At 29.9% G+C, this 68,203-nt stretch overlaps 5 protein-coding genes across 10 annotated transcripts in view; 3 read left to right on the top strand and 2 right to left on the bottom strand.

Moving 5' to 3' along the window:
- The first annotated feature begins 12,417 nt into the window (after window positions 1–12,417).
- On the top strand, window positions 12,418–21,297 carry LOC113858211 (helicase-like transcription factor CHR28). Of its 4 annotated transcripts, XM_027490732.1 has the most exons (13): window positions 12,418–12,939; window positions 14,327–14,405; window positions 14,578–15,012; window positions 15,143–15,468; window positions 15,520–16,251; window positions 16,352–16,423; window positions 16,860–16,937; window positions 17,031–17,913; window positions 18,282–18,412; window positions 18,543–18,764; window positions 19,133–19,765; window positions 19,868–20,077; window positions 20,632–21,297. In XM_027490732.1, the coding sequence occupies exons 1-13, from the start codon at window positions 12,811–12,813 to the stop codon at window positions 20,734–20,736; spliced, it is 4,035 nt and encodes a 1,344-aa protein (XP_027346533.1). In that variant the 5' UTR covers window positions 12,418–12,810; the 3' UTR covers window positions 20,737–21,297. The 4 variants fall into 4 exon arrangements, with proteins under 4 accessions (XP_027346533.1, XP_027346532.1, XP_027346534.1 ...); XM_027490731.1 differs by having other exon boundaries at window positions 15,143–16,251; XM_027490733.1 differs by lacking the exon at window positions 12,418–12,939 and having other exon boundaries at window positions 14,377–14,405; window positions 14,578–14,682; window positions 14,760–15,012; window positions 15,143–16,251.
- Window positions 13,421–47,313, top strand: LOC113858213 (helicase-like transcription factor CHR28). 3 transcript variants are annotated; one of them, XM_027490736.1, is made up of 12 exons: window positions 13,421–13,432; window positions 36,803–36,881; window positions 37,050–37,259; window positions 40,985–42,099; window positions 42,208–42,279; window positions 42,898–42,975; window positions 43,069–43,951; window positions 44,283–44,413; window positions 44,547–44,768; window positions 45,145–45,774; window positions 45,877–46,086; window positions 46,644–47,313. In XM_027490736.1, the coding sequence occupies exons 3-12, from the start codon at window positions 37,190–37,192 to the stop codon at window positions 46,746–46,748; spliced, it is 3,516 nt and encodes a 1,171-aa protein (XP_027346537.1). In that variant the 5' UTR covers window positions 13,421–13,432; window positions 36,803–36,881; window positions 37,050–37,189; the 3' UTR covers window positions 46,749–47,313. The 3 variants fall into 3 exon arrangements, with proteins under 3 accessions (XP_027346537.1, XP_027346536.1, XP_027346539.1); XM_027490735.1 differs by lacking the exon at window positions 13,421–13,432 and adding an exon at window positions 35,163–35,552; XM_027490738.1 differs by lacking the exon at window positions 13,421–13,432 and adding an exon at window positions 35,591–35,652.
- A 378-nt stretch (window positions 47,314–47,691) lies between these two features.
- Window positions 47,692–49,521, bottom strand: LOC113858637 (caffeoylshikimate esterase). The gene has a single exon (XM_027491354.1). The coding sequence runs from the start codon at window positions 49,329–49,331 to the stop codon at window positions 48,363–48,365; it is 969 nt and encodes a 322-aa protein (XP_027347155.1). The 5' UTR covers window positions 49,332–49,521; the 3' UTR covers window positions 47,692–48,362.
- Window positions 49,522–61,782: 12,261 nt separating this feature from the next.
- On the top strand, window positions 61,783–65,396 carry LOC113858441 (serine carboxypeptidase-like 31). Its single transcript, XM_027491103.1, has 10 exons — window positions 61,783–62,080; window positions 62,441–62,548; window positions 62,721–62,816; window positions 62,967–63,059; window positions 63,145–63,227; window positions 63,575–63,865; window positions 64,257–64,387; window positions 64,566–64,661; window positions 64,738–64,843; window positions 65,250–65,396. Exons 1-10 carry the CDS (start codon window positions 61,783–61,785, stop codon window positions 65,394–65,396), a joined length of 1,449 nt encoding a protein of 482 aa, XP_027346904.1.
- A 2,738-nt stretch (window positions 65,397–68,134) lies between these two features.
- The window catches only part of LOC113859895 ((E,E)-geranyllinalool synthase-like), a 7,013-nt gene continuing 6,944 nt past the window's right edge, over window positions 68,135–68,203 (bottom strand). The window contains exon 12 of the mRNA XM_027492559.1: window positions 68,135–68,203. This exon is cut by the window's right edge and continues 432 nt beyond it. Within this exon, the coding sequence (XP_027348360.1) occupies window positions 68,135–68,203 (69 nt within the window).

Genomic DNA, 68,203 nt, shown 5'->3' with positions numbered 1-68,203 from the left:
TTTGAATTTAAGACTGCAGTAGAAATCAAATCTGCTTCACGTCACGCAAAATTAGAATATTGTCCGAATGGAATTGTATCAAATATTTAGCATAAAAGATTTATTGATCATAAATAATTTTACTCAATTTAAATTTTAAAAAATATTACTTATAAATATATTAGATTAATTATAATTCAACTCACTCAAGAAGTTAAACCGAATCAACTCCTAATAAGCTAAGTTGAACCCACTTTTTTTAAAAATATTTTAAATATTTATTAATACTTATTTAATCAGTACTAGCTGTTAACACAAATGATAATGATAACTTTGTATAAGTTTTTATGACTTTTTAATTTTTTTATTCTCTCTCTCTATAATAATAGATAGATATATCGTATATACACATTTTTTTTTTCATTTAGTGAGTCAACCTACCAAATTAACAAATTAACCTTCTCTTAACTCATTATAAAAATAAATAAAGTTAAATTAACTTACTATAACTCATGAGGAACCAACTCAATTGCCCATATTAACAACTTATCTTTTTGATGGTAAGAAGAAAATGATGTTAGAGGCCAAGGTTCGAGTGCTGCTATAAATAAGAAAGAAAAAAAGAAGACCCCATTTGGCAGAAATGGAAAAACATGTGCCTTTAATTTAAATATACGAAAATAATTTTTTTAATTAAAAATATGATAAATAAATTGCACATATATTTAATTTTTACAGGTCATAAAATGTTTACCTTTCGAACTTGATTTATGACTGCATTTTTTCTAACGTGGAACATGGACTGTATTATACCAAGATTAATTAATTAGGCTACCTTTCATATTCATATATAATGACTGCTATTATAATGATGGACTTAACTTTCATTATTTTTCGGTGTAAAGCTTATTAGCATTGTCTACATTATTAAACATTTAAAGAAGTTTTATTACATATTTAACTTACTGTTGTTTTTAAAAAATTATTTATTTTTATCAATGGAATTATTAAAAATGTGTAATTGATTTTCAGAAATAATCCCAACTAAGCACATACTTATTATAATAATTTTTATCTAATAAAAGCAACTTTTTGAGTGATGTGCTAACAATTGTTGAATAACAATATACAAGTTTACAGTAATAATGAATTAAATTTAAAGTCTATACAAAACATGGAATAATTATTTTAAACATTTTAACATACATTTTTTTTTTCAATTATTTACCAAATGACTGTAAAAGGGAATTAAAACATATTAACAGTGTGAATCTACAATATTAATTTTTGCGTAGCTGTAGGGAAAAGAGAAGTTAAAGGCCTCTCTCTGGGTTTCCCTCGACATGATGAAACTTTTCACTTTTGGTCATGATTTGGATCTTTCCCTTTGTATTAGTGTAAAATAACATTTTTCATGTCTAATTCCTTTATGTATGATTGAAGTTTGCATGCAAGAGATGGCCGAAGATTTTCCCAATAAAATTTCTTCTTTTGAAAGTCTCAATTATTCAAACTTTGTGTCTAATCAGAATTCGACAAACTTTAATAAAACTAGTGGCTAATTTCTTAATCATGTCCAACAAAAAAATGTCACTTGAAACTTTCAGTATCAACTAAGAATGAGTTTCTCAGCAAAAACAAAAAGCCCAGCATTCAACAGTCAATACTCACTTAAAAGAAATTTATTTAATTAATTGTGTTTTGAATATAAACGGAAGAAAGGACGAAGTAAAAAATAATATTTTAGCTAAATATGACTATTGTGTTTTACATTTATTCTTCAAAGTTGTTGTTCTATGATAAAATACAATTTCTGAACTATAAAAAAGTTACAATTGTTCTGTATAAAAAATATATGCAGAATAATTAAATTAAAAAAAAAGTATCAGTTAAAATAATGAATTGGAAAAAGCACTAAACTATGCCATTGGTAATTGCGTGTTTGGCATTATTGCAGAAGTTATATCATACGGGAACAATCACTTGTATAATAATTGATTTTCTAGTTTTAATATATGAGGTGTTAAGAATATTTTACGTAATTATTTTAATTCAGTACAGTTATTAAGAGATTAATATAATGCCATAATTAGTCATACTAATTCAATATAGTAAAGAAAACTCACTTTCAAAGGCAAACTACATTTATTAAATCAAAATAGTACTTTCTAACAATAAAGCATCTCAAATATTATTTGAACTGTTTAATTATTGAATTTAAGTATAACTTTTTTTAATAATGAATTTAAGTATAACTTTTGAAATAAATATTACAAAAATTAATAATTTTTAATTACACAATTATATGTAATTTTTTTACACTCTTGTAGCAAGCTAAATCAAATGGAAACAAAAGTTAAAAACAGTGTTTCTGTAATGACTGTATCCGTGCTTCAGCATCAAGGAGTACAGAAAATATTAATAAAATTAGAACATAAGAAAAATATTGTCAGAAAAAGGCAAAACAAAAAGGAATCGAAATCTGTTTGTTTTGGAAACTTTTTCTATTTTTTTTCCCTAAATTGTTATTTGAAAAATGATTTACCTTGAGAAGGTTTACTCATATTCATGGGTAGCCGTGATCGCCAACACCGGCAGAGCATGAGTCCAATCATTGGACCACAAAATAAATTAATAAACAAATTAAAATTTATACAATAAAATTAACTTAAAGCATTATAAGTATTACCTACAAAATAAACATTTTAACAAATTTTTAAGACGTGTGTATTCCGTTTCATTCTATAGTTTTCTTAATAAGATTTTAAGCGAATTTAAATATAAGATAAGTTGATTTAAACTCAATAAAATATGTTAAAAAATAAAACTCAACAAAATATTCATACGTAGATAAAAGTTAAACTAAATGGAACACGCCATGACTGACAGCTTTACACATTGCAGTAGACTGCAGATATAATTAAAACGAAGGAAAATGTTTGGTAGAGGAAGTATCTATATTTAAAGATATTTGTGAACACAAGAAATAAAATAAAAATAAAAATTTGTAGTAATAATTTAAAAAAATAATAAATTTTTTAAAGTGACACAAAAGAATTCTATTGATAAAAAAATAAGGGGTATTTCAACCCTTGTATACTTGAATAATAGGCTTGCTAGATATATTGTCGATGTAAACAACTGGTTTCCTCAACGTTGTTGTAATCTAAAATCAAATATGAATAATCCAAAATCAAACATGAATTTTGAGCTAGCAAGATGAATCGAAAGTGGTAAGCTTATAACTTATAACTATGTATAGAATTAAAATTATTTAATAAATTAATTATAAAATTAACTAATTTATGTTAAATAACTTAAAAACAAAACATATAACATTATATTAACATAATATTAAATTTTGTTATTACTTATTTAATTTATTTATGATTAATTAATTAAATACTTATGTAAAAAATTATATAAATATTTAAACAAAATATTTTAAGTGATAGGAGAATAGATAAAAAAAATAGAAAAAATAATGATGACACTATTATTAAAGTGAAGAAAATAAAAAATATTAAAATTAATGTATGTGGTGTATAGTTAAGTTCTCTTTGTAAAAAAAAAAGAATAAGTGAAAATATAATAAAAATATTAGTAGTTAGCTTTTAAAAGTTAAACACTTATTTAAATAATTTTAAAAAATCTTAATTATTAATTAACACCAAGTCAACAATCTACAATGTCCTAAATAAGTTATAAATTACCATTAACAAACATATCCTTGACATTACCAAACACAATACTATTGTAGAACAATCTAATTTCAAACTTTTTCTCCTAATAAGCCCTGGTGTCGAGATTAATGATCCACACTATTAGACGGGAGAACCACAAGCAAACCAATTAAAGGATAAATGAAAAATCAAACTAGGAAGGATAAAGAATAAGTGGGCAACATCCTTCTGATTGTTGCTGCAGAGCACAAAAGATGTCTCTTGCATACTAGTAATGATAATTTTTTCCTAATAGATTTAGGAGACTTATGAAAAAAATAAATTATCGACCATTTATAAAAAATGGTTTATATTTTGTTACAAGTCTTTTTAATTTAATTTAATATGCTTTTTAAAACATCTTATTAAAATGATTTTTTATTCTAATAAACTTTATACGTAAATTTATAACATAAATCCTAATTAATAACTTTAAAAAAATAAATATTTAATTAAGTTATATATTTTAGCAGTCTTCTAAGTAAATGATCTAATAATTTGGTTAAAGGATCTGGTAATAGTTGCCATGAGAAAGTAAACACCTTTAAGAATCTAGTCGTAGAAGCTCTTAAAAATATTATATATGAATCAATAGAATTGTCTTGAGAACTTTGGTGATGTTGAAAATATATAGTAGTAAGCATTTTATAGCATAAACACGGTATTTGTCTCTACTCTAACTTCATTTGTTACATATGTCTCTATGTAAAGAGATTATAGATGATAAATTCTATAATTATATAAAAAAAACATTCTTTAATTTTTTAAAATTTCATATCTAATTTCACGCACCATTAATTCATGATCAAAATTTAGGCACACTAGTATTATAAACTTTTTACGTTGTTTTTTAATTAATATTAAAAGTTATTTTAATAATGTGTATCAATATTTAAAAATGATATTAAAAATATTTATAATATTACACCTGAGTTATGTTATTTACCCATTTCAGCCGCATCATATATATATATATATATATATATATATATATATATATATAAGAGATACATCTAGTTTAAAATAAAAAAGAAAATAAAAAGACTGTTGTTAATAACTATTACTTTAAACTAAGAAAGTGATGTAAATGACAAATTTATATACATGATTTTAATATTACTTTTTCCACATTTTTAAATAACAAATTAGGTCTATAACAAAAAATAAAAATAAGACTGCACGATGCATTGATGGAAAATGAGAGGAGAGAATTGAAAACTGTTTTGACTGGTATTATGGCATTAGCAAGCAGGTCACAACTACACGATTGGATACTTTCATCTGTTTCTCTCCCTTTCCTTTCGTTTTGTTTTATTTTTAAGAGCTTTTCTCTCTTATGTATTTTTGCGTCAATATAATTTGCCTATTTTATTATTTTAAATTGGAGTAAATTGAAATTCATTACAAGTTTACATAATAATATTTAATAAAAAAAACTAGCTAGTTGTGTTTAATTTCACAAAATTTCCAAGAAAATAATAGGAAGGAGAATGTTGATGAAATCACATGAATGATCATAACAAACTAACGTTATCCAACGTGCAAGGGACCAATGAGAACAATACGAATTCAATCATCGTCCATCGTGTCTCTGTGCCCCCTCTTCTCTTATACGTCACGTACAAAACGCAAATGTGTATCAAAGAATAAAAAACCAAGCACATGTACCATGTCTTTTTCACGTTTTAGAACATTTTTAATTCAAATTATAAAATTATATAACCTTTTTTAAATTTAACAAGTTTCAGTCATAATTTTATAAATTTCAGTTAATAATAAATAATATATTAATAGTACTACGTTAAAACAGTTTATTTTATATATTAAACTTTAATTTAATACATAAAGTTATACAAAGTATTTTCTTTTTTAAATGATGGTGTACTATCTATTTTCAAGAATTTAATTTTTAGAAAATTAGGTGAGTTTGGTTGTTCACTGATACACCTGCTTCTCTCAAGTCAAGTCTGAGAACAAGGTTCCCTACTCTAGTCTCTTTCCACGTGTCCATTACCACATCAGCTCATCGTGTGTCGGGCTTTTGAGGCCCCAACCCAACATGTGGTCCTTCTCGTTATTGTCTCTTATATCAATGGCTATAATCAATTGAGGCAACCAATACTAGCCGTTGATCCTGTTCCCTACGGTGGTCAAAGTCTCAAGGGTCAACACCATCATCAGATAATACATCATTGTCCACTAATGAAAGGGTTCACGCCTGCATGCTGCATGCTGCATGCCACTCCTCGCACGTGCAAACACTTTTGCATCTGGCAGAGTAGGATGAGTGTATAGAGTATGGGGTCCACAAGCCAAGAATAAGTTTATAATTAAAATGTTTAAAAATCACGAATTTATATAATATTTTATTTCTTATTTATTTTATAAGTAAGAATTCTAAAAATATATTTAAAAATAAAAAATATTTAAAGTTAATTTACAAAAAAAATTTCCCTAACAAGAATGGCTCATGTCATGGCTAGGGACTGTGGATGGGTGCGGCTCTGGTTCGTTCGAACAAGGGGACTGAGCCCATGGCTCACGTGAACAATGGACACTTTTGTTAACAACTTTCTCTTCTTTTTATGGCAGTGAGAGCTTTATTTATTTATTTTAGATTGCACGGTAAGAACTTTTCAGTGCTCATTTGAGTCTTCCCCTTGATTGGAGAGGAAAGCCTTTCCATCGGAGTTGGGCTTTTTCACTGTTTTGGGGATGAACTTTCAAACATAGAGGCCCTCCTTGTGTGGGCTTGGAGAGTTAATGTTTCCCCCTACAACAGACAGTGGGTGGAGCCTATGACCCATGCCTTGGGCCCACAAGATAGATTGACCATGTTGTGGGCTTGTCGTCAAAGACACGCCCTTTTCTTAGAGCTTCAAGACTAAGAAATTGAGTTGAAAAAAAAAAAAGACCAAGGAATTGAAATATTTTCACTCATGATTTTACATTAGTGGGACATCGACCCATATGCTCATTAAGAACCAATTTACTTCGTAATATTTATCATACTTCAAACAGTATTTAAATCACTAAATGGTCATTATACCAGCGTTCAATAAAGGAAACAGATGTAACATAAAATGCAAAAGGATGATTCTCTAGAAAGAGCTAATTTTTTTCATTAATGATTGGGGAGATTATAGACATGCTTGCTATCTTGTCCAGTAACCTTAAATTGCAACCCTAAGCGTTGATTAAAAGATATGTCTGAAATCCAGAATGCAATGCCCATACGTACATTAGAATTTTCAAAAGTGCCTGAGAAAGATTATTGTGGTTAGAAATATATATGGCCCAGCAAACGGTAACCAATGATTTGGATTGGAAATTGTAACGCTAATTCATTTTTGGTTTAGGATAAACTTGAAGAGGAGTCTCAATCACCCCTCCTTCCAGGGTTCATTCTAAACTGTCTTTAAATGATAACTAAATAAGTAAACAATGATAACAAATCCTATATGCATTAATCATCTAAATTCTAGAAAACACCTTCCAACATATTCAAAAACTTTATTACAATATTTTTTGTTTCTTATAGGTGACAAAGCAGGCAAAAGCTATGTGCATTCGGCCCCTATGATAAATCCAACTAAAGACAGCTACCATATAAAATGCATAGTGAATTAGCCAAAAGTCATGCACTGGTTATAACTTGTAGTCTACGAGTAAGACATTCCATATGTTTCTTCTTAGTTCTTTTTCTTGTCTTCTTATTTTCTAACTTTAATTTTTTGTTTTTCATTCTATAGCTCATGAGAGTTGCACAACACAGCAATGGCTATTGTGTCAAAAGTGGACAAGGGACATTGGTCTTTCCAGCTGATCATGATTCATCACTAACACTACTGTAACCTGCCAAGAAAAATAATGGAGTCCCAATTGTTGCCATAGTTTGGTAGAGTCGTTGGTTAGGAGGCCAATGCTCACAGTTGGGTCTCCAACGTGGAAATACTTAATTGGTTTATGTGATCCATCAACTTCATTCCAAAGCTTGCTATCATATGTTGAACTATACCCCTCCATGCATTCAAACAATACGCCCAAGCTAAAATTTACATCACTGTCATATTATGATTAAGTGGCACATTCAATTGCCAAATGATTCTATCTTTCTCTTGCATGTCATACGCATCAGCAGAGCTTAACTGACTTCTCTTTTTCTACAAACCTTTCCAATTATCCATATTTTTTTAAACAATATGTGATATAATATATTGTTATTTTTATATTTTACACTTTTTTTTGGTATACTTACACTCTAAATATAAATGAATTTTGGACGGTATGTAAAATACATTCATTTTCCTTGCCATGGACACATTTGAATGCAAATTAGGCAAAAGTGACCACGTGTCAAGATCAGGGTGGTACAGCTCAGCAGATGGATCACACGAGCACTTACCAGCTTTTATTGTCACAAAAGTGGAGGCAAAATCACACCTTTGCCAGACCGAGTGGTGCACCATTGAAGCATTGATTGGTAAACACAATTGAACCTCTCTGTGACAAACTTGGCCACCAATTATGAAAATTGAGTTTCCTAGGGAGACCCATAGCGAACCCTCAATTAGGCCTGCAATTGAGCCCACGTAACTCCATGTGTTAATGAATGCGTTATAGAGCGCTATTAAAGTTTGGGGCATTAACATTTGGAATTGGGCTTTTGGGACAAAACACAGGAAAGGAATTCTCCGGCGATGTTGATGTTTGCAAACGTTGTTCGTGGTGGCCAAGGTTTGGATCTGTCGGAGAAAAAATGGAGCGCTAGGGTGACAACATTTAGGCATAATATGACAAGTGCTTTTAGTATTATTTTTTAATTAAAATCAAAATTTCACATAAATAATCTATGTTATAAAGATTAATACAAATTGTCAGTACACATTATTAAGATAAAATTATAATTATAATTATAAAATCATATAAAAAACACTTATAATATTATATTTAAATTTTGTTATTTCATTAATGACCAATGCTCTGTATTGTGTCAATGGAAAATGTAACAATCTGATGAGGGGTTACAGATATATGGAAATGGATTGGGGGAGAAATCAAAGACGAGTTGGCTAGTGAGCATCGAAATGGAGATGAAATCAATAATATTGAGAATATATTATTGATTTCTCTCTGGCGTGGATTCTGACGTTAGACTAAGAATTAAGGCCCGTTTGAATTTTTCTAACAATATTGAGAATATATCTCCTATGAGAAACTTGAAATAAAATGAAGACGGGCCAAAGTCCATCAAGTTTTTTTTTTCCCCTGCATTAACGTTCAACTTCATATATACTACGATGCTTTGCGTTTGCGATATTTGGCTGAAAGCAAAATAGGAAATAAATCAAAATAATTTGTTGGCATCTTGTTTTAATGCCTTTTTATTTTTGTATTTATTTTTAAAACTATTATTCAAATATATGTATTTTTTAAAATAGTCTGTCAGTTTATTGTGTTCTCTGTTACGTCGTTATATCGCACCTTGCAAGTGTGATATCAAGGCTTGATTATCGGAATTTCCATTATTTGGGAAAGGTGGTTATATATACTGCATGCATGGGCAAGTGGAAAGTATTTTTCTCAACTAATTCTATAATCACCACCAAATTATAAGGCAGAAACATTATCATTGCATCAAGATTCAGTGATTCACCATCTAATCAATGATTATGAAAGGACTAAACTATACAAGTGGAAAATCTCAGGATGGTAGGATCTACTTATCATTAAACTCATCAAAGTTGATCCCAAAATTTTCTAGAAGGAATGCCAAAATAAATTTTGAAACACTATTCATGAGTTTTTCTGCATTGTGTTGTTATTATGGCTTTGAGTAAACAACTTAATTAACTATTTATTTAACAAATTTTTATTATTTAAAAATTTATAAAATAAATTTGGTTATAAAACTTATTAGAACAAATTAAAAAAAAGTTCATGTTTTAAAATATTTTTTTATCATTCAAGTTGTCGTACACATAGATGAGTAAACATGACAATTAAGTTATCTCAATTTTAACTGGAATGATTTAAATGATTAACTTATGATGAAATATGTAATAAAATTAATTAATATAAATTTAAGATATTACTATATATATATATATATTATCACTTTAACTACATTAGTTTAATGACCGATCTAATTCTAAAAACATTAGTTTGAACAAATGATTTTTGATTTTGCACCTTCACTTTCCCACGTAGTTGTGTTCCTCTAGTTATATAAACTATGTATGTTGTGATTTCATAAGCTTTCACTCACATTATAGCATTAATTTTATTTTTTTTTGCTAAAAGTGTTTAATTTTTATGTTTTGGTTAAACTTTATTCACTTAAACTTGTTAGGCTTTGTTGCAAAGTTTTATTAATTTTTGGACTTTAGTGCTTATTGACCATTTCTCTTCATGCAGGCCATATTGAGTTATTTTTGTTATATTGAGGTAATTTTGGAACCTATGGAAAGATGAGACAAAGCTCTACACAACGGTGGGAAAATTTGGACTAGATTAAACTTAGATCAGGGAGCAATTTAGGCCTAAAGTAGAGTAAAATGATCTAGCTTGAAAACAAGACCTTTGTCAAAATTGGATAAAATTTATGTCATTCCGAATCTAAGACACAGGGATACACAATGTTCATTTAGATACTTTTTCCTAATTTAAATTTTGAAAGGATCAAATTCCATACGTAATGCAATGATTGTGACCAATATTCTAAAGGAAATAACTAAATCATTTGAAACTTGAATTGCATGAGGTCTGGGCCTATTCGTTCGATGTGTTATATTTTTTGGACTCAGTGTAGAACCCTTAATATTAGGTTTCTGATTTCATTAAGGTGAACTACGAGTCTCGGAAGATATGGATAGACTATTATTTCTAAGGAGTTTAAAGCTATGTTTGTAACGAAAATTTAAAATTTTATCTATTATACTTCTTATATTTATCGTTCATAATTCTTTTTATACTTAACTTGCATTCCAAGCATCCCTTGCTATCTTTCATATTTTTTAGAATTCTAAAATTTCTCATTTAAACATAACAAAATTTCTATTTCTTGTAAAGCGTCAGATGTAAGGTTAAAACTCTTTGAATTAACTTGTTGGTGTTAGATTTCTATGCATTAAATCTTTGAGATTTGCATTTAATCTATTACTTTTCATCTTAGTCACTCTCTCACTTGTACAAATAATTTATAAATGTGATTTTTTAATTGAGTTGCCTTTTCAGTTGTGAACTAGTTTAGTGTTTTAATTGAATTCAAATCAAATAAGGATTAAAGATATTCACTTTTTGAACTTATAACACATTATTTTTTTACTGTTTAACAGGGCTAAAAACCCAAATCTATAACACATTTTATAAGATAGAACTTTTCTTTTCATAATTAGATTCATGATTGATTTTTTATTTGTTTATTTACTTCATATTAATATATAAATATTTTTTTTAATCATAAACAATCAGTTGCATTTATCATTACACTAACATTCAATTTATTCACCTTGAACCCTTATTTAAAACGGACACTTAAAATAATGATTTCATAAAAAAAAATTAAAAAGGATAAAATTATTTTTTTGAAAGTTTTTTTGAAAAATTATTTTCTTAAAGAAAAATTAGACCAAATAGAATTTTCAAAATACTCACAACATAAAAAAATTAGATTTTTAAATGAAGGAAAAGTTACAAAAGAAAAATAATCTTTCTCACTTGTAAGGTTAAAGAGAAATAAAAGTCTAAGTTAAACGCTACTCAATTAGAAAGAGCGATACACTTAATTACTATTTATGGTTACATTTAATTTTTTTTTTTATCGTTTGAAATAGGCATAAAAAAGCTTTCATTGAATGAACTATGAAAATTAATACAATTTTTTTTCAATTTTTATATTTATTTTTTAATAGACATTTGAGAGTCATTGTTCATTAAACATTAAAACGGTATTTATATTAGATGTAAAATTTAAATAGGCATTTCAGTGTACTTAAAAATTTTCATAACTTGTTTATATTAATTGGTGAAAAATATTTTTAAAATCAAATAGTCATTAAATCAATAAGGACGATAATTCATTGTAATTAAATCATTTTATCCAATTGGCACATATTTTTTCTTGGTGGAAAAAGCATGCTATTTGAAACAGTGATTTGTTTTATAACGTCCCTTTGGCATGCACATAAGGCAAGGTTAGAGGGAGAAAAGGTGCATATTCGACGAAGCAGCCACGCAAGGCCAACAAAAATCCTAAGAAAGTTCCCATTTATACGAATATAAAATAAAAAGTGGTAGGGACCATCTCCACCAACTTGTTCAAAATCCGAATTAAGCAATCCACCCCAAACACAGCTTTTCCTTTATTTTCCTTTTTCATTGGTAACTAGTGCACGTAAACAACCACACACGCCCCGTGATCAATTCAAACTCTCTTTCTCTCATCACATCATTTCACGAAGTTTCCGTTATCTCAATAACGCCAAGTAAATAAATAAATAAATAAATAAATTAATAAAATATTTTTATTAAAAATAATATTAAATACGTACACGTTTATTATATTTAATTAAGAAACAGAACATTGAAAATATCTTAATAAATGGACAATGATTTTGAAAAGGAGAACGCGCGTAGGCATCGCGTGGGAGAATCTTGCCGCTATTCCTAGTCAACAATAGTGATCTAGCAGTGTGAAAAACATTGTACAAGTAGAGAAACAGGCCAATAATGTAGGCTTAGCGCACAAACTCTTAACCTGCGCACCCTTCCATAACGAATCCAAACCGTATTTAAACTTGCGCACACCGCGTTCTTCACCATCCACCACTTTCTCTCTCTCTCTCTCTCTTCTTCGATTCACTTCGACCTTTTCTGACTCTTGGCACCTAACGAAAAGTCGAACCGTTGAAGAAGCCTTCGCCGATTCCTCAATCTCGATTGATTTCACACGCACACGCACTCAATTCTCTGCGATGCGATTCGAGGAACTGATTTTGGAATCGGAGGATGAACTTTTGCTTATGTGGAAGTGTGGTGTTTGTCAAAGCTTGAGAAAGCGCGTTTAGGTTTATTGATCCATGCGATTGGATTTGTTGTTGTGGCGGTGATGGCGGTTGATGACGTGGACTTCTCGGAACTGTTTTCTGCTGGTGATGACGATGGTGATGACATGCTTTATATCGATATTCAGACCGTTATGAAGGTGCTTGACGAAGACAAGTGTGACCTTCGGGAGGTAGGGTTTCTTCTTGCCAAAGCGGAAATGAAATTCCGAATGCTGTGACTGCGAAATCCGAATCGGTTCGTTTGCATCGTAGTGGAATCGAACCGTGTCAACTGAAGTTGCCCTGTGATTAATGCTTTTTACTTCTTCTTTGCTTAAATGGAAGAATTGAAACTCCGTGATCTTTGTATATGTTCGTGCAGTCACAACATTAGCTTTCTTTACTTTTTCCCTCTTTTACTAAAAACATTTATTTATTTAGACTTGAAGCTGTAATCTGCAGTTCTGCACAGAACCTGAAAGCCAGTTGTTTTATTATCATTTTTCCTTTAATAATTGATTTTCCTTAGATAACTAATGAGACAGAGAGAAACTGTTGATCAATTGGCGTGCATCTGTAATTATTCTCTAGTTCATGCAAAGTAAGAAATTCATCAGAAGGTTTTTAACAAAGAAAATTAATAGCTTGACCACACGTGATTGGATCCAACATTTCAGCACGAAGGTGTTTGGTTTGATTCTTGCTGATTGGTAACCCAATAAAGCATGGGGCTTGCCTGATCTTACGATGAGAGATTCTCCCTTTTTCCTAAACTTTTTGTAAAACAAAGTAGTAAGGTTAATTCGTGCAAAGAAGACTGTTTAATGTTAGAAAGCTTTGAAGTGATTTTTTAGTAAAAATGTTAGCACAATTTATTCATTTAGTTTTTGAAATTCAGTTAATATAATTACTTTTCTTCTCCAAGTTATACTCACTGGACAATGGGAAATGCCAGTGACGTGTTAATACTTAATATAGTGTCACTTGGTTCCACTAAAAATGTGAAGATCCCGAGTCCGTAAACAATTTTTGATATTTAAAAGTGAAAATAAGTCATGATATCTTAGACTTGGGGTCATGTATAAGTTACTGTGTGTTAGATTCAACATTTTAGATTCTTCATTGCGGTGCTATTAAGGAGAAAACGTAGTTTTTCTACACCTTCCAATTTTTAAATTGTTTACTAAAATGATGAAGGATGTTTGGTTTTATTATTGTTATGCTGTGTAATCCAACATTTCAACTTACTTTTATTTTGTTTTTATATTGATGGGTGATTGGGTGGGAGTATGTTTAGTACAGATGGGGGCTTGAAGTTCTGCTTGGTGTATAGGAAGCCGAATCATCTGTGCTTTATGCTATTTTCATACGAAAGTAAATGGATCTTTTTTATCTTTATAAATATTTTTTATTTGAAAACAAAAATTGAAAGAATTGTCAAATTTTAAATCCAATCCTTCTTTTTTCTCTCTTTTGCATTCAGTATTATTTCTTTCTTAGCACTACTCTTTTTTATAATTTCCCTGACTTTTTATGCTTGATATTATCCTTATACATATTGTTTTGATGTCAAAGCAGAATAGTCCTGAGGATTCTTCATCAAAAAATGTTTCACCTAGTGAATTTGACATCCATGATACTTTTCAGATGCAAAATGGTACGTAAACTTGTGATTTTTCCCTGTAATATTACTTCTTATACTTTTTGGTTGCAATTTGTCTGTCAATAGTGAGAAATGGTCATCTTCCAGTTAATTCTAAACCCTTGATTTGATAGATCATTACTAATATTAGTACCGTATATTATATTGATTCTTTTCCTATCGTTAGGGGCTCAAGTATTGGAAGAACCTCATTTTTCAAGATTGGACTTTGTGGATTCAGTCACGAGCTGTTCTACATTCTGCTCAGATGTGTCAGATTCTGGGGCCAGAGGTTCAGTTGTTTTTTCTGATTATGTAGCAAATTCTATGCTTGACTGTGAACCTGAAAACCAGGGACCTCATTCTCAGGCTTGCTCTTCCCCAAATGCTCTTCCTGGTAATTTTAGTGAGTCATTCTCTCCGGGTGAAAGTGATGAGATTTGCTATGCAGACAGAACAGGAGTTTCTAAACTTGAGATGCTTGCTTATAGCGTGGAAACAAGTTTCCCTGAGGCATACTCAAACAATGGATCTATTTGTGAAGATAGCTTGAATATGAGTATGTCAAAGGGTGAAAATGACAGTCAATCCAAGCATGTGGGAGAGGATGTTGACTCTGAATGTATGTGAAATTTCCACTGGATTATCATTAGACTAGGACATTGACATTTGTGTGATGCTCTCAAAATTGTACTTTAGACATTGTATATCTGAAGCTTAGGTAATAATCTGATTTTATTTTCTGCTTGCAGATGCTTCGGCTTCACTCAGTTCTATTGTTGAGAATGATGTAAATATTGAAGGTTATGCTGAAGACATCATTGGAGGAGTTTCTGGGCAACAGGAAAATGACTCGTGTACATCTTTTGAAGCATCATTCATGGATGCTGATAGATCTTTGCGTGTTGCAACTTCAACTGATTCTACTATTGGTCAAGGTTCCCATTTTTCCAGGGATTTTATTGACTACCATCTATCTGCAAATTGTTATCCGGGAACAAATGATAGACCCATTGCTACTGATTCTTCTCTTGGTCTTTTGCCTAATGGTATTTGTTCTCAATTGTGGACAAATGTAGCAATGATGAATAACATGAAGGCTGTAAATGTGGAGTTAAATGCTGATATTGCATGTATGAGTAATGGCATGCCATCAAGCTCTTCTGGGGGGATATCTTTTCAAGATAGTCAAATTATGTTAGCTAATAGTGGTTATCCATCATCTTTTTCTGGTAAAGTTATTTTTGATGACATGTCATCATTGCCGCTTTCAGCTTGTGCTTCACACATGTCATATGGAGACCTTTACCCAAACAATTTTCACAGCAATGATGCTGAGTTCAATGTAGCCCAAGAGGTGAAACAAACACCTGATCTTTTTTCTCCTAGAGGGTGTCAGACTTATGAATATTTCAAGAATGAGGATAGTTGTGCACTGAGAACATCTGACACATCCGATAATTATCAATATATCATTGATGGGACTGCTAGTTTTCAAGGAAACATGGGCAATTCAAATTTAAAAGATGCAGATAGACCTTGGCCCCATAACCAAGCACTAATTGCCAGTGAGAAACAGTTTGGTTGTGTTGAGAGGGGAGGAGGAAAAATGATTCAACATAAACTTATTGATTCTCAACTTTCAAAAGGAAGAACTGAGAACTTCCATGTTCAGAAATACCCTGATGTTTGCGTTATTGAAGACATCAGTCATCCTGTGCTGTCGAGTCAATCTGCAGACATTGGGAATTCACTTAATATATCTCGATCTTACAGATATGTTGATTCCCAACCTTACATGGTTGAAAGCACAAGACTGAAAGCATGTGATGAGCGTAATATATTACGAGTTGCATTGCAGGTTGACACCTTTATTTTATGGTTTTCATCTTTAGTAGCTGTTAGGAGAAGTTGGAATATTCTTCTCCCTTTGCACATAACTCTTCTGTGGTTGAATGTAGGATCTATCTCAGCCAAAGTCAGAAGTTAGCCCTCCAAATGGATTTTTGGCAGTTCCTCTTTTAAGACATCAGGTTACATTTGTTGTCCAATCTTTTAATTTCTTAGATCTTGTATCTCCTTTAAAAAGACTTCAGTTTATATCTCTTGCACAGCAGCTTTCAAGCTGAAACAAAGTTGGATCAGGCTCTTAATGTTTGCATCTGGAGTTCAGTGGGCATTGAACAAGAGAATAAGGAAAAAACTTATGATTTATTTAATGAATGAATTCATCGCATCACTATTTATGATTTATATGTATTAATTCTGATTTCTGTGAGCCTGAGCACACCCTCCTTGTCTTCAAAGATTTAAAATTTCAAAGGTGCCATTGTCCTAAATTCTGTTTCCTGATCAGTCCTTTTCCAAATTCAACCCCATTTTTCTTGAGATGTTGTTGTTGTTATAACTTGTTTTCCTTATATATTTGGGACATCCAACATTCCAACTAATTGTAGTTGTCCTGATCAGAGAATTGCTTTAGCATGGATGGTTCAAAAGGAAACATCAAGTCTCTATTGCTCGGGAGGAATTCTTGCAGATGATCAGGTTAGCTGCCTGCAGTGCTAATATGAGATGATAACTGATTTATAAGATGTGATTTTCTCCTGTCTCAGTGAGTTAAAGCCTTTTCTATTGTAGGGGCTTGGAAAAACAGTATCAACTATTGCATTAATATTGAAGGAAAGACCTTCAATATTCAAGGAGTGCATCAATGCCCCCAAAGGTGAATTGGAAACTCTGAATCTGGATGTGGATGATGATGAGATTCCTCAGATTGGTAAAGTAATGGACGGATCTAATGTGTGTCAGGATAAGTCAAGTATGAATGCAATCAAAAGCACGGATTTGTTGATGCAAGCAAAGGGAAGGCCATCTGCTGGAACCCTTATTGTTTGTCCCACTAGTGTCCTGCGCCAATGGGCTGAGGAGTTGAATAATAAGGTAACTAGCCAGGCAAACCTCTCTGTGCTAGTGTACCATGGAAGCAATCGAACAAAAGATCCATACAAGGTGGCTAAGTATGATGTTGTTCTAACAACTTATTCTATTGTCAGCATGGAGGTCCCTAAGCAGCCTCTAGTTGACAAAGATGATGATGAAAGGGGGAATTATGAAGATCATGCTGGAACAAGTAGGAAAAGAAAAAACCCTTCTAATTCTAGTAAAATTAGCAAGAAGAAGTTGGATGGAACAATTGTTGAGGCTGTTACTCGGCCTCTTGCAAAAGTGGCATGGTTTAGGGTTGTCCTGGATGAGGCCCAGAGTATAAAGAATCACAAGACTCAAGTTGCAAGGGCTTGTTGGGGTCTTCGTGCTAAGCGAAGATGGTGTTTGTCAGGGACTCCCATCCAGAATGCAATTGATGATCTTTACAGTTACTTCAGATTCCTAAGATATGACCCTTATGCTGTCTATACATCATTCTGTTCTACAATTAAGATCCCAATTAGCAGAAATCCATCAAAAGGATATAAAAAGCTACAAGCTGTCTTGAAGACAATAATGTTACGCCGGACCAAAGGTTAGACTTGATTCATTTGAATTCATGGATTTCCCATAATCAAATCAATAAGGTGTAATTATTTTTGTTTTCCTTATTTTGTCCCCCTTATCCTAGAGCATAACACTATCGACTTCCAATATGTTTATCACCCTTCTTTTTTTGGTCAGTAATATGTTTATCACCTTAATTTGGTATTCTACGCTTTATTACTTTTCATAGAGCTTTAGACATAGAATTGAATAATAGATTTTTTTAAAAATTTTACAGTTTACTTTTATTGTATTCTTATCTAGTGCATTGCATGCAGCTCATTTAACTAAGCAATCACCAGGTGTATTAATTTGAAAATTTTCAGTAACCATGTGATGGTGATCATTTTTCTGTAGGCTCACTGCTTGATGGGGAACCTATTATTTCCTTGCCGCCAAAATTTATAGAGCTGAAGAAAGTTGATTTTTCAAGGGAGGAACGTGATTTCTATTCCAGACTAGAGGCTGATTCGCGTGCACAATTTCAGGTATGGCCTGATTTTTCCAACCCAAATCAAGTTTGAGCATTTCATAATAGTATTGCTTATAGAAGTATATTTTCATGGTAAGCCATATTTTAAGTGCACTAATGACATGCATGATGTGATGTCATGTCAGGAATATGCAGATGCTGGAACTGTCAAACAAAATTATGTCAACATTTTGCTGATGCTTCTGCGCCTTAGACAAGCTTGCGATCACCCTCTGCTTGTCAAGCGTTACAATTCTAATTCTCTATGGAAATCTTCAGTGGAAATGGCAAAGAAGCTTCCTCAGGAAAAGCAAATCTCTCTTCTGAAATGTTTAGAGGCTTCCTTGGCTCTCTGTGGCATTTGTAATGTATGTATTGACCATTCTTTCATATTTACAAATATGGATTTTTTTGACTGCATGTTTGTGTGCATTGTTATTTGTGTGCTTGCACTTAAATTGGTTAGTTGTAATTGCATATTATTATGTTACTTCTAAGTGTTATATGTTGTGCTTGGAAGGGTTGGAGTAGTTGAAAGAGTAGAGTAAAAATGGATGTAGATGGAAAGGGTTTTGTTTACTCCTTTTCCTTCCAGAAAATGGGAAGGGATTATTCGTATGGGTGAAGGACTTGTATGATTGCTGTATTATATGCATTGACCTTATTTATTGGAAAAGTATATTTTTCCTGCCTAACTCCTCTGCTCAACCTTTCCTATCACTTGTTTTGTGGACAGGATCCTCCTGAAGATGCTGTTGTTTCAGTTTGTGGTCATGTTTTCTGTAATCAGTGCATTTGTGAACATCTTACTGGTGATGACGATGACAATCAGTGCCCTGCTACAAATTGCAGAAGTCGACTGTGCAAATCCTCAGTGTTTTCAAAAGCCACACTGAACAGTTGTCTTTCTGACCAGGGCTGTAATAATTCATCTGGTTGCTCTGATTCTGAAGTGGAGGAATTTGAGCCTTGGTCTCAGAGTCAGCCATATGATTCTTCAAAAATAAAGGCTTCACTTGAGGTTTTGAAGTCATTGTGTAAGCCACATTGCTATACATTGAAAAGTATTTCTGTGCATAGCACTTTCAGGGAAAATAATGACTGCCCTGGGAATCCATCTGATGCTAACAATGGGAAATTCTTCAAAGATTCTCCTGATGAGAGTCAAAATTTGTCTGGGAATGGAGGCTCTAATAAGTCAGTTTCTGTTGTAGGGGAGAAAGCAATAGTGTTTTCTCAGTGGACGAGGATGCTAGATTTGCTTGAAGTATGTCTTAAGAATTCTTCAATTCAGTATAGAAGGCTTGATGGAACAATGTCAGTTGTTGCTAGAGATAAAGCTGTTAAAGATTTTAACACTCTTCCTGAGGTTTGTAAAGTAGCAGATCCCTTAAAATCATGGTTGAATTTTTAGTTTCCTTGCCATAAAATTATCAGCGAGATATATATAATGATACATGTTGTCTTGTAGGTATCTGTTATGATTATGTCTTTGAAGGCTGCCAGTCTTGGTCTAAACTTGGTGGTAGCTTGCCATGTTCTTATGCTAGACTTATGGTGGAATCCTACAACTGAAGACCAAGCAATAGATAGAGCACATCGAATTGGGCAGACTCGCCCTGTGACTGTTTTGCGGTTAACTGTGAGAGATACTGTTGAGGATCGTATTCTAGCTCTGCAGGTAAATTTATAGCCATATAAAATATCTTTTAGTTATTTTACATTGTTATAGGATATGTATTTTATATCGTTCTAGTTAGCACCTAAGTGACATAATGATATTTAAAGCCAGTCTGGTACCTGAAATTTATAAATGTGTCTGTGGTTGGATAAATGGTGCTATAAGGAGATCACAAATCTTCTAAACGGTCAAGGGCATCGGTATCTCTATGAAATGCTTGAATCACAATCAGTTCACGCATGGAATTTTTTTTGGGTTGAAGTGCATGAAATATGTTACTTCTATGTTATGATTTGTGTGAGCTGAATAATGTGTTATTTTATGCACGAAAACAATTCTTAGATGGAGCCACTGTATCTGGGGTATCTTTTGAGTCATGTGACATGTTATCTGATTCTGTTCAAGTGTTCATTTACTAGCCTTGAAAAATAGCTTGTTCACTGGGGCGCTGTTTCTACTAAAAATTTCATTGCAATTTAGCATATTGTGTTAACAAGAATTTGTTAAATGTAGTTGTTGCTTACGCAAGAATATCTCTTACATGTTTTTTCCAGCAAAAAAAGCGAATGATGGTTGAGTCTGCATTTGGGGAGGATGGAACTGGTGGGCGTCAGAGTCGCCTCACAGTGGATGATTTAAAATACTTGTTCATGATGTGATTAGTCATACATATTCCCAGATAGGAGCATGATTATTGGATTGGTGATTTTTTGCCTTAGGGCAGGTGTACATGTCGACGTAGGTGTCTTCTGGTGATCACGGGAGAAATGGAAACAGGACATTTTCTAACAATGGATTCATTGCTGTAACAAGGTCGCTATTGACGCTTGACATGAAGATTATACGAAATGCATATATGATTAGAATGAATATTTCATTCCTTGACCTGAAAACTTTAATTTAATCTCACGTTAGTATAGGATTTAGAGAGCTGTAGCATATATAGCAACATAGAACGATTTCATGGATTTTTCTTTTCAGTGTAAATAATGTAGAGAATTTTTTTCTTTACCGTTTTGCTCCTTTGGTGCTCACCTTCATGTCCATTTTCTTATGTGCACATTACAAATTATAATCTATATAATTGTCACCATTGTGCATGTCTATGCCCGGGAGCGGGCTGTTCCAAGTTTTGGCGTGTTAAAAGTGTAATATTTATTCTGATATACTTGAATAAATTGTTCAGAAAATTTTATTAGTATATGAATTTAAATTTGATCCATCATGCATCTCCTTGTTCCATGATACCTTAAAATTTTCTCGAATTGGAAGTTTGTTGTACCAAATAATTCGATGGTTCTGTAGAGTTGCGCTTTACCGAGTAATAATGTCGATTTTTGTTAAAGGAGTTCTGGATAATTTAAGTCACGTATTGGGAATTTCTATTTAAAGAAAACAGGCATTAATGAAACATCATGAATGTGAAAAAATAAAACAAGTCTAGAATTGAAATTCTGAATAGAACAAATAAAGAAAGAAAAACACAATATAAAACTTGTATCCATGTATCCGCAGACCAAACATATCAGTTTCATGACCCAAATAATGGAGCCCAAAAGTAAAGATCCAAGCTCGCAGCTCTAGCATAATTTCTCACATGAGATGCATCAGAAGTAGGGTGAGCATAGATTGGATAAGGACTAATTCATATCTATTTTAAATTTAATTAAATGAATTTAATTTTAAATTAATTTTTTTAAATTAGTTTTAAATTTTGAATTTGGTTTAAAACTAGTATAAAAATATATTTACATATATTTTAATCAATTAATAATATTATTTTTTTATATTCATATTGTATTAAAATTAAATTTATATTTTTTACTTTGCATAATTTATTCATCACACAAACTAAACAGTAAATTATCTATTTTTCTAATTAAAGGAGTGTGAAAATCGTTAGTATATAGTTTTTACTTTTACTTATTTTTAAATTATCTTAGTATCTTTTTTATTTAATTTTATTTGTGAATGGAAGATGTATTTAGAATACTATTTTAATAATTTTGTTAACAAATATTTGAAAGGTATTAGTAAGAAGTGTTAACATTATAGATATTTCGTGATCAAGATGCAAAAAAAAAATATAAGATACTAAGATAATTTTGAATAAAAGTCTGAATTTAGCAGAGGCAAATCCAATTTTCTCATTAATGGAAATTTAACTTAATAGCTCAAACTCAACCCCATCAGTGTTTTACATTTGCAAGTCGTACTGTGATTGCAAACTACAGCGATGGGTTAGTAGAGTTCATGGGTAGATTGCAAACTGCGATTCCACGTTGTAGTTTTCTCTACCGAAATTATTTGTCACTTTACTCTCCATTAGTAATTTTTTTGGGAGCCAACAAATAAAACACCTTGGACACATGGATAGTGTCCTCCTTTAATCTCTTAGTCACAAATTCTTCCCATATCTTCTATTATTGTATGGAATCTTTGCAAAACTTTAGCTACGTCCAAAATATATTTTTGTATAAAGATATTGTGTTATCATCATATATCTTATATTATTATATTAAGCACACTAAAAAAATATATATTTTGTTATTTTATTTTAAAATAATATGATTTACTTTCTCTTTATAGAAGGATAACACTTGCTATAGAAGAGGGACAACCTCTAAGTTTGAATATCAATTCGGTCATTCTTTATGTCTATACACCTGATAGCTTAAACGTGGGGATTTTCTTCTCTCGTTGTGCTGTGATTGCAGACTATAGCGATGTGTTAGTAGAGTTCATGTGTAGGTTGTTCCCTCGTCGTACTTTGATTGTAAACTACACCAATGATCCTGATGGAACGTCTCGTCCAGTTATCAAACAAAGTTCATCCTTTCTAACAAGTACTGTGGTCATTCTCATAATCCTTGTACGTCCATTAAGCTATATTCTAATGGAGTTTGCTTCATGGTTATTAACCCAAACACCTTCCTTGATTCCGCCAACCTCATGTGACGATGAACTATGATAGACCTTTGGTTGTGGCTAGAAACCAAGAAGATTTCCTCATACGTGTGAGTTTCTGATTTTTTTTTCCCTTTATTGTTATTATGTTTTTAATGCTCATTGTTGTATTTTGATGTTAACAGCGCAGGGAGCGACCTCGTTTTAATTATACAATAACAGAAAGAGTAAGAACAACAAATCTAGGAAGATACTATGTAAGTGAGAGGTGAAAAATGTGAAATTTGTAGTTTTTAATAAATTTTAATCCTATTTTACTTTCAAGAGCTTGTAATAAGTAAGATTGCTTTATTTAATTTCATGATTTATTTTTTTGTTATAAAATAAGAAATCTACATTGTAAGAATATCATAGTAATTATTTTTTTTAAATTGTTTCATTAGTGTGTTTATAATTTAACTTTTTAGTTTTGTTTCATATTTAATATATTATTGACACGATCATATCAAATCTTTTCAAATTTTATAAAATGTTCCTTCATTTTTATTTGTGATCTGTGTCTTACTGCATACTAATTAAGTGAAGCCAAAATTGTTCTTATGATTCAAAAATATTTTTTTATAAGAAGTAAATTTTTTTTATCTCTTTATTATTATAGTGTCTTTAAATTAAATATATAAAAATTAAATTCAAATTAAAATGTAATAAAAACATATATTTTTAAATTGATATATTTTTAAACATATATTTTTAAAATGTAATAAAAACGTTTATTTTAAAATAAAGAAATCATTATTCAAATAAATTAAAATTAAGTATGGAATATGCAAGAAAAGTTGCCTGATATGTAACTCTATCACGTGACGTTATTTCGTTCTCTTTTCTTTGTCTACTGATCATGTCATCTCCCTTCCATATAAAATCGAATGTCAACAAACTCAAAACTTTTGTAGATTTCTACCTAAATAAATGTCAGCAGCTAATAACATTAGACACATTTTTGGTTAGTCATTTTTTTTTATTATTTTAGATATAAAAACATTTAAATGGTTTGAGTTTTAAGGCTCATTAAAGAGATACTATGCATCAATACTATCTCACCACTCTACAACCTTGGCACATATTAGTTATTAATGGCACGCGTTAGTTAGTAAGGACTCATCTTGACAACCTACCCATTGTACTTTTAGTTATATTGTTGCTGTGTTAGTTTTTAAGGACCCAATCAATTTTTTGTAACCTTAAAAACACAATTTCATATTCTTAAAAAATAACAGCGCCAATATAATTAAAAGTACGACTTATACAATGAGATAGTCCCAGTGAAAGAAAGAGAAAACAAAAATAACTCATACATGTATCATTGATACATGCTATGTCTTTAATGAGTTTTAAAACTCAAATCATTTAAACTTTTTTAATAATTAAAATAATGAAAAAAATAACTTCAATGAAAGTGATATTTGAATTTATTTTTTATGAAAAAAAGAAGAAGTCATAATTAATATATTAGGTGTTTTTATAAATTAATATTATTTAATAAATAATAATTACTTTTCAATATTATTAATAAATAGTAATACTTTCTAAAACTTTAAAGCAGGAATTTACTTGTCTTATTGAAAAACTATTTTTTTATGTTTTATTTGTCCATTTAGAAACAATTTATAGAAAAGAAATATAATCATCTCGTTAAAATTAATTGTTAAACTTAATAATTTAGATAAATTTTTATTTACTCTTAAATTATTCAACCAACTAATATAAATGTTTAATAATAAAAAATACTATAAAAACTAATAAATATGTCTGTACTTTGCACAGATTTGCACAAATATTTTATATATTTTATTATTTAATTTAATTTTAAAATAAATATAATTTAAATATAAAAATAATTATTTTTAGTGTGACAGAAAGATTCAAAATATAAAATAAAAATTATGATTATTTTTTAAAATAAATTATATAAAAAGTAGTATAATTTCTATTTACAAGTTATAAAAAATATTATAATTAATTTTAATTTTTAGTAACTTATAATAAATTTGTTAATATAAAATATATGAAATTAAGTAATAAAAGTTTTGAATTAATATTATTTAAATTTAAATATAATTTAAAATAAAATAAATTTTTTTATGAAAGATAACTCGATAATTTTATTAAATTTTTATAAAAATATTTTCTTAACTTGTAAACAGAAAGAGGATCAAGTGTTGAAGATCATCAATGTCGCCTCAACTTACAAAATGGAAGAGAACTTTGGAATAAATGTCTGTGTGGGTGTTGAAAAAGCTGTTTTTCAAGGTAGGTGACGTCACCTAAATAGGCGAGACCAGACTGAAAATAAAGCCTTTAACAAGTAAAAGGCCAAACTCAAGCCTAATAATTATGTTACAAGCCTGACTTAGCTTGGCCTGACCTATTTCCATCCCAAGTACTTTGCACAGAATTGCACAAATATTTTATATTTTTTATTATTTAATTTAATTTTAAAAGAATTATGATTTAAATATAAAAATAATTATTTTTAATGTGACAGAAAGATTAAAAATATAAAATAAAAATTATGATTATTTTTTAAAATAAATTATATAAAAAGTAGTATAATTTCTATTCACAAGTTATAAAAAATATTATAATTAATTTTAATTTTTAGTAATTTTGTTAATATAAAATATATAAAATTAATCAATAAAAATTTTGTTCAATATCATTCAAATTAAAATATAATTTAAAATAAAATATAATTTTTTTAAGAGATAACTCAAAAATTTTATTAGATTTTTATAAAAATATTTTCTTAACTTGTAAAGAGAAAGAACATCAAGTGTCGAAGATCATCAATGCCACCCCAACTTACAAAATGGAAGAGAACTTGCAACGGTTGAAAAGGAAATGTGAGGATCTTCAACGTTTGAGCACAGACCTTCAAAGGAGGGTGGATGAAGCTAGGGCCACAGAGATCGTAAGAACAGATGAAGTTAATAGTTGGCTTCATCATCTTGAGAATCTTCAAGAGGTATTCAGACTACTTCCTAGTGATGATTATTATTGTTTTTTTCTATATTTTTTGTTTATAATTTATTTCTCATTCAAAATATTTCACAACAATATTTTACATGTTTAAAAAATCTCATAAATTTTATAATTTTATATAAGAATTGTCTGATATTCTAGGTGAAGGCTCCGCGAAACTTTGGAATAAATGTCTGTGTGGGTGTCGGAAGAGCTGTTTGTCAAGGTTGGTGAGGCCACCTAAACAGGCCAGATCAGACTGAAAATAAAGCTTTTAACAAGTAAAAGACTAAACTCAAGCCTAATAATTATGTTACAAGCCTGACCTAGCTTAGCCTGACCTATTTCCATCCCAAGTATTTTGCACAGAATTGCACAAATATTTTATATTTTTTATTATTTAATTTAATTTTAAAAGAATTATGATTTAAATATAAAAATAATTATTTTTAATGTGACAGAAAGATTAAAAATATAAAATAAAAATTATGATTATTTTTTAAAATAAATTATATAAAAAGTAGTATAATTTCTTTTCACAAGTTATAAAAATATTATAATTAATTTTAATTTTTAGTAATTTTGTTAACATAAAATATATAAAATTAATCAATAAAAATTTTGTTCAATATCATTCAAATTTAAATATAATTTAAAATAAAATATAATTTTTTTAAGAGATAACTCAAAAATTTTATTAGATTTTTATAAAAATATTTTCTTAACTTGTAAAGAGAAAGAATATCAAGTGTCGAAGATCATCAATGCCGCCCCAACTTTCAAAATGGAAGAGAACTTGCAACGGTTGAAAAGGAAATGTGAGGATCTTCAACGTCCGAGCAGAGACCTTCAAAGGAGGGTGGATGAAGCTAGGGCCACAGAGATCGTAAGAAGAGATGAAGTTAATGGTTGGCTTCATCATCTTGAGAATCTTCAAGAGGTATTCAGACTACTTCCTAGTGATGATTATTATTGTTATTTTCAATATTTTTTTGTTTATAATTTATTTCTCATTCAAAATATTTCACAACAACATTTTACATGTTTAAAAAATCTCATAAATTTTATAATTTTATATAAGAATTGTCTGATATTCTAGGTGAAGGCTCCACGAAACTTTGGAATAAATGTCTGTGTCGGTGTCGGAAGATCTGTTTATCAAGGTTGGTGAGGCCACCTAAACAGACTAAAAATAAAGCCTTTAACAAGTAAAAGGCCAAACTCAAGCCTAATAATTATGTTACAAGCCTGACCTAGCTTGGCTTGACCTATTTCCATCCCAAGTACTTTGCACAGAATTGCACAAATATTTTATATTTTTTATTATTTAATTTAATTTTAAAAGAATTATGATTTAAATATAAAAATAATTATTTTTAATGTGACAGAAAGATTAAAAATATAAAATAAAAATTATGATTATTTTTTAAAATAAATTATATAAAAAGTAGTATAATTTCTATTCACAAGTTATAAAAAATATTATAATTAACTTTAATTTTTAGTAATTTTGTTAATATACAATATATAAAATTAATCAATAAAAATTTTGTTCAATATCATTCAAATTTAAATATAATTTAAAATAAAATATAATTTTTTTTAAGAGATAACTCAAAATATTTTCTTAACTTGTAAACAGAGGGAGCATCAAGTATCGAAGATCATCAATGCCGCTCCAACTTACAAAATGGAGGAGAACCTGCAATGGTTGAAAAGGAAATGTGAGGATCTTCAACGTCTCAGCACAGACCTTCAAAGGAGGGTGGATGAAGCTGAGGCCTAAGAGATCGTAAGAACAGACGAAGTTAATGGTTGGCTTCATCATCTTGAGAATCTTCAAGAGGTATTCAGACTTCTTTCTAGTGATGATTATTATTATTATTTTCTATATTTTTTATTTATAATTTATTTCTTATTCACAATATTACACAATAACAGTTTACATGTTTAAAAAATCTCATAAATTTTATAATTTTATATAAGAATTGTCTGATATTCTAGGTGAAGGCTCCACGAAACTTTGGAATAAATGTCTGTGTGAGTGTCGGAAGAGCTGTTTGTCAAGGTATAAGCTTGGAAAGAAAACTCTGAAGATGCTGGAGTTGGTAAAACCACTGTGGCATGCTGCTCAAAGGAGAATTGATGATCTTCTACACTTAATGCTCCCTCTGTTTACAAGTTAAGAATATATGTTTATAAGAATCCAATAAAATTTTTGAGTTACCTTTCAATTGTAAAAAAAATTATATTTTATTTTAAATTATATTCAAATTTAAGTAGTATTGATTCAAAACTTTTATTAATTAATTTTATATATTTTATATTAATAAATTTATTATAAATTGTTAAAAATTAAAATTAATTAAAATTAATTATAATATTTCTTATGATTTGTGAATAGAAATTAGACTACTTTTTATATAGAATTTATTTTAAAAAATAATTAAAATTTTTGTTTTATATTTTTAATCTTTCGATCACATTAAAAATAATTATTTTTATATTTAAATCATAATTATTTTAAAGTTAAATTAAATAATAAAAAATATAAAAATATTTGTGCAAATCTGTGCAATGTACGAATATATTTACTAATTTTTATAGTATTTTTTTGTTACTAAACATTTATACTAGTTAGTTGGATAATTTAAGAGTAAACAAAAATCTTTCAATAAAAGGTAAATTATTAAGTTCAACAATTAATTTTAACGAGATGATTATATTTCTTGATTTATATAAATTATTTCTAAATGGACATATAAAAAAGAATAAAAATAGTTTTTCAATTTTAAAGACAAGTAAATTCCTGCTTTAAAGTTTTAGAAAGTACTACTATTTATTAATAATATTTAAAAGTAATTATTATTTATTAAATAATATTAATTTATAAAAAGACCTAATATATTAATTATGACTTCTTCTTTTTTTTATAAAAAATGAATTCATATATCACTTCATTGAAGTCATTTTTTTTTTCATTATTTTAGTTATAAAAAAGTCTAAAAAAGTTGTTTTTGTTTTCTCTTTCTTTCATTAAAACTATCTCATCACTGTATAAGTTGTACTTTTTAGTTATATTGGCGTCGTTATTTTTTAAGAATCAGAAATTGTGTTTTTAAGGTTGCAAAAATCATGTATAAGGGTATTCTGGAATTTTTAAGTTGAAATAAAAAAGTATTGAATTTGGCCAATCAACGTGCAGCCTAATTGCATCGACTCGGATCATGCTGGATTAAGAGTTTTGTTAAGATGCAACATCAATTTTGTAATATTCTGCAAATTCAGTAGGAACGTGTGTTGTCAAATCGACAACTTGTGATATATTAAAACAAGCACTTTTGGCTAATTCAAATGATTCCATTACAATCTGAGGTATTTCTTATACATAAAAGGAATACAATCTGAGGTATAAGCAAATTGAAGACTAGGACACTTTGCCAATGCTTCCATAGCCAAAGTTCATGAGATATCAAGTGATGGAATAACTGCAGCACCCATAGTGAAGCTTGCACTCTTCCTAATTTTAGTAAGATGACAATTGAATCAGATATTGGGCCTTCAAGAAAGATAAAACTTCAATAAATTACAGCATGTTTATACCAGCCACGACTATCTCCGAGCTATCAGCATGGAATATACTCTAACAAACCACATGTATACGTAACATTCTAAACAAGAGAAAAATAAATAAATAACAAGTGTAAACATTCAGGTGGTTTTGTGACAGATAATAGCTAAACTTAGGAGAATCCTCATTTCCAAGTTAGACAAAAACAAATAAATAAATATGAGCTAGGGGATTTTTTCATATATCGTACTTGTTACAAAAATTGTTATGTGTGGTGTATGTTTTTATTGTTATACGACCATGCATGATTAGGTCACTTTGGTCTGATATGGGTCAGGTTAGTTTGATTTACAATTTGTCTGAGGTGATTCAATGATCACATATGAGAGTTGTTCTGCCTGTAATATCAATAATTCATGCGATGCACATGATTAAAGTTGACTAGCTATATACATTATAATACTAGCTGCTATATTGAGATTCGTCTCTTCTTTCCTGCCAAATCGTTTGTTTTTCTGTTTTGATAAATGATTTTCATTGTATACTTGAAGTTTTGATTTGTTGCTTAGACATTTTTTATTTTGTTATCCATATCTGCAAAACTCTGCAGTTAATACCCACAACACAATCACAAGTTGAACTGTGAAAAATACCCGTATAAGAATCACTTTAAGCAAGAAGACCCATAAGATTTTTATAAGATGTCTGATCTGTACGAGGTTTCACTCCTCATTTTTAAGCTAAACTTACCTTCTTTCATATTGTGCTAACCTTAGTAAATTTTGTGACAAAAAAAACATTAGTTAACTGAGAGTTATAGAACTGTTAATGCCGTTAGTTTAAGTGAGGGGGTTGCAATTTTTAAGAAAGAATGGAGTGTTAAGTAGCAAACTTTAAAGGTTGTTACTGATATTTACTCAAAAATTTATTATTTTATTTGTAATAATAAGTTAATTATAGCTTAATATTTAAACTAAGGGATAAATTATATTTTGTAACCATTAAATAGTATTCGCTTGTACATTCAACACTTCGTACTCGCCAATGATCATATTATATAACAATTTAAAAATATATTTTTAATATAATTTTTTAACAAAATATTTGATGTTAATTATACAAAAATGAAAGAATTTATTTAAAATTAATACAAATATAATTTTACAATTGTACTAGTATTTTACCGATGCGATACACAGAATTTTGATAAGAAAATAATAATTATTATGGAAATAAAATAAAATAATTTTTTTAAAATTATATATTATTAATTTATAATAATTAACTAAATATTACAAAATTTTATCAAAAAATTTCCTTGTAAATAATATTTGCAGTTGTATTTAAAATAATGCTTTCCTATCATATATTAGAATCTTAAATTTTTTTTATTTTTAACTTCAGAGATAGTCCAATATAATTGTCGATGACAAAAAATAAGTTTTAACAAATATAAACTAACATTAAACAAAGTTTGACATTAACTTTTATTTTATTATTATTGCAAAATTTACTGTTGAGGCTGGAACTTAAAAAACATTTGTATGTCTAATATTATTATAACCATGCATGGTATCATGACACCTTCACCAAATTTATTTGTAGATATGACCTCTACTTCAATCATTAGAAGCTATCCTAAAAGCTAATAGTTACTACCATTACAAAGCTTATAAGTCAAAGAAATATTTAAATATATATTAAAAGAGAATCAAAATCTTCAATGAAGATAAATTATAAACAGCTAAGGTTAAACAATAAACCAAAAACACACTCAATATTCCTAAGATGTAAAATCAACTTTCTACAAACTTTTTGTAAATATTCAATCTCATTAACTCTTCCAATGACATCTAAATGGTTGAAAAATAATTATCAGTGACTCCACAAAATATATGAATATTAAAAGCACTATTTGTCACATTATTAAAAGTACCATAGAAGAAATGACATACCAAATAAAATTCGATCATCAATTCTATAAGACAACATATTACTAAATGAGATAAATGTAAACCTAAATTGATGAATAACATAAGTAAACTCACAAAGATGAATGAAAGTTGAAAACTAGACATTGATCTTGAAAGTATGACTAATGCAATGGTAATATCTTATATTTTGTACTACTTCAAAGTTATCCAAAACAATTATTTTTAAAATATAGTAAATATTATAATTCTTATTTAAAGGATTCTATTTTGATTTAATTTTAAATTATGCACTGTTAGAGTAATTATATGAAAAAGATTCAATTCCTTCATAAACTTATAGAAAGATTACAATATTACAATTAAGATAAAATATTTAGATATTTTATGATTGATAATTTTTATTATTTTTAATTATTATAGGTGCTATTATTGTAAGTGTGACCATTATTTTATAGCAAAATATATACATATAGTCATCAAAGAAATTATTTATAGAGTATGTTGTAATAATTAATAATTATTATTATTTTTGCTTAAAATATTCTATTTTGATTTAATTTAATTTCTGATTATGTACTGTTAAAGTAATTATAGAATTTTTTTTATGTTAAGCCTAATTAGAAAGCATATAATATAAAATATAATTTAATATTTAGTTCAATTTGTTTGTTGTTTTTATTTAAATTATTTTATTATATCTCTAATTTTTTTTATTAAAAAGTTTTCAAAAAGAATACTAGTTATTACTCCATAATTTTTTTGGATAATTATTTTTTATTTTATTGTATCTATAATTTGAAGATTTTTTTATTATTAAATTTTTTTTAAAAAGAATTATAGGGTATAATATAATAATTAATAAATATTATTATTCTTGTTTAAAGTATTATAATCTGATCTAATTTTATTTTTAATTATACATCATTAGAGTAATTATAAAAACAACTCTGGTGTTAAGCCTGATTAAAAAGCATATTATATAAAATATGACTTAATATTTATTTTAAATTATTTTATTATATTTCTAATTCAAAGATTTTTATTATTAGAATGCTTTTAAAAAGAAATATTAACTATTATTCCATAATTTATTTGGTTAACTATTTTTTATTTTATTGTATCTCAAATTTAAAGATTTTTCCATTATTAGAAAATTTTTAAAAAGAATTATAGGAGTTACTATAATAATTAATAAATATTATTATTCTTGTTTAAAGTATTATGTTTTGGTTTAATTTTATTTTTGATTATGCACTGTTAGAGTAATTATATAAAAAAAAACTCTCTCATATTGAGCTTAACTTATAAGCATATAATATAAAAAGTTTAAATATATTATTGGTCCTTATAAATATATATCGTTTTGTGATAAATTTCTATAAATATTTTTGTTAAGATTTAGTTGTAAAGTTAAAAATTTAAGATCTAGTTCCTGCAAAGTTAAAAGTTTATGATTTAATCTTTATCATCAACTTTACTTTATTAATTACTAAACTGGCTAATGGAAAGTCAACTTAACACTTCTATATCACTGCCACCTCATTTATTTTATTATATTTTATTGTTTAAAATAAATATTTATTAAAAAATCTTTTAAATAAATTTTAAATATTTACATAAAAATCTCTCTTCTTTAACCTCTCAAAATCTTAATTTTTCCAAATTAAAAAACCTTAACTTGCCTTTTTGCTCTTCCTCCCAACTACCTCCTATAGTCTCTTATGATAGTGTTGCAAAATGAAGTTTCACAATGTCATGCCTTCCCACGCAATTGCGGACATAACACAAAACATGCATCCTAATTTTCTCCCAAAAACCAACAGAGATTGAAACCCAGAAGCTAAAAGATCAAAATTTTGAAATGCCCAGAACCAAGAAACACAAATCTAAGAACCCAAAAATATGGAAAATTAAAATAAAGAAAAAAAATTATAACCAAATGCAACCTACCCATTACAGTTCTGTAGGAATCATGATTTGCTACAACAAAATTTCCTATCATAGCATTCCATGGTTTGCGACATGGAGTTGGTCTTTGAGTGTGAAGGAGTTATGAGGTGTGAAGAGGCATTTGTGGAATAGAGTGGAGAGTGAGTTTGGGTTTGGGTCTGCGGAGGTTGCAGGTAAGTTTTGGAGTGAGAGAGGAAGGAGAGGTACTGTCGGGGGAGGTTGTGGGGGAGGTGGTGAATGGGTTGCAAGAAAGGGGTGAGAGTGAATGTAAGAATAACAGCGGAAGTTGAGGATAAGAAAGGGTGGGGCTGCCACTGACGAGCGAGGGGGTTGAGGGAAGAAGAATATAACTTTTTTGTAAATATATAAAATATGTTAAATAATTTTTTTATAAATATTTATTTTAAATAATAAAATATAATAAAATAAATGAAATAACAGTATTGAGTTAATTTTTTGTCAGCTAATTCAACACTTAATAAAAGTATAATTAACAAAAAAAATTAAATCTTAAATTTTTTACTTTACAAACATTAAATTTTAATAAAAATATTTATAAGAACTTTGAATTATTTATTGTTTTATATTTAAATTATTTTATTATATCTCTAATTAAATTTTTTTATTATTAAGAAGTTTTCAAAAAAAAATATTAGTTATTATTCTATAATTTTTTAGATAATTATTTTTAAAATATTTATTGAGATCTTAATCATATTTTGTTTGGGTAAAAAGATAATTTTTGTTATAAAAATTTTAAATTTTTTAATTAGTAATTATAAAATTAATATAATTAAATTAATTTTATTATTTACTATTAAAAAAATTAAAAATAAATAATATTGTAGATTTTTTTTAAAATTCTTAAAAAATCTTCTTGCACTATGTGTACACTGTACAGAAGTAAATTAAGTTTAGTAGAAATATCAAAATTTTTTTTATCTTAATGAAAAATTATATTTTAAAAGAGATTTCGATGATTATAATTAAACAATTAACTAAATTTTATATTTGTACGATTAAATTTGCTAGCCAATTCTTATAAAAGTAGAAATGTGAAACTTTAAATGCATTGATACGCTAACGAAATAGATTTTTAGTTACATTACATGTAATATACTTTTATTTATATAATTTTTTTTCACATATTCTAGATGAGAGACTAAAAGAAGCTGTTTAATTTTTTTATTTTTATTTTTAATTAAAATATTTTTTAATTTTATTATTGATTTTAAAGAAAATACTTACAATGATATTTTTTTTATTTTTACTGTTTCTTGTACAAAACATAAAAATGGGAAATAAAATAAAAATAACATGGTAATTTTATAATTAAAACTAAAAATAATTTAAGAAAAAACCCAACAAGCCCAAAATTAAATGACAAACTATCTATTCAAACGTTAATTTTAATATTTTCTCTTCTAAAAATTAAAATAAATATAAATTACACGTTTAAAGATTAATTTTAATATATTTAAATTAAAAAAAATTCATGAACCAAATAAGGTTTGAAGTCTTTTCCTAGTCAACAACAGTGAACTATCAAGTGTGAAAATCACCGTAAAGTATAGAAACAGGCAAAATGACGTAGGCGTGGCGCACGAATTCTTAACCTGCGCACCATTCCGTAACGAACCCAAACCCTATTTAAAACTACGCACACCGCGTTCTTCACGATCCACCACTTTCTCTTTTTCTCTCTCTTCGATTCACTTCAACCTTTTCTGACTCTTGGCTGCTAATTTGGGACGAAAAGTCGAACCCTCGAAGAAACCTACGCTGATTCCTCAATCTTGATTGATTCCACAATCACTAAATTCTCTACGATGCGATTCGACGAGCTGATTTTGGAATCGGAGGATGAGCCTTTGCGTATGCGGAAGTGTGGTGTTTGTCAAATCTTGAGAATGCGCGTTTAGGTTTATTAATCGATGCGATTGGGTTTGTTGTTGTGGCGGTGATGGCGGATGATGACGTGGACTTTTCGGAACCGTTTCCTGCTGGAGATGATGACGGTGATGACATGCTTTATATTGATATTCAAACCGTTATGAAGGTGCTCGATGAAGACGAGTGTGACCTTCGGGAGGTAGGGTTTCTTCTTGCCAAAGCGGAAATGAAATTCCAAATGCTGTGATTATGAAAACCTTATCGGTTCGCTACATGGTAGCGGAATTGAACCATGTCAAGTAAAGTTGCCCTGTGATTAATGCTTTTTACTTTTTCTTTACTTGAATGGAAGCATTGAAGCTTCGTGCCCTTTGTATATGTTTGTGCTGTCACAACATTAATTTTCTTTACTTTTCCCCCTTTTGTTTGCTCAAAACAATTATTTATTTTGAGTTGAAGCTGCAGTTCTGCACAGAACTTGAAGGGCAGTTTTTTTTTTTTATTAAGTAATTTATTTTCCTCAGAACTGGTGAGACTGAGAGAAAACTGTTGATCAATTGGCGGGCATCTGTAATTATTCTGTAGCTCAGGCAAAGTAAGAAATTCATCACAAGGTTATTAACAGAGAAAGTTAATAGCTTGACCACAAGTGATTGGATCCAACCTTTCAGCATGAAGGTGTTTTGTTCGATTCTTGCTGATGGGTAACCCAATTAGCCGTGGGGCTTGCCTGATCTTACAATGAGAGATCCTTCCTCCTTCCTAAAGCTTTTGTAATAAAAATGAAGATTAATTCGTGCAATGAAGTGTGTTTACTAGTAGAAAGCTTTGAAGTGGTTTTTCAGTAAAAATGTTAGCACGACTTATTTAGCTTTTGAAATGCCAGTGTGTAATTACTATTGCAAGTGAAAAATTGTCATGACCTCATGATATCTTAGACTTGGGGTCATGTATAGGTTACTGTGTTTGGTTCAACATTTTGTGTTCTTCATTATTGTGCTGTTAGGAAGAAAAATGTTTTTTTACTACACCTTCCATCTTAAAATTGTTCACTAAAACGATGAAGGCTATTTGGTTTTATAACTGATATGCTCAGTTGTCAAATTTTATTTTTATTTTGTTTTTATATTGATGGGCGATTGGGTGGGAGTATGTTTTATTTCTAATGCAGATAAGGGCTTGATGTTCTTCTTGGTGTCTGGGAAGCCATATCATCTGCGCTTTATGCTGTTTTTGCAAAAATAATTGGGCCTTTTTTGTCTTTATAATTTTTTTTATTTGAAAACAAAATTGAAAGAATTGTCTAATTTTAAATCTTATCCTTCTTTTTTTTCTTCTATCTCTTTTGCATTCAGCATTATTTTTTTATTTGGTACTACGTTTTTTTGTTTGCCTTGACTTTTTATGCTTGATATTATCCTTATACTTATTGTCTTGATGTCATAGCAGAATAGTCCTGAGGATTCTTCATCAAAAAATGTTTCACCTAGTGAATTTGGCTTTCATGATACTTTTCAGATACAAAATGGTATGTAAACTTGTCGGTTTTTCCAGTAATATTACTTGTACTTTTTGGTTGCTATTTCTGTCAATAGTGAGAAATGTTTATCTTCCTGTTTATTCTGAACCATTGATTTGATAGATCATTACGGATATTAATACCTTACACTAGATTTATTCTTTTCCTATTCATTAGGGTCTCAAGTGTTAGAAGAACCTCATTTTTCAAGGTTGGACTTCGTTGATTCAGTCACAAGCTGTTCTCCATTCTGCTCAGATGTGTCAGATTCTGGTGCCAAAGGTTCAGTTGGCTTTTCTGATTCTGCAGCAAATTCTATGCTCGACCGTGAACCTGAAAACCAGGGGCCCCATTCTCAGGCTTGCTCTTCACCAAATGCTTTTCCTGGTAATTTTAGTGACTCATTCGCTTCATGTAAAAGTGATGAGATTTGCTACAGACAGCGCAAGAGTTTCTAAACATTAGATGCCTACTTTAGTGTGGAAACAAGTTTCACTGAGGCAAATTTAAACATTGAATCGATTTGTGGCAATAATTTGAATTTGAGTTTGTCAAAGGGTGAAAATGAGATCCAATCCAAGCATGTGGGAGAGGATGTTGAATCTGAACATATGTGAAATCTTCACTAGATTATTATAGGTCCTCTAATGCAGATATCGGCCCTACGAATTAGTTAGCTCAACAAATAGTTAAAGGGCCTAAGGTGTGGAGGGGGTATATTAGGAGAAACAGGATTGAGTTAGGGGTTTGTTTCTGGATATTGCTTTCGGTTATAGGGGGAGAAAATTGCTATTTTGGTTGTTAAAGGTTAGAGAGTAGTAGCTTTCTACAGGATTAGTGCTCTAAGGCAGTAGGATATTCATCCTCTGAAATATCTAATTTCAATTCAATAAACTTACCTATTTGACTGTGTGTGTGTGCATTGTTTGTTTTGTTTAGTGGATACTATTTTGTATCAAACTAGTTTGACCTGCTTGATACGAAGGAGGTGGGATGTGATCAACACTTTAGGGGTGTATGCAATGTTAATGCCACCAAAGAAGAAATTGTAGAACAATAAGACAATGGAAGCTAAAGTAACAAAAATGGAGATCGAGCTGTTGACTCTCAAGGCCACCATGTGTGAGATGAAGACCAAGATGGGTGAGAATCAGGTGATGTTGATTGCACTAATTAAAGCCTTGCAGTTGAAGGCAATAATGGGAGAGAAGTAGTTTGAGTGGCTCTGAAGGCAATGGTGAAAAATTCTTGAGAGGGCTATAGAAGCTTTAAGAAGAGTTGCTTGAGGATTTCATACTCTCGATAAAGAAGGTGGAGCCTACTCGATGATGGATTATGCAATTTGAAATTTATTTAGAATTCAAGAAATATTCTGATGTTCGAGTCAATTTAGCCCAGTTGTGCTTGAAAGGGAATACAATCCATTTCTTCAATTCACTGCTGAGTGATGACAAGGATTTGATGTGGGAACAATTCAAGCTTGAATTGCTGGATCAGTATAAAGGGATGGGAAAAACTGCAAAAGAATTGTTTAAGCAACTCATTGTTGTACATCAATGGGGGAGAGTCTAGATGAATACATTTAAGAATTTGAGTGTCTAACAGCTCAGCTGGCTATTGGATGATCGATACTTTGAATATTTTGTCACAGGTTTAAAGAAGAAAATAGAAAAAATCTTTTTGAAGGCTACAAACACTAGTACCAATTTTGTTATCACAATTTTGGCAGCTTCTGTTTCGCCCAACAAGCTTCATCCTAGCTCACATCCTTTTTTGACCAATTTTTGGTTCATAACCGGCGAGACCTACCCATTTCTAACCTAACCCATTTGCGTTAGGGGCTACTTTCCAACCAAAGTCTGACTCTATTGACTATATCCAGCCAAGTTACAATTATCTTCTTCATTTCCAACAAGACCCATTTTTTCTGGCGAGACCATTTGTGTTGGGGGATTTTTCTTGTGAGACCACTTTGTTTTGTTCTATTTTTTTTTCTTTGTTTTGTTCTGACCCTTGAGAATCCCTCCAAATGATTGGAATTTGAAATCTTCAGCATATATATGTGTAACATAATTTATATTGAGTTTATTTTAAATTTTCAGAATAATGGTTATCTCGCTATTTGCTATTCCACTATAGCATTTGAGGTTGGCCACTCTGTGCCGCTATCTGAGATTGACTATGTTTTTGTAGTGCTGGATTGACTATCTAAATACAGTCATTTTATAGGTTAAAAATATCCCTACACTGCAAGGTGTGTGGCTGAGGTGTTCACTAATGAGATGATTAGGTTGCCTAGAGTTCCAGCCTCCATTCTCAAGGACAAAGATCCTATTTTTGTGAATCATTTCTGGAAGGATCTTTTTAAATTGCAAGGAACATGATTAAAAATGGGCTTTGCTTGCCATCTATTAACAGATGGTCAAACTGAGGTCATTCATAGGTGTGTGGAGACTTATTTGAGGTGTTATATTGTTGACCAACCCTAGAATTGGGCTCAATGATTGCATTGGACTAAGTACTGATATAATACTACATACCATGGGTTCACTAGTGAGACCCCATTTGAGACCGTGTGGAAGGAAACCACCTGCAATTATCCAATTTTTGCATGGAGAGACTAGAGTGGAAGCTATTTGGAAGGAGCTAATGGACAGAGGTGTAGCATTAAGACAGTTAAAACATTATGTACTAGGAACTTAAAGTAGAATGAAAAGTCAAGCTGGCACTAAGAGGCAGGAGAGGAGTTTTGTAGTAGGAGAATGGGTTTTCCTTAAGTTGAGACCTCACAAGCAATAATCAACCCAAATTTTGCTGCTTGATACTATGGACCTTGCAAAATTCTTCAACAAATTGGAGCTATAGCTTATAAACTTAAGTTGCCTACAACCTCTTGAATCGGTTCCATGTGTCTCTGTTGAAGAAAGTAGTTGGGGATTGCCAAGTGTAAGAAGAGTTGAGTCAAAGCTTAGATGAGGAATTTTAGGAGTTGCTGGAGCCTTTGTTAGTTCTGGCTGTTTGACAAATTAATAAGTGTGGGGAGATTGTGAACCAATAACTCAAACAATGGAATGAGAAACTTGTTGACAAAGCAACTTGGGAAGAGGAGTGCACAATCAGGAGTCAATTCCCACCAGTGCAATCTTGAGGAGAAGATTGTTACCTGGTGCAGCATATTTTATTGCAGATATGGGCCACAGGATGGTGCATACTAAGGGATGCTGAAGTGGCAAGGAGAGAGAACATGCTAGGAGTTGGTTAGTGGAGATTTGCTTTTGGTAATGAGAGAGGGAGTGAGGTATGTGTAAAATCATGATTTTACTTGTAAGATTATGGTAGTCAAAATCGAGATCTTAGTAGGATCAGAAGGGGATCAAAGTTTGTAATATTTTACAATTTTCTTGTGCCTTAGCAATCCTGATCACGCTCTAACTCATTTTGCTAGGATCTGTAGGATTGTAACATCTTACTTGTAAGATTGTGGGATTGAACAATTTTCCAATCATACTGGAACCTGTTTCTTTTAAAAGAACTGGTAAATCTGACTGATTAGATTAATGACCTAATCTCGTTCATTTTTTTTCTTCATTTTTTTTTTGTTTTTGTTTTTGCTCTTATGCACACAAATGTTCCAAGTCCTTCCTTGGTTCTACTTCTGGGTTTGGCAGGCTTCACTTTAGTTTTTCTGCTTCTGAGTTTAACACCCTGTTCATTTTCTTGTTGGTTCAACTACTACTAGCTTTGGTTTGGTTGCTACACTATTTGGGGCCCTAGATTCAATCTGTGTTATTATTACACGATTTATGTGTTTCTCTAGCCTTTTAAGTCCTAGGTAGGATCTTGATTTTGACTACCTTGGGAGGGAATATTGGCTTTTGGTTGTTATGGGTAGAAAACAGTAGCTCTCAATAGGAGCAGTGCTCTATGGTAGTAGGATATTCATCCTCTGTATCTGTGTGTGTGTGCATTGCTTGTTCTGTGTAGTTGATACCAATTTGTGTCAAATTATCATTAAGAACAATTTGACATTTGTGTGATACTCTCAAAATTTTACTTTAGACATTGTACATCTGAAACTCAAGCAATGATCTGATTTTATTTTCTGCTTGCAGATGGTTCAGCTTCACTCAGTTCTATTGTTGAGAATGGTGATCTAAATATTGAAGGTTATGTTGACGACATTATTGGAGGAGTTTCTGGGCAACAGGAAAATGAATCATGTACATCTTTTGAAGTATCTTTCATAGATGCTGATAGATCTTTGCATGTTGCAACTTCAGCTGATTCTAATATTGGTCAAGGTTCCCATGTTTCCAGTGATTTTATTGACTATCATCTATCTTCAAATTGTTACCAGGGAACAGACAACAGACCCTCTGTTGCTGACGCTTCTCTCAGTTTTTTGCCTAATGGTATTTATTCTCAATTGTGGACAAATGAAGAAACAATGAATAACATGAAGGCTGAAAATGTTGAGTTAAATACTGACATTGCATGCATGAGTAATGGCATGCCCTCAAGCTCTATTGGGGAAATATCTTTTCAAGATAGTCAAATTATGTTAGCTGATAGTGGTTATCCATCATCTTTTTCTACTAAAGTTTTTTTTGATGACATGTCACCACTGCCGCTTTCAGCTTGTGCTTCTTACATGTCATACAGAGATCATTACCAAAACAATTTTCACAACAATGATGCTGAGTTCAATTTAGTTCAAGAGATGAAACAAACACCTGATATTTTTTCTCCTACAGGGTGTCAGACCTATGAATGCTTTAAGAATGAGGATAATTGTGCAGTTAGAACATCAGACATGTCCAATCATTATCAATATATCATTGATGGGACTGCTAGTTTTCAAGGAAACATGGGCAATTCAAATTTAAAAGATGAAGATAAACCTTGCCCTAATGCTCAAGCACTTATTGCCAGTGAAAAGCAGTTTGGTTGTGTTAAGAGAGAAGGAGGAGGCAAAATGATTCAACATAAACATATTGATTCTCATCTTTCAAGAGGTAGAGCTGACAATTTCCAAGTTGAGACCGACCCTGATGTTTGCATTATTGAAGACATTAGTCATCCTGTGCCAACAAGTCAATCTGCAGACATTGGAAATCCCCTTAATATATCACAATCTTATAGATATGTTGATTCCCAACCTTACATGGTTGGAAGCTCAAGGCTGAAGACATGTGATGAGCGAAATATATTACGAGTTGCATTGCAGGTTGGCATCTTTAATCTTTATTTTATGGTTTTTTTATCGTTGTTAGCTGTTACCAGATGTGGAATATTCTTCTCCCATTGCGCATAACTCTTCTGTGGTTGAATCTAGGATCTATCTCAGCCAAAGTCAGAAGTTAGCCCACCAGAGGGATTGTTGGCAGTTCCTCTTTTACGACACCAGGTTACTTTTATTGTCCAACCTTTTTAATTTCTTTTATCTGGTATCTCCTTTAAAAATACTTCGGTTTAGATCTCTTGCCCACTGGTGTTCAGGCTGAAACAAAGTTGGATCAGGGTATTGGTGTTTGGATCTGGAGTTTGGCAATAGAAAAGAGAATAAAGAAAACTTCTGAGTTATTTAATGATTTTGCTAACATTAGTCCTTAAGGATGAGTTTAAGCTTTCAAATGTAGCAAACATTTATTGGAAATATAAATATCCATGACATTAAAAGTACAAACATATAGTAAATGCTCCATTTTTATAAAAATTTACCATTATCAGGTGTTTAAACTTAGTCCTAAAACTGAGATTAACATTTTCCTTTTTTTAAGGAGTGAATGCATTGTAGACACACTATTTTATATGTACTGATTCTGAGTTCTGTGAGCTTGAGCACACCCTCCTTCTCTTTAAAATTTTGAAATTTCAAAGGTGCCATTATCCTAAATTCTGATTCCTGACCTGTCCTTTGCAAATTCAACCCCATCTTTCCTGAGATATTGTTGTTATTATAACTTGTTTTCTCTGTATATTTGGGACATCCGTCATTCCAATTAATTGTAGTTGTCCTGGTCAGAGAATTGCTTTAGCATGGATGGTTCAAAAGGAAACATCAAGTTTATATTGCTCTGGAGGAATTCTAGCAGATGATCAGGTAAGTTGCCTACAATGTTAATATGAGATGATAACTGATTCATAAGATGTGATTTTCTTGTGTTATAGTGAGTTATAAACTTTTCTATTGTAGGGACTTGGAAAAACAGTATCAACTATTGCATTAATATTAAAGGAAAGACCTCCAATATTCAATGAGTGCGTCAATGCCCCAAAAGGTGAATTGGAAACTCTGAATCTGGATGTGGATGATGATGAGGTTCCTCAGAATGGTAAAGTAAAGGATGGATCTAATATGTGTCAGGATAAGTCAAGTATGAATGCAATCAAAAGCATGGATTTGTTTATGCAAGCAAAGGGAAGGCCATCTGCTGGAACCCTTATTGTTTGTCCCACTAGTGTCTTGCGCCAATGGGCTGAGGAGTTGAATAATAAGGTAACTAGCCAGGCAAACCTCTCTGTGCTAGTGTACCATGGAAGCAATCGAACAAAAGATCCATACGAGGTGGCTAAGTATGATGTTGTTCTAACAACCTATTCTATTGTCAGCATGGAGGTCCCTAAGCAGCCTCTAGTTGATAAGGATGATGAAGAAAGGGGAATTTTTGAAGATCATGCTGGACCAAATAGGAAAAGAAAAAGCCCTTCTAATTCTAGTAAAAGTAGCAAGAAGAAATCAGATGGCACAATTCTTGAGGCTGTTGCTCGACCTCTAGCAAAGGTGGCATGGTTTAGGGTTGTCCTAGATGAGGCCCAGAGTATAAAGAATCACAAAACACAAGTTGCAAGGGCTTGTTGGGGTCTTCGTGCTAAGCGAAGATGGTGTTTGTCAGGGACTCCCATCCAGAATGCAATTGATGATCTTTACAGTTACTTCAGATTCCTTAGATATGACCCTTATGCTGTCTATACATCATTTTGTTCTACAATTAAGATCCCAATTAACAGAAATCCATCAAAAGGATATAGAAAGCTACAAGCTGTCTTGAAGACAATAATGTTACGTCGGACCAAAGGTTCGACTTGATTCATTTGAATACATGAATTTCACATCATAAAATCAGTAGACTAAATTATTAGTTATTTCCTTATTTTGTTGCCCTAATCCTAAAGCATAATCCATTGTCTTCCAATATGTTTATCACTTCAATTTACTATTCTAAACCTTTTTACATTTATAGAACTTTAGGCATATAGTTGAATCATAGATTTTTTTTAATTGTTTGACCATCTCCTTTTCTTGTATTGTTAGCTATTGCATTGCATGCAGGCTCATTCGACTAAGAAAATCATGTTATAAATTTGATTTTTTTCCCATCAATTTGTGATGGTGATTATATTCTGCAGGCACACTGCTAGATGGAGAACCTATTATTTCCTTGCCGCCAAAATTTATAGAGCTGAAAAAAGTTGATTTTTCAAGGGAGGAACGTGATTTCTATTCCAGACTGGAGGCTGATTCACGGGCACAGTTTCAGGTATGGCATGTGTTTTTGCAACCCAAATCAAGTGTGAGCACTTGATAGTAGTATTGCTTGTGGAAGTATATTTTCATGGTAAGCCATATTCTTAGTCCACTAAGGACATGTGAATGATGCGATGTCATGTCAGGAATATGCTGATGCCGGAACTGTCAAGCAAAATTATGTCAACATTTTACTGATGCTTCTGCGCCTTAGACAAGCTTGCGATCACCCTCTGCTTGTCAAGCGTTACAATTCTAATTCTCTATGGAAATCTTCAGTGGAAATGGCAAAGAAGCTTCCTCAGGAAAAGCAAATCTCTCTTCTGAAATGTTTAGAGGCTTCCTTGGCGCTCTGTGGCATTTGTAATGTATGTATTGACCATCCATGAATGTTTACAAATATGGATTTGTATGATTGCATGTTTGTGTCCATGGTAATTTGTTTGCCTGCACACAAATTGGCCTGTTGTAATTGTATATTATTATGTGACCTCTTACTCTTAGGGTTATTTGTTATGCTTGGAAGAGGAAGGGGTAAGACTGTAAGAGTAGTTGAAAGAGTAGAGTAAAAATGGATGGGGATGGAAAGGGTTTTGTTTACTTCTTTTTCCATCCAGAGAATGGGAAGGGATTATACTCAAGGCTAAAGGACTTGTATGATTGATGTTACCATATTTATTGGCAATGTATATGTCCTGCCTATTTCCTCTGCTCAACCTTTCGTATTACTTGTTTTCTGGACAGGATCCTCCTGAAGATGCTGTTGTTTCAGTTTGTGGTCATGTTTTCTGTAATCAGTGCATTTGTGAACATCTTACTGGTGATGATGATGACAATCAGTGCCCTGCTACAAATTGCAGAAGTCGACTGCGCAAATCCTCGGTGTTTTCAAAAACCACACTGAACAGTTGTCTTTCTGACCAGGGCTGTGATAATTCATCGGGTTGCTCTGGTTCTGAAGTGGAGGAATTTGAGCCTTGGTCTCAGAGTCAGCCATATGATTCTTCAAAAATAAAGGCTTCACTTGAGGTTTTGAAGTCATTGCGCAAGCCACAGTGCTATACATCAAAAAGTATTTCTATGCAAAGCACTTTCAGGGAAAATAATGACTGCCCTGGTAACCCATCTGATGCTAAAAATGGGAAATTCTTTGAAGATTCTCCTGAGAGTCAAAATTTGTCTGGGAATGGAGGCTCTAATGATTCAATGACTGTTGTAGGGGAGAAAGCAATAGTGTTTTCTCAGTGGACGAGGATGCTAGATTTGCTTGAAGTATGTCTTAAAAATTCTTCAATTCAGTATAGAAGGCTTGATGGAACAATGTCAGTTGTTGCTAGAGATAAAGCTGTTAAAGATTTTAACACTCTTCCTGAGGTTTGTAAAGTAGCAGATCCCTTAAAATCATGGTTGAAATTTTATTTTCCATGCCATAAAATTAGCAGCGAGATACATTGAATGATACATGTTGTCTTGTAGGTATCTGTTATGATTATGTCTTTGAAGGCTGCCAGTCTTGGTCTAAACTTGGTGGTAGCTTGCCATGTTCTTATGCTAGACTTATGGTGGAACCCTACAACTGAAGACCAAGCAATAGATAGAGCACATCGAATTGGGCAGACTCGCCCTGTGACTGTTTTGCGGTTAACTGTTAGAGATACTGTTGAAGATCGTATTCTAGCTCTGCAGGTAAATTTATGCCATATAAAATTGCTTTTAATTATTTTCCTTGTGTTATAGGAGGTGTTTAATGTTGTCCTAGTTTGCACTCTAAGTGACAATGATATCTAAAGTCAGTCTAGTACCTGATATTTGAAAGTGTGTCTATGTGGTTGGATAAATTGTGCTGGAAGGAGATTAGAATGCTTCTAAACGGTCAATGGCGTCTATATCTCTATATGAAATGCTTGGATCACCATGAGTTCACGCATGAAAACCTTGTTGGGTTGAAGTGCTTGAAATTTGTTATTTGTACGAAATGACTCGTGTGCGCTGAATAATTGTGTTGTTTCATGTATAAAAACGATTCTTTGATGGAGCTACTGTATCTGGGAATATTTTTGAATTATGTGACAGGTTATCTGAAAACTGTTTTGGTTAAGTGTTTTCCTTTATTACCCTTTAAATCGCTTGTTCACTAGTGCACTGTTTCTACTGAAAATTTCATTGCACGACATTGTGTTATAAAAAATATGTAAAATGGAGTGGCTGTTTACGCAAGAAAATCTCTTAAATGTTTTTTGCAGCAAAAAAAGCGAATGATGGTTGCCTCTGCATTTGGGGAGGATGGAACTGGTGGTCGTCAGAGTCGCCTCACTGTGGATGATTTAAAATACTTGTTCATGATGTGATTAAACCTACATATTCACAGATAAAAGCTTAATTTTTTTGGATTGGTGATTTTTTCCCTGGGGGCAGGGGTACGTGTCATCGTAGGTGTGTTTATGGTGACCACTAAAGAAACGGAAACAAGACATTTTCTAACAATGGATTCATAGTTGTAACAAGATCGCTATTGACCCTTGACATGAAGATTATACGAAATGCTTATATGGTTAGAATGAATATTTCATTCTTTGACCTGAAAGTTTTAGTTTAATCTCTCAAGTAAGTATAGGATGTAGAGAGTTGTAGCATATATAGCAAACATAGAAAGATTTCGTGGATTGTTCTTTTCAGTGTAAATAACATAGATAATTTTTTTCTTTACCGTTTTCCTCCTTTGGTGCTCCACTTCATGTCCATTTTTTTATATGCAATGTTACAGATTAAAATCGATATCATTGTTACTGTTGTGCATGTCACTTTGCCCCGGAGCGGGCTGTTCCAAGTTTTGTCCTGTTAGTGTAATATTTATTCAAATGTTCTTGAATAGTTTGTTCAGGATTTTTTTGAGTATATGAATTTAAATTTAATCTATTATGCGTCTCCTTGCTCCATTTATAGCTTCATATTATCTCGAATTGGATGTTTAAATTTAAACTAATATGTTTAATTTACTCTTTTAGTCTATATTTTAGTTTATGGGTAATTTTGAACTCTCCTACTCCAAATTCTTGCATTTAATCTTCATATTTTCTTAATTATTTAAATTAAGTTCTCGCCTTACATTTTATCTAATGATTAACAAGAATGTAATAGGAGTATGATGCAAAAATGATTTATAAAAATTATAATAAAAAATGAACAAAATTTAAATGAAAATTAAGGAAAACAAAAAATTGACTTCCCTTACACTATATAAATGTTTCTTTCAATTTATTTAAACGCTTTATACATTTTTTCGGTCTCTTCGGTTTAATCCAAAACAATTGTGTCTCAACCTATAGGGCATTTAAACGCTTTATACATGTTTCTTTATACATTTTGCAGAGAGCTGCAACCTAGGGCATTTAGCTTTCGTGTCTCATGGTAATAGCTACACTTAATGGCAACTCTAAAACTCCCATCTTTTGTTTGTAAATAACGAGATATAAAGAGAAGTGTTAACGATACTATTTCTACCAATTATTGACTATAGTTTATTAAAAATTATAAAATTACAAGAGTCTGCCTCCTAATTTAATAAATCTCTTCTAATTTGGTAGTTAACAAGAAATTTCAACTAATAATAGTATGCATTGAGAAGAATATATTTCAGAATGTGTTGTTACCAGGATAAATAAATATGATTTCTGCCAGGCGTGTAACTATCCTTTGCCCGCCCTTATTGTCAAAACATATGCCACTCCCCCAAAACACAGTATGCCCATTATGTCCCAAACTTTCAACATGTGTATATACATGCACATGAATTTGGTACAAGAAAATGTCTCGTGTATTTTGAAGAAGAACAGTTTTTATATAGAAACTGTTTACATATTTGAGGAAGGAATTTCATCAAATGCATCATCATCACACATTCACATTTCATACCATACCATACAGTTACCAAAACCCAATAAATAACAAACAATCCTTCCCTTCTAATCCCCATTGCACCTAGCATTCAACCACGACAAAATATCCTTCCTAACAATTTCAACATTCTCATCGGTTTCCCCGAATAACAAAGAATGCATCATCCCATCATAGACCTTAATGGTCTTATCCTCACTCTTAGCTTCACAATACAGCTCCCTACTCACATTAGGGTCAGTGACAACATCATCACTACCATGTAACACCACAAATGGAAGACTCACATCACACAACCTCTCATTCAATAAATCAGTGACCCTCAAGAGTTCCACCACAGTCCCCAACCTGGGTTTGCCCCTATACCTCAAAGGGTTCATATCAGCTACAACCTTCTTGTGATCAACCTTCACAGACTTATACAGAAGATCCGGGGTAGGCACAATGGGCAAAGTGGGAAAGAACCTCGCAAGAAAAGTGAGAATTTGAGGAATTGGCCATTTGGGTCTAACCTTATCAGAAATTTTACACATGGGTGCCACCAAAATGGCACCTTGGAACCCATTAGGGTCAGCGAAGTGGATCAAGAGGCATATGGCACCACCCATGGACTCGCCATATAGGAAACAAGGCAACCCTTTGAAGAGAGGGTTTTGTTTAATTGAATTGAAGAAGGAGAGGCAATCGTGTAAAACAAGGTCCACGTTAGGGACGAAGGCTTTGAGGCCTTGAGAGTGTCCATGGCCTTGAAGGTCGAGAGCGAAACAAGCGAAACCCATCTGGGAAAGGAAAATTGGAGTGGCTTGGAAGGTCCAAGAGATGTCGTTGCCGTAACCGTGGACCATGAAGATTAAGGCCCGTGGTTGTGTATTGGGGTTTGGAAGCCATGATCTTGTGAAGAGTGTGATGCCTCGTTGTGTGGTGAAGGTTGATTTTGAGGCTTTGATTCCTTGCTGATTGTAGTAATCTTCTTCTGGGGTGAAACCCCAGTAGAAAGGGTACGATGATGATTCCATAAGCTTTTGCTGTTCTTCCATTGTTGTGTTTGTGTTTGTGGACGTGGTACTCGCGACACTTGGAAAATCCCAAGAGGAGTTTTGGCTTTTGCGCCTCCGAGTTGACTCGGTTTCAGGTGTGTCACTCACTCACTCGCTTTTGCTGCCTGGTTGGACTGGGTTTTTGCTTGGATCCAATTTCATGCCTGGATCCACTATCTTTAATAATAAAAACATCAATGTGACCCATAACCTTGGAGCTATATATACCTGTTATTATATTTTTAATAGAAAGCGTGTCAAAATGGTCTGCTTATCTGTTATCAACAATTTTATCAATAAATTAAAAGTCTAGCTTGAATTCCCTTTTTCTCTGAGTAAAAGTCAAACCAGAATTTGGAATTTTTTTTTCTCAATACCCTGATTTGGATAGAGCTCGGCCTAAAATCTTAACTGCATCACCATTTTTATACTGACTCACAATCCAACTACTGGGTATTTTGGCCCATTTCAGCGTATAAGCCTAAGGCCCATGAAAGAAACAGATAAAACAAGGAATGTAGTGTTGAAATATATAGGTCTATCCTAAAGTTAAAAGGATATAAACAGGGATAACAATAGGTAGGGTATGGGTAGGGTACTATAATATTTATTTCTATACCCGTGTTTAAAAAAAAATACCCGTATCCGACCCTGTACCCGCGTGGGTATGAACATTAATTCCCGTACTCGTATTCTCTGGGTATATGTATACTTATCTTGTACTCGTTACCCGCACTTGTTTGAGAAAAAAATATTTATAAAGAAAAATATGTTTATATAACTTCACATAAGTAGTACAATAATACAAAAATTTAATATGTAGTTACCGAACAAGATACAAACATAGATAAAAAAATAAATATTCAAAGATCATAAATGTTAAATGTATGTTAATATAATAATTTTCTAAATTAAAATTCATAGAAACAATAAGCGAAACTAAACACACAAGTTATTTGTCAGTGATAACTCTATCTTGTGTGAGATTTGATCAATTGGTAATGTCAAAGTCACAACGAAATAGATCTGTACAATGGTTGTCTCTTCGTGTGGGATCACTTAGTGACATCTTGTAACGGCATTGACAACTAACTCTAATGAATAACGTTTCATAGTTGTTAGATTTTAATAAAACAGACATTGAGAATGAGAATAGAGTTAGAGTAGAGAAGTTCAATACTAACAACAGAAAATGGATACATAAAATATTTTTTTTAACTTTTGAATTTGAAATTGTAAGAAAAATAATAGATTTAATTAAAATAATATATATATATATATATATATATATATATTAATACTAGTATTTTTAACTCATATACTATACGAAAGTATTTTATCAAAAATACAAATTTTTAAAAAATTATTTTAATGAATTAAATATTTATAATGTATATAAATTTTAAAAGAAAGAATTTGAATAAAAGATAAATAGTTACAATAAAATTTTATAATAAAGAAATATACATGTATATTAAAAATTATACTTTTTTATCTAAAAAAATTAACAAATAAAAATTAACAATAATTTTTTATATTTATATCTTTTCAAAAACTTCTTTGAACATAAATAAATAGTAAGAATAATATTATTTAGATTCAATAGATTATAGTTGTGCTTGTAATACATATGTTGTATAGAAAAATATTATTTTAAATTAAAATATAAAAAATAAAATTTAAATATTATTAATAAATAATAAGTTTACGGTAATAGTAGGTAATTGTAAAATTTATAAAATATTTACAATATATTTATTATTTATCATTCACTTTATGATTTAAACATTAATATGATTTTATTAACAAAAATATTTGTGTAAAAAATATTTTATGTGTGTCATATATAAATAATATTTAAAAAGAAAGTCAATCTCATATTAACTATGTAATAATTAAATTGTATTAGTCTAATTAAATGATATAAAATAGTAAATAAAATTTTTTATTTAAAAATATAAACCAAAATAAATTTTTTGGTTTACTTTATTATTAAATATATTTTTATATTAATCTTATATAACTTCACATAAGTAATATAATAATACAAAAATTTAATGTATAATTATAGAATAAAGTTTAAGCTATATATATATATGCGGGTATTGAGCGTGGTAGGTACTTAGATACCCATATCCGCACCCACCCATCCCCATTAAAATTTATGAATTTTTACCCACATCTATACACGTACCCGTATAGCGAGTAAATACCCTATCTATTGTGGGTAAATTTTGTGGGTGCCCATTGGATACTTTATCTATTGTCATCCTTAGATCTAAAGTATTGTGTCGCTGATTATGTTAAAAAAAATGTAAAAACGATAAAAATAAGCGGAAATTTAAGAGAATGTTTGTTTTTGCATAAGAGATATTTGATTTTGAAGACAATTTAACGGCGATGGAATTTATGAATTGTTTAGCTGTCTTTAAGCAATTATATTGCATTATGTAATGTTTTGTATTGTAGCATAGTGAAATCGCTCAATTATGATAATTGTAAGTGTAGAGTGACTTTTCATTGGACTTGAGAATTGAATCATTGTTGACCAAAAAAGGAAAGATAGATGAAGTGTAACTATTTTATTTCATGAGAATAAATTAATTACCTTTGCTTTGTAGGCAATCCACATGGAGGTGGATTGAGTCAACAAATAACTAATCGACCTAAATTATATCCCTTTAGTCTAAACTGCTTTAGATATTCAACGTAAAACAGTGGAGTGTAAGATAAACATTAATTTAAGAGTAACAAGAAAATGTGTTACAAAAAAAATGTGTCAAGAGAATGTCTTGAGAGCATTACTCATATTTTTTTGTCCTCCAAATTCACTCTTTGCTTGCTTGTTCTGATTACAGTCAATTTTTTTAAAAGATTTTGTTAACTTTAATCTTTAATGTTGAGATTAAGTGTCTCCAAATAAATTTTTTTACGATATATATATATATATATATATATATATATAAATTGTATTAAAATTATAAAATATAATAAATAATTCTTTTTTTATTAAAATATTATTATTATTATTTGTTAATCCTAAGCTCTAAGGGTTAAGGTTAATAATTTTTTTAATAATAAAGTACCGTCAAAGAAAATTATGGACCAAGATGATATGACTCGTTGATTGATGGAAATTTGTGCCAAAACATCATTAATAAATTTCTTTTTAACTAGATATCTGCGTTCCTATCAGTGGCCATTTTGCACGACTGAATTGAAAAGATCAAATTTTAGCTATTTTAAATTTTTTTTCCTACTCATAGTGGCAGTGAAGACGGTTAATGCAGATGAAAAGGTGTTGGGTAAAAAGTTAATAATTAAAGAAAAAAGAGAGCAAATCATGAAGGAGTAAAAAAGAAGATAGTTATAAGGCAGTAGTAGGTAGAGAATTGCACATCATGCTGTAGACTCTAATTTCACAACCAAAGGAGGCAGAAAAGAGAAATATAACAAATCAAAGTGCTCCTCAGACTTGCTTAATTAGATGCTTATCCAGATTCTCAAAACATTGACTAATTAGGTCCATCCATTAGATCTACGGGTAATGATGTGAGGTAGTAAAAGGGTGCAACTCAGAATATTATTATTATTTAGAGAAGGTTATGAATGTCTTAGATAAGATTCAGGTTGGGTTTTGGACTAATTTTGTTCTTTGCAAGGAACAATATTATAAGAATAACATCATGTATAACTCAACCAAATAACATCTAGTTGAAAATTGTCAAGTATTATAAGAAAGATAGATACCTAGTTGGGGATCATTAGACACATACAAATGATTCATCATAATGTTTTAAATTCGCTCTGTTACCTTACTAAAATTAAGAACAAATTGGAGCCAAGTCCAAAAATTAGCTATAAAAGAAAAGATTGTCCAAATTATTATAGATTAATCTACAAACTCAATTCTATTCTCATGTTATTTTTCCTATAATATTTGGAGGAAATGTTATTTATTACTTGGTCAAGCAATGGTTCTTCCAATACTACTGTCTTGCAAGGACCATCTATTAATGCACTTCGATACGGCGAGAAAAAGGGACATGCACATTTGAAACATGGTTCACTTTGTCTGGTCAATATGGATCTTCAGAAACATATGCCCATGAAAAAAAAAATATATTACTTGATGCAATTTAGAACTTGGTACTTCGTAAAGGATCATTGTCAACAGGGATGTATGTCATTCTAATAAAAGGATAGCAAATCTAGAACTTCGTTTCAGATTGCATGTTTGGCCATCTAAACGTTTACAACATGATGTTTGAACTTGATAGATACTCTAGAATTAGCTTTTGTACATTTGTTCAAGTGCTTTTTATACTTTCTATCAGTGTTTATTTTTTCTTGATAAAAAAGTTATTTTAGAAAAAATCCAAGTAACATTAAAATCAATATATGTCGTAGGTAGAATGACAACAAAGAGAAAAGCAATAAATAAATAAATAAATAATTGTTCAATAATGCGAGTCATAATATTAATAGTAATCTAGGATTGTAATCATAAAGTAGATTTATCAAAAAGATGAAAAATTAATTTTAATGGTACTTTTAGATTAAAAGCTCTTATTACATAAATTATGATGTAAAGTTTTAAATTAATATTTGTGTGTAATTTTAGTAAAATTTAACACAAATTATTAAAATAATATAAATTATGATTAAACTTTGAAAAAATATATAATTAAGATTAATTTTATCCATTCTCACGTTCTTATTGGACATGATACAATGTATATTACCAATTACTGTAGATTCTTGTATCTATTTTTGTTTAATAATTTTTTATTGTGCAATTATTTGAGCCACGCTATATAACTGTTCATATTCACGTTATGGCTTCTTCTGACTTTCATAAGTTTGTTCTTCTTGAAAACAGAGCGATTTGATAGCACAGCTAATTCACAGATGCAACACAATTGTGACCACAAAATTGTACAAATAGCATTACTATTCTTTGTTGACTTTAGAGTTGATAAAAAGTAAGTCTCACAATGATTTCCTCTGATTGCAACTTCTATTCTCACGTGTAATCAATTACATGTATAGGATACTAATTATGAGTTTCTCATATTTTCTATGACTTTTATTTTATAAATTTTCATTTTTTATCACGTTACTTATAATAACATTTTTTAAATCTTTTCTCTACCATTCTTTTACCGTCTATTTAGTAAGGTGAATGAAAAGTCAAAAGATGAAAATAAATTCAAATTTTAAATTAAAAAACAGAAAAAAGTTTAAATTTTATTTTAAAAGTCAAAATTTTTTATAAATGAAAAATACATTATTATTTAGATAACCCTCGCGCTCAATAGAGGGTTATCTAATCTTGCATCGTCTGGTCAATGCAATCCTCAAGAACAGTTTGTTCCACATCAACATATGCAAAATGTGTCTTTTCATGTTTAAGACAACAACCACTGTAAGAGACATATTAATGTAGGATTTTAAAAGGGCAAAACAGCTATTGATTTTATATCTCCCTACTGCACATATCATATGTTACTTTTTTCTTAGGATGAGTCATGCCTTGCTTTGGGAAAATCATTCCTAATTAATTAGAGCATAATGTGTTTTTTTTAATGACCACGAGTAAGAATGAAATAAGTAAAAGAAAGAACTGACTCAGCTAACACCCTATTCAGTAGGTGGCGTGAGTTTGGAATAACTTAATTAAACTCTTAATTGATATCTTTTTAATAATAATTTATGTTACAAATTTGATTATAAAATTTATTAAAATAAAATAAATTATTAGCTTAAATTTTGAAAATTTATACTAACAGAGTATTAATATGTTAATATTTTATGTATTAATACTATATATTAATAGTTTTACTAATCAAATTATTTATTGATATAACATGTCATATTATTAGTTTAAAACCATCTGACAGTTTAATTTTTGTTTAAAAAATTTATATTAACACTGATTAATTTAACATTCAATTATTAATGAATAATATTTGTTAGTGTCCTTAAATAAGATTCCAGGTTAAACTCTGGCCATTATAAAAAAAAATCTCATTAAAAGAGTCCCTAATACACCATTTTTGACTCAAATAAAGTTCTTTATCATAAAAGACACGTGTGTTTTACATAAAATATCAATTAAGTGTTCTTTTTTTTTCAGAATTAAAGTTTCTTATTGAATAGTTAAACGACAATTACACGAGACTGTGAAAGAAGTTCACGAGTGAATTTAAAATTTATTGTTTTATATGGAAAATGCTGGGCTGGAACCTAATCGAGGAAGAACGTTACCAAGTTCACGAGTGAATTACGAATATTTCGTAAGCTTCAATAAATTTTAAATAATAATAAACAAGATATTAACAAATATGTCATTGACGTTTCTTTTGTATATTGATTATTGTCATTTAAAATTTTGCTTAACTTTGTATAGTATTCAGTATCTCTCACACTTAACACTCTCTGTCGTTCTTTGAATCGTTCATGTTGATTCCCAGTCCTTCTTCCCCCACATGTACCCTATTGCTTGGCCGTTAACAAAGTAATTAAATAAATTTTGATTGATTTGACTCCACTTCTTGTGTAGAATTAATCTCAATCCTATCTCACTAGAATGCATTGATCATTAACTTGCTAAACGAGTTGATAGATAAAATAGTGAAACCATTTGCAAAATTATGAAGAGGACAAAGAAGGCGAAGCCTACCATTAAAGTAAATGGATGCACTCTGACTCTTGACAAAGGAACAGTCATGCTTATTGTCTAGTTAGCCTGTGAATACGTGTCGCCTTTTGGATCAAGTTAAATGGCCAGACATTATTCTATGAAAAGAGGTGGATAATTGATATATATGGTGATGGTGCATTTTTCTCAAAATATTAAATAAGCCCATTGAGCTTAAGACATATTGCATTTTTATGCAATGGTCATAGTCCTTCTTAGTGGTGCTGAATCGATCAAAATATAAAATAACATTAAAAAATGAATTTAGTGTTGGAATAATAGGTGGATACCTATTGGCCAATAAATGCTTAAGTTGATGTTATGTGTGGGAAATGCCTTGTTGCCCTTTTATGGTAGGTTTGGCTAATGTTGATATAACTCATTTCATTACCTAAAAGTCATACTCATAACTTGCCCACTTACCAGAGGATGGATGTAAGAATCAATACCGTCACGTAGGATTGTTCTAAATGTCTCAGATCAGATAAACTTACCAAACTAGCTTTGCTTTCACATCTGTCTTTTTAGTTGTTATTTTCTGACAATGGAATTGAAGAACTATACTTTAAATTAAAAAAGCCAATTACAAGGGCAAAAGAAAGAAATTAATTACAAAAAGAATATATAAAAGATGATATGCATCCTATTATTCAACTTAATAAAGTTGGAATCCAAGTCATTCTTCAACAACCAACTTGATATTATTTCTTCCATTCCTCTCAGCACTTAGGTTTCCCCCAAGTTCAAGAGTCATAACGCACAAGGTTCGCCACAAAAACCCTACCTTTCTACTTTGTGATGATGAGATTCTTGAAAGCGCGACTGTTAGCTTTTTGTTATATATATATTAGAAGGAAACGACTATTTTGGAATATATATACCGTAATACATTTTCCCTCCGTGATATGATCATAAATCAGCAAGAATATGGTCATTGGTCAATATATAGAAAGATATATATAATATATATTGCATGCACTGTGACCTTGTTTAGTCTTTTCAATAAGACTCTTCACAGATTGACATAGAATAAAAACTTCGCAACATTACTTTTTCATTAAAATGAACAGGGATCTTTTTGGCTGTAATGGATAGAGTTGATGTTCTTCACTTTCCTAGGATAGATATATAGTATCATGAACCAAATAGAGGAAATGGATTTTGAAGGTGGAAATTCAACTCACGCTTAATTTATATTTCTTCATGTGGAATAACTAGAACTACAAAGTACCAACCATGATCGAGGTACGAAACACAAATAGTTTATATTTTTCAATTAGATCTTAGAATTTAAGATTTATATAAGCTATGATAAATTTTCAAATTGAGAAAGTCATTTATTTTCTAAATATTTTAAGATTGTTTTTAATATTAATGTCAGCATTTAAATTTAATTTTAAGTAATTAAAACTATAATTTTTTGTTGAAAAATATTTATTATATAAAAAATAATAAATATTTTTTCTAAAAAGATATTTTGCTTTTAGATATTTAAACTTATAATGGCTTTAAAAATTGATATTAAAAAATTAAGTCAAATTCACTTTCAAAAGTAAATTTAAAGAAATACATTTATTCAAATTTTATAAAGAATATTTTGATTTTATTGTTAGCTGATATAAAGTATCTTAACATACATATCTTTCACACACTTTCTTTATGTTTAAAATTTGACTTTTGCATAAAATTAGTAGGATTGAACACTTACGAGTGATTCAATATTCAAATTAAATAGGTTCTAACGTTAAATTGAGAAATTTAATTTAATCTACTTCTGAAAATTAGAGTTAATAAAATTATTATATTTGAATTTATCATGATTTATGAACAAGGAAAAAACTTATTCCCACTCTCTCTGCGACCCTGTGGTTGTTGTTTTCTTCTAATTGTTTTTTCAAGAAACGTGTGAGTTGTATTAGGGATATGGAAAGGATGAAAGGTTAATTCTAAGCCATATTGCCGCTTTAACTACACTTTGATATTAAATATTGCGAGTGCTCTCATGTGAGCAATTTCCTCATTGACTTCTGCTGTGTAAATGAATGAATAAAAAAGCTTTTTGGTACATATTCAAGCAACAACCTTACCACTGAGAATTTATCAAAAGAATCAAAATCTATGTACCAAAAAAAAGGGTGAAACTAACAATTACACGTTTTTTACAGAAAAAAAATAATCTTTATATTTAATACAAATTTTCAGTTTAATTATTATTATATATCTTTTTTTTCTTACATTATTTTCTTTTATTAAATTAGTCCTCGTTGTTTGTTTATATTACAAAAAATGTAAAGTGTTTTTTTAAAAGAGATTAAACAAAAAAATGTTAGACTAAAATAAAAATAATTATCAAGTATAAAAATTAAATTTAACACTTGTAAAAAATTAGTATAAAATGACAAATAATACTAAACATCTAAGTTTTAAAATTTTCATTTAATTATGAAAATAAAAACTCTTAAAATAATAACAAAGATTAAATTTATAATAAATATACATATAGAGACTTGTTTATACTTTTTTTTACATGTATAAACTAATTTATAAATTTGAGTTAAAGACAAAAATTTATTTAAACCAATTATTTTAGTCAATAATTAAAATTGTGAACTACCCTTGTAGAAATAATAAAAAAAAAGAGAGTATTTCCCACCCCACCCACTCTTCCTTTTTCACAACACCTCATATATATTTTGTTTGACTTAAGCATTGTTCTCCCTTTTTTATTATGGTAATATACTTTTGTATTTTTATTTATTCTTTTGAGATTTAAAAAAAAATATTTGTGACTCATTTTTTTTATATAAAAAATTTTGGATAAAATTTTAGAGTGAGAGGTACTGCTCTATGAAGGAAAGGATGCCATTTATTGCATAATTTTTTTTTATTTAAGTTCTTATAATATGCTCACAAGTCACAACTCAATTATGTTAATTCTGAACAAGTTCTTATAATGTATATTTTAGGGCTCTAAATATAAATATAAAGATTTCATTATTAAAAATAATTTAGAATACTTGTTAAAATATTATTAATATTTAAATTTGTAGACTTATATTTTTCTCATAGTTCTAGTGTAGTTTTGAGAAGTGTTCTAGTATAGTTTTGAGAAGTGAGTTATTTAGTTTTTCATTATTTGTGAATAGATAATTATCATAGTAACATATTTTATAATAATTATTATAATTATTTATCATGTGTTATTGACTAGAATTTTATTTACTAGGAAAAACAAATTTAAATTTACTTTTTGATCCTACGAAAGTTTATTGCAATATATATTTTGTGTAGTTACATGATAAATTTATTTAAAAAGGTATGAAAGAAGTTATTATTTTAATTTTATTTAATGACATTTAATTATAAGATGTATGCATTGAAAAAAGAAAGTTATCAACAAAGTAGAATTATTTTAGACTTTAGTATCTTGTAAGCTACTCGTGATAACATTATATTGACATTTGTTTCAACAATATTTTAAGAATTTTTTTTTAAATTTTTTTATATGTATAATTTATCATAATATTGGTGATTGAAATAACTATTTTATTTAACGATGTAAATTTATAAATTTTTGATTATGATTAAACTTTTGAATTAATAATTAAAATTATTTTTTTTAAAATGATATGTTTTGAGTATTTATTTCTCTTTTTTGTTCATTGTAATTATTAAATCATAATTGAGTCTATGTGATTTACTCTTTATTTATTTATTATTTATAGATTTTAAAATAGCCAAATCGCATGTGATTATTAGAAACACCGGTCTATCTAAATAAGACCTTTATTGTTAGACCTTCATTAATTTATATTTTAGTGATTTTATTTCTTTTTCTTTAATTATGTTTTAAATTTTTTATTGTTATTAAGAAGTTAGCTTTTCAGTTTAGCCATGTAATAGATATTTTAGTTTTGATATTATTATATTTTAGAATTCAATTAATTTAGACTGAGTAATAAATTGATTATAATATGTTATATTTTAAGATAAAAAAAATATAAAAAAAATTTACCAAAATTTTAGATAAATTTATCATATTAATTATTTAAAAATTTTACTATCTTATGAGTTAGTTTCTTAATAAACTTGTCAAGTTAAATAATATTTTTAGATGATTGAATATGTATGCTGAATCACGGTACAATTTCATATCTTGACAAAATGTGTTAAAATAAAGTGTGTTATTAGTATTTATATATATATATATATATATATATATATATATATATATAAATTTTCTATAAAAATTAAGTTTTATTATTATTGTTATTGTAATTGTAATTGTTGTAGAATTTTTTAAAGTTTCTATTTACAATTGTTGTACAATGACCAGCACAAGTTAAGGTCAAAATTCCAACCAATAAGCAATAGATTCTCCTTCGGTCGTGTCGACCTGGTTTGTCTATTCTAAAATACATATGCTATTCTTACATCATGGAATCATTTTCCAATTAAAAAAAGCAAATGAATTTTGGAAACCATTTGATGGAATTGATTGCACTAACAAAGAAAGATGGATTATGTTATCATATACTAAAACTATAATCTAATTAATGAGGTATGAGTTTCAAATTTTCTCTTAGATCCTTTTTGCACTTTATTCTCTTATAAGCCTTGTTGCCACTTTTTTCTTCAAATCTTTTGATATGTTTCCATTAAAATGAAAAGCTCGACATATGTTATAATAAAAGCATCCATTCGTCATTAATTTTCTTTTGCTCAAACTACAGGTATTATACTCTTGTTGCTTGTACTATTTTTATACTAAATAAAAAAGTGAACCCTATTAATTTTCCAATATATAACATACGTATCGAATCCATTTGGATAGAGAAGAATAAACAATCATATCATATTTTCTACAATCAATCATATCATTTAATATACGTACAATATTGTTTTCCTTCTATGCTTTATACCTAGAAAAAGTGACATTTTATATTAATACTCGATTGAAAATTTGATGGAAAGACTACAATATACATTTTAAAAATTCAAAAATGTTCTGTTATACGTTTCTAAACTTTAAAGACTAACACGCATCCATTTATAAATTTGACTTTTCTCTTAATTTTATTTTAACCGGAAAACAATCTAAGGTATAAATTATAACAAAGAATATTAATTAATATCTGAAGCATATTTAAAGATTAAAGAATCAAAATTAAAACTATTCTATTAAAAAAATACAAAAAGACTCATTTTTATAATTTTTAACTTATTTTAATATAATTTTCAATAAAAAAATTATTATTGAATAATTTTTTAACCTGAATCATAACTAATACGCATAAGACACTGACTAACAAAAAAAAATTCATTATAATATCAATGAAACTCAAGGAAGTATAGTGTTTCTTAAATCATCCTATACATTTATTCATGTGAATACAAGACATTCATGTTCAACCACCCATATTATCAGAATTGGTTGTTCCACTCACTCTTGTTCCATGCATGAATATGATCTAGAAGCTGCCTAAAATCCATGACAGACGTCATATGGCATCTTCTTAAGCCAACAAGAGGCAAAAAGGAGAAGAGAGATAAAGATGTTGCCAGGTAGGAAGCTCTCATCCTATCAACTTTTCCAAATTTCTACCCATCATGGGGCATAGTGGAACCAAGTATCCCTCCCTCATCAGTCAATATAAATAGCCATGTAACTCTCTGTCTTTCAGACCATATCTCAATCAAAAGTGGAAAATCTCCCATTCTCTTGTTGTGATTGTGAGCTTCCATAATATGGATAACATTGTATTAAAGCTAACTAGTTTATACACCTTGGTTCTTTTACTTTTTCTATATTATAACCCTGTTGTTTCTTCTAGACATAGGCAACATAGGAGGGGTGAGAGGAAACTGAGCACTGGTCATAATGTTGATCTTGTGACTAATTTGCCTGGCCAACCTCATGTAGATTTCCAGCACTATGCTGGCTATGTCACAGTCAATGAAACCAATGGAAGAGCACTCTTTTACTGGTTCTATGAGGCTATCACCAAGCCAGAAGAGAAACCATTGGTGCTTTGGCTTAATGGAGGTAAAAGCAGATGCTAATTAATGTCTATTTTTCTGTCAAACAACATATGTAATAAACATATTTGGACTTGGGAGATAATTGACGAAACAAAATTTTAGTGACTAGTGTGCATGGTAATAGGTTTATGATAAAATGTCATAGGATCATACTATAAACTATATGTCATATCTTTTATTAGGGTGGCTGTTGACGTTTCACTTGAGTCATTCCTATGCTTAAAGAGAAAGCCATGTACTTATCAACAATTTTAATAACCTCTAGGATTTCATTTGCTTTTAGTATTTCTGTTCATTTCATTTGTTGTTTGTTGCATATGATATATGTTCTCTGCTAAGGTGACAACATGATTTTATGTTATAGGTCCTGGGTGCTCTTCTGTGGGATATGGAGCAACACAGGAGATTGGTCCTTTTTTAGTGGACACTGATGGCCAAGGCCTCAAATTTAATAACTTCTCATGGAACAGAGGTACAGTGACCACAACTATTTATACACATACTTTCTGGCACAAGATCACTTCTTTTTATGCCATAATATATAAAATTCTAATGGTGAACCACAACTAGTGCTCCATTATTTGTCCCCACAAAAAAATATTAATTGGTGGTAATTAAAAATCTTGGTGTCTGTGATGTTTCAGAAGCCAACATGTTATTCCTGGAATCTCCTGTTGGAGTTGGCTTTTCCTATTCAAATGTAACCAGTGATTATGAACAATTAGGAGATGACTTCACAGGTCATTACTTAATCTATATGTTGCCGCTGCATAATGAGTAGCCACAACTATGCCTTTTTCTCTAACGTGGGTTGCATTTTCAGTTGTTAGAAGCTTATGGAAAGTAGACCTCTGACAAATTCTATGTTCTCTTTCTATTATCTGTGACAGCTAATGATGCTTACACTTTTCTACAAAATTGGCTCCTCAAGTTTCCATCATATAGAACAAGGACATTTTACATAGCAGGGGAGAGCTATGCAGGTATTGAAATTGAAAATGCCTTTTGCACAAGTCATCTTTAGTCAATTCCTCGAAATTAATCATTAATGCAACTATTTATTTTCAGGAAAGTATGTGCCAGAGCTGGCTGAACTCATTCATGATAGGAACAATGACCCCTCCCTTTATATTGATCTCAAGGGTATTTTGGTATGGTCCTACATAATTTAAAATCACAATCAAGGGCTAAATACAAATCACGGCACAAAGAATCTTTCTTTACTAAGAATATATCTTATGTAGTCTAGCATTTCTATATTTTAGCTCCACAATAGGATTTGAAAATAATCACTTGCCCACATCATGTTCCACTATCAATGTGTGAGATATTTATAAAGCAAATTCTTTACTTGTCACACACTTTTGTTTAAAGTTTCATTTGGGTGTAGTTTATAGATTGAACACTCCTCATTTGGCACACTATAAAGTTAGGAGATTGCAAATGACATAAATTGAAAGACAAAATATTATCCAATTTTTTAAAAATTCTTCTGCAGCTTGGTAACCCTGAAACATCTGATGCTGAAGATTGGATTGGTCTGGTTGATTATGCTTGGAGCCATGCTGTGATATCTGATGAGACTCACCAAATAATCAAAACAAGTTGTGACTTTAACAGCAGTGATCCATGGCGCAATGAAGATTGTAGTCAAGCTGTGGATGAAGTACTTAAACAGTACAATGAAATTGATATCTACAGCCTCTACACCTCTGTTTGCTTTGCCAGTACAGCACGTTCAAATGGTCAACCCATGCAAACTTCAATGAATAAGCGTTCATCTAAAATGGTGCGTCAAGAAAAATTTATTAAACACTATTTTTTAAATTGGAAAAATTACTAGTTTCAACAAAACTTGTTCTCATACATGTCTTAAGCAAGGGTGTGTTTAAGTAAATAGCTTAAGTAAATGCTAATTTAATACGAACTTGTCATATAAATTTATTCCGAAAAATTATTAAAATAAATTAAAAGAAGTTCACAAGTACTTAGAACTTATATGATAAGATAAGTATATTCAAAATTGTTCTGTAGAAACTTTTATAAACATCTCCAAAGTGCTATCATAGAATTCAATTGGTTTTGAAATGATTGAAACAAAACTTGATGGCAAATTCATTTACTGCAGGCATTGTGTATATAACTGTTCTGACACTTCACTATTTAATTTTATTTACTAGATGCCTAGGATAATGGGTGGGTATGACCCATGCCTGGATGACTATGCTAAAGCCTTTTATAATAGACCAGATGTTCAGAAGGCCCTCCATGCCAGCGATGGTTACAATCTCAAGAATTGGAGTATTTGCAAGTAACATTAACCCTCCCTGCTTCACTTTCTCATGGCAATGCACAGTTATCCAAATAAAAATTAAATAAATATCATAGATAGTTATATATATTGTTTGTTTTTCTTACTGCTTTAATTTTCTGTATTATTATATTTACTATCTTTTGCTAAATAACCTTTTTTTAATTATTTAATGTAGCAACAAGATATTCAACAATTGGGCAGATTCAAAACCATCTGTTATCCCAATTTACAAGAAGCTTATTTCAGCAGGACTTAGAATTTGGGTTTACAGGTAAAACACTATTGATTATCAACCTTCATGGATAAGCCCTGCGTTCTAATTGCTTTTTTTTTTCATAATATTTCAGTGGAGACACAGATGGTAGAGTACCAGTGCTTTCCACAAGGTACAGCTTAAGTTCTCTAGCTTTGCCTGTTACAAAGCCATGGAGACCTTGGTACCATGAAAATGAGGTAAGGGGTCATGAAAATTTAAGGCAAATTTGAATCCTTTTGCTGAAAAATCTGGTTCTCGTCTCCGTATAAACTATAGTGTACAAAGCTATTAATAAGACTTTATTGATCAAAGACAAAAGTACCGATAAGTTTCTGGATTTTATTATTTTTGTGATATATATATATATTCCGTGTAGGAACAATGCAAATTATTTGGTTAAACATATTTAAAGGGTGGTTAATGAGTAATTACTTATTAATTCATGACTTGGGTAGTTAATTATTACTAAAATGAATAAAATTTGCCATAAGTTTTTTTATTTTATTTTCCTCTTGGGATTTAGTCCTCTAAATTTCCTAACCCTTACATACATATAAAACCTTTTATTATTAAAAGTTTAATGATATGTTATCGATGGAACAGGTTAGCGGTTGGGTTGAAGAATATCAGGGGCTAACATTTGCAACATTTCGAGGAGCTGGTCATGCAGTTCCATGTTTTAAACCAAGCAACTCACTTGCGTTCTTCTCTTCCTTTCTCAGTGGAGACTCACCACCTTCAACAAAATAATTAAGAGTCTGTAATAATCATATTGGGTGCTCTTTGTTGAGTGACCCCATATGAAGATTTTGCTCTTAGCTAATAGCTTATCTTGTCAAAATGCGAAGTAACTCAATACAACTATAACGAATAAAACAGTTTTGCTCCCAATTCACCAAAGCAATGTCTTATTTTATTTTTATGTTTTGGCGCGATACTATTTACACGAAATATTGGCACATAATTCATTGGAATTGTTAGATCTTCCATATCTAGCCAGGTTCCATATAATCCATATGTTTCTTCACGAACATAAACCAAAATGACATTCTATCGATTATTTCGAGTATGCAAACGAAATATATCATAAGAAGAACAAAAAAATTAATGGGTTGAATTCCCTTTCTTTTTTTAGTGGAACAATTTTTCAGTCTTGCCTTGAACTTTACAAGACCAGCCTCTAATCAAAGAGTTTTTTGATTAGTTGAAAAAAAAGTAGTAGATGATAGAAGTTAAGATTCTACTGTCAAAACATCATGAATTAAATTCGTGCTCTACTCCATTCATATTCCTAGAATAAACTAAGTTTTGATTTCACTAACCTTGTTATTAAGCCAATTTTTTAAATCCTCATTTGATTTCTTGTGAATAAGTATTTCATTCAAATTACGAATACATGCAAGTTGGAATTTGGTATTATATCACTTGTTCTCATATTTCATAATATAATTTAGTTGTTATTGATACAAAAAATATCGATTGCGAGAGTTGTATTGTGTTGGTAATGTAGTTTAAACAAAATTTATATGGGTGCCTAAATATTCTTTCTAGAGTTATTAACTGCATGTAGTTAAACAAAAATAGTATGCTATATCTTAATTATAAAAATGAAATTGTTAAATAATTGATCTGCAATGCTCCTTAACCAATACACTTGAAAAACAATCTTGTAGTAATAATGTGGTTCAACCTGTAAGGAGTTAAAATTTTCAATTTTGAGACAACAATCAAGTTATTAAGATGCTATTTGAAAGTGTAACCTTAAAGTTATATGGGTATAAATGTTTGCGGGTAAATACTCGAATTCAAACACATTTGCTAAAGAATTTTAATTTCGATCTAGAAATTTTTTTGTATATATATATATATATATTCATTAGATTTAGGTACGATTACCATCCTTTGTTCTCATATTTGTTGAAAGTTAAAATTAGAAATAATATATAATATTATAAGTTTTTAATTTAAAATGAGTTCGTCAGACCTTAGTTTAATAAATGGACATCCACTATTTAAGGTTGATCAGTGGCATCCACTGTATAGCAACGAAAGCTAGCTAGTAAAATATAGTTAATCAACCCAAATCAGAGGAAACGGATAATAATAACAAAATAACTGTTATGATACTCGGAAATTTGAAAGACATTTTATATTTTTAAAAAATTATTAGTTATAATTTTTAATATTTTAAAAATTAAAAATTATTTATATTTTTAAAATAAATCATTAATTTAACTATCTGTTGTATGTATTCAATAATAAATTAATAATAAAAATTATTTAAGGACTAAAATATCTTCTTAATTTAAAAATTATTATATATCTGGCGATAAACCCTAACCCATGACAGGCCCGTGAAGTGCGTACATCATTAAGGCCTATTAGATTAAAGTGTTTGATCCTCAACGATTCGGCCCACACGTCAACACATCATGAGACATTTCCTTTTTTGGTAAGGAAACCGCTAAGAATTAGCACGTTATATATAAGATAATCTGAGTTTAAATTTCGAGTCTTAAAAATTTTTACATTTCCTTTTTCTTTCTTCGGTACAATGTAAATAAATTTTAGAAGATAGAACGACAGAGAAAGCTGTTGAGTTCAAGTAATATTTACCATGTTCATTTATTTCATTTTAAAAAGATTAAACGATTCTTAAAACTTTCTATATATATGAATTTTGTTCATTTAATTTTAATTATTCAGTCACTTTAGATTTTTATATGTGTAATTTTAGTCTTCTTAATTTTAATTGTTCACATTTAATTTTTCTAATTTTTTAAATGTTTAAATCAAATCTTCTATCTCAAAATTTTATCTGATAATTAATAAAATAAAATTAAAGTATGGCATTTTATTGATTTATACAAATAAATAAATAAAAAGATATAAAATAATTAAATAAATATATAAACAATGTATAAAATATAATAAAAGTCTTAATGAAAGATTTGATTTGAATATTAAAAAAATTAGGCAGATTAAATATGAAAAATTAAATTAAGAGAATAAAAATTACATATGTAAAAAGCTAAAGAAAATAAATATGAAAAATTAAAATTAAAAAGACCAAATTCTAAATATCTAATAAACTAAATGTGAGTAGTTAAAATTAGAGAATCAAAATTACATATACATTAAAGTAGAAAAATAAAAAATATAATTAAAAATTTTCTTTATTTTTTTAAATTTTTTTTCATTTACATTACTATTCTTTTCTTTCTTTTCTTTTTATCTTTTCCATTTACTTATAACAGACTGTGAAAATTAGTTTTATTTTTTAAAGTAAAACAAAACTTTTATTAATAAAGCAAACATGAGAAGAATCACCATATTTATGCAAACACAAGTCAACCATTAGAATAACACCCACAAATGAAAAAAAACCAAAAATATTATTAAATCAAAATCCAAATATCATAAGCCTAAAATTGTGAAAATAGTATTATTCTTAATTATTATAACAGAACCTTCTTCAGCTTGCAGATTTAGGTAAAGGCTGGAAATAAGGCTTTGGGGTTGACGGGTATCATCCCAGAACCATTTCTTGAGGGAGG

The sequence above is a fragment of the Abrus precatorius genome, unplaced genomic scaffold (genome assembly GCF_003935025.1).
Source record: "Abrus precatorius isolate BTA unplaced genomic scaffold, Abrus_2018 Scaffold2, whole genome shotgun sequence".
Lineage (NCBI taxonomy): Eukaryota > Viridiplantae > Streptophyta > Magnoliopsida > Fabales > Fabaceae > Abrus > Abrus precatorius.
The sequence above is the reverse complement of the archived record's forward strand: the minus strand, read 5'-3'. Positions and strand labels throughout refer to the sequence as shown.

Excerpts from the sequence above, each read along its gene's own strand:
- LOC113858211 (XM_027490731.1), top strand. The coding sequence starts at position 12,811 with ATGGCGGTTGATGACGTGGACTTCTCGGAACTGTTTTCTGCTGGTGAT. Across the intron at positions 15,013-15,142 it reads AGAGGATGTTGACTCTGAAT|ATGCTTCGGCTTCACTCAGT; the intron begins GTATGTGAAATT and ends TTCTGCTTGCAG. Across the intron at positions 18,765-19,132 it reads CTCTCTGTGGCATTTGTAAT|GATCCTCCTGAAGATGCTGT; the intron begins GTATGTATTGAC and ends TTTTGTGGACAG.
- LOC113858213 (XM_027490735.1), top strand. The coding sequence starts at position 35,424 with ATGGCGGATGATGACGTGGACTTTTCGGAACCGTTTCCTGCTGGAGAT. Across the intron at positions 42,976-43,068 it reads GAATTCTAGCAGATGATCAG|GGACTTGGAAAAACAGTATC; the intron begins GTAAGTTGCCTA and ends TTTCTATTGTAG. Across the intron at positions 46,087-46,643 it reads ATCGTATTCTAGCTCTGCAG|CAAAAAAAGCGAATGATGGT; the intron begins GTAAATTTATGC and ends TGTTTTTTGCAG.
- LOC113858637 (XM_027491354.1), bottom strand. The coding sequence starts at position 49,331 with ATGGAAGAACAGCAAAAGCTTATGGAATCATCATCGTACCCTTTCTAC.
- LOC113858441 (XM_027491103.1), top strand. The coding sequence starts at position 61,783 with ATGGATAACATTGTATTAAAGCTAACTAGTTTATACACCTTGGTTCTT. Across the intron at positions 63,228-63,574 it reads TTGATCTCAAGGGTATTTTG|CTTGGTAACCCTGAAACATC; the intron begins GTATGGTCCTAC and ends ATTCTTCTGCAG. Across the intron at positions 63,866-64,256 it reads ATAAGCGTTCATCTAAAATG|ATGCCTAGGATAATGGGTGG; the intron begins GTGCGTCAAGAA and ends TTTATTTACTAG.